The sequence below is a fragment of the Sciurus carolinensis genome, chromosome 7 (genome assembly GCF_902686445.1).
Source record: "Sciurus carolinensis chromosome 7, mSciCar1.2, whole genome shotgun sequence".
NCBI classification, from domain to species: domain Eukaryota; kingdom Metazoa; phylum Chordata; class Mammalia; order Rodentia; family Sciuridae; genus Sciurus; species Sciurus carolinensis.
The window spans coordinates 125,233,260-125,305,348 of NC_062219.1; the positions used below are offsets into that span (position 1 = coordinate 125,233,260).

A 72,089-nucleotide genomic window follows, 5' to 3' on the forward strand; every position below is an offset into this window, starting at 1 on the left:
GCATCTAGTGATATTCCACCTAACATGAGCAAATAGAAATGTTCCTTGACCAGTGATGGGATTATATCTTGATAGACCCAGGCTAAGTCAAAATACATTTAATACTGTGATGTCAGACATCAGAGCTTAGCCTAGCATATTTTAAATGTGCTCAGATCCCTTATATTGCTTACTGTTGGGCAAAATCATGTAAAACAAACCTTACTTTATAATAAAGCACTGAATATAGCATGTCATTTATTGAAACTTAAAAACAGCATGGTCATATGGGTGCATTTTACACCATCATAAAGTTAAAAAAATCACAAGTTAGACCATTGTCAGTTAGGGACCATCCGTATAGTCAAGGGCTTCTTTTTAACATGTGAGGCACAAAGATAGGAAAAGAAGTGACAATGGTGGGGATAGAGCTAACAGGACATGGTTAGAGATTTTAACTGTAGGACCAGTCTCCTTCACTGCTAGGTTCATATCTTCATTTTACTACTTTTAAGAAAAAGGAAATCAATCATTGTTCATGAGGGTGCTCTGTGAAGCAAATTACTCTGATTGAACAAAAGATTCTCTTGGAGATACAGTTTCTCAGATAAGACAGAACTATTGTCATTAAGGAGAAGATGTTCCAAGTTCAATAAATCAGAACTTTATGCCAAAATCATTGAGGCTCCATCTATAGTGTGTGTAACTAAAATAAGAGTAAGCTGTTGAGAAGGAGTGTGAATTTTCTTGGTGTTGCTTTTAGTTGCAAATGACATAATTCACTTTGTCTAAGGTAAACTGATCATTATTTATTTAATCATATTTGGCAACTCACAGACTATCCTGGGACATAATGAAAGTCAGACTGAAATTTTCCTGCTAGGAGTGAGACCAAGGAATGTTGAGAGGATTTGACTGAAGAAAATATCTCTGCCATTGAATTTTAGACTACTTGGGACTAAATTCTAGATCAGACACTGATGCTCCAGGAAAACCAGATTTCACTGCCCCATGTAGAGAAGACAGTTCCACATGCACAGTGTTGGTAATTGACAAAATCCAATTCTCATGCCTGTTTTTTTTTTCCCCTCATTTTTTTTATTGGTGCATCACAGGTGTACATATTAATGGGATTTGTTGTTACATATGTGCACATGCACACATTGTAACAATATCATTTGCCCTATATTATACCGGAGCACTTCTCATACCTGTTTTAAGCTGTTAGGGAATCTAGGGAATGATCACAGTGAAATGAGGGTGTTCATAGATGTTGTAAGACACAATTCATGAATGTCTACTCTAGGCTGAGGATAGAAGGATACTGTTGGCTATGAATTTTAATTTCTTTTTACCTTTTATTATGGAAAATTTCAAACATACCCAAAATGTTCTTCCATTTGTATTTTCCCCCACTACTGCTTACCCTGCCTATATTATAGTAAAGCAAATTCAAGTCTTTGAATTATTTAATTTGTTATTTGGCATGTATCTATAAACAATAAGGGTTCTGCTTTTTTAAAAAGGTAACATTGGTATGTTTATTTCACCCAAAAATGTAGACATATTCCATATTCTTTGTTATTGATTTGTAGTTAAATTTCAATATAGCCTGAGAGCAGACATTGTATGATTTGCATTCTTTTAAATTCATTCTGATGTGCTTTTAGAGCTCAGAATATGATCTATCTTGGTGAATATTCCATGTGAGCTTGAGAAGAATGCATATTCTGGTGTTTTGGGTAAAGTAGTCTACAGCTGTCCATTATATCCAGTTGATTGATGGTGTTGGAAGATCCACTCTTGTCCATACTGATTTTCTGACTGCTGGGTCTTTCTATTTCTGATGAAGGGGTCTGTAGTGTCCAATAACGGCAGCAGCAAAAACAACACACATGATACATAAGCATACATAATTGAAAACCTTGTTCTATTGTCATTTTGAATAAAATGTTGTTAGGTCAGTTAAGAAGAGACTAAAAGTTTTTCATTTACCTTCACTTAATTGTTTCTTCAATGCTCTTCATTTCTTATGTAGGTCTAAATTTCTGACCTGTTTAATTTTTTGTCTTTTGGAGGAACTTCTTTTAATATTTTTGATTTTTTTACTCACACGTTTGAAGGATAGTTTGCAAGTAGAAAATTACAGATTTTTTTTTTTTTGATATGTCAAATATTTCACTCCACTCTTGCGTGGTTTCTGAGGGGCAGTCAGATGTAATTCTTATCTTTGCTCCTCTATATGTAAGGTGTTTTTATCTTTGGTCCTCTTTCAGGATTGTTTCTTTATCTTTTATTTCTTGTAGTTTAAGAATAGTCTACCTAGTAATAATTTTTTCTGGCATTTAACACTAAGATTTCTACATTTGTGGTCTGGGTGTCTCACATTAGTTTGGGGAAATTTTCAATCATTTTATTTTCAGGTATTTCTTTTGTTCCTTTCTCTCTCTTTTTTTCCTTCTGATAGTCCCATTCACATGTATTACACATTTCACATTTGTCCAGGAGCCCCAGATATTCTGTTCTTATTTTTCAGTCTTTGGTCTATTTATGTTTGAAGTTTCAGAGTTTCTATTAATACATTATAAGGCAAGGATGCTCACACTTACTACTTATATTCAGTATAGTACTAGAAGCCCTAGACAAAGCAATTAGACATGGAAAAGAAATACAAATAGGAAAGTAATTCAAATGAAATGATAAATGAAGAAGTAAAATTATCTGTTGGCAAATGACATGATTATGTACTTGTAAAACTCCAAAGACCCCATGAAAAACAACCTGTGAGAACTAATACATGCATTTTGTAAGGTTGAAGATACAAAATCAACATATAATAATAATCAGTAATTTTTCTTTACACCAACAAAGAAATAACTGAGAACAAAATCAAGAAAACAATGCCACTTATAGTATCGAAAGATAAAATAAAGATATTCCTGGAGTTATAATGGAGTAACTGATAAACTCACTTTAAGTCAAAAATAATAAGAAAAAAAATTAATTTAGTATCCCAACAAAACCATCATAAAGTTGAAAAATTATAATTTGAATCATTATAAGTTGGGGCTCACTTGTACTTGGGAATAAATTGAACCAAAGAGATGAAAGTTCTGTTCACTGAAAACTATGAAAGTTTAATGAAAAAATTGATGAAGTCACAAATAAATAAAAAGATATTCCATGTTTTTAGACTGGAAGAATTATATTGCTAACATGTTCATAGTACCCAAAGAAATACACAGATTTAATGCAATATCTATCAAGACTCAAATGGCATTTTCCTATGAAAATAGAAAAAAGAATACTAAATTTGTATGGAATCACTAAAGACTTTGGATAGCTGAAGAAGTACTGAGAAAAGATAACAAAGTTAGAGGCCTCACATTTCATCATTTCAACTTACACTACAGAACTATGGTAATCAATACAGTATGGTAGCATCATAAAACAGACACATAAACCAATGGAATAGAATAGAGAGCCCAGAAATAAAGCCTCAAGTATATGGTAAACTAATTTTCAATAAGGACACCAGGAATATGTACTGGGGAAAGGATAGTTTCTTTTACAAATGATGTTTGGAAAAATGGATATCCACATGCAAAGGAATAAAATTGTACACTTACACTATACACAAAATGGATTAGAGGCTTAAATGTAAGACCTGAAACTGTAAAACTAGGAGAAAACCTAGGGGAAAAGCTTCATGACATTGCTCTTGGAATGGTTTTACTGACACCAAAAGTACAGACAACACATTCAAAAATAAACACATTTGACTGTCATTTGTGACAACATGGGTGAACTTGGAGGACATCATTCTAAGTAAAAAAAGGCACAGGAAGAAATATATAACATGATAACATTTATATGTGGAGTCTAAAAAAGCCAAGCTTATAAAAGCAGAGAGCAGAGTGGTGGTTTCCAGGGGTCAAAGGGCTGGGAAGATACTGGTCAGAGGGTAGAAAGTTTAATTAGACAGAATGAATATCTTTGAGTGACTATAGTTAATAATAATGCATTATATACTAAAAAGTTTCTGAGAGTAAATCTTAAGTGTTCTCATAACAAAAGTGTTTGTGTGATAGTTCTGTTAGTTTGACTTAACTGCTTCACCATGTATGTGTATAAATATCATTGTATACCAGAAATATATAAATTTTATGTGTTAACTATACTTTCATAATACCAACAGATAAAAAACAAAGGAAATGAGATTGGTATCTGAAACAGATATTTGCACTCCCATGTTCATTGTAATGTTATTCAGAAGAGCCAAGATATAGGATCAATCTGTGTCCATTGATGTATGAATGTATGGACAATAGGTGAGAAATATTTCACAAATAATTACAATTACTGCATGATCTATCTTGTAAGTGGGATATAAAAAATGAATTTATAGATGCAGAGAGTAGTAGTAGTAGTAGTAGTAGTAGTAGTAGGTATGAGGCAATTGGACAGAGGTAATGGGGAGATATCGATCAAAGAGTAGTTGTGTTTCTGTTCCTAACTTATTTCATTTAACATCATGTCCTCCAACTTCATCCATGTTCTTGTAAATGACAGTATTTCCTTCTTTTTAAAGGTCAAATAAAATTCCTTTGTGTAAACACATCACATTTTTAATCCATTCATTTGTTGATGGACATTGGGTTGTTTCTATATATGAATTTTTGTGAAAATTATGCTGCAGTAAACATAGAGTATAGATATCCCATTGAGATTCTGATTTCAATTGTTTTGGCTATATACCCAGAAGTGAGATTGCTGGATTATATGATAGTCCTATTTTTAATATTTAAAGGAACCTGCCTACTGTTTTGTGTTGTGGCTGTACTGATTTTACATTCCCATCAAAAGTGTACAAAGGCTTCCATTTCTCTAAATCTTTACAATACTTATTGTATTAAAAAAATTTCTCAGATTAGTATTGTCAAAATTGCCATATTACCAAAAGTGTTATACAGATTAAATGAAATTCCCATCGAAATACCAGTGATGTTCTTCACAGAAATAGAAAACAAGTCCTAAAATTCATTTTGTAGAATAAAGGACCCAGAATAGCCCAAGTAATCTTGAGCAAGAAGAGTGATGCTGGAGGCACCGTAATACCTGATCTCAAGTTATACTACAGAATTATAATAACAAAACAGCACATCACTGGCATCAAAATAGACATGAAAAATGGAGTAGAATAGAAGACAAAGAGACAAACCCTCAGAGTAACAGTCATCTGATACTGGAGAAAGGTGCCAAAAATGTATGTTGCAGAAAGAACAGTCTCTTTAACAAATGGTTCTGGATGTACATTTGTGGAAGAATGAAACTAGATCCTTATCTCTTACTCTGTATAAAAGCCGACTCAAAATGGACCAAAGACTTAGGAATAGATTGGAAATTTTGCAACTACTAGAAGAAAATGTAGGTTAAACACTTCAGCATATGGGAGTAGGCACTCATATCCTTAACAAGACCTCTAAAGCTCAAGATATAAAACCAAGAAAAAAATAAGTGGTGTGGCAACAATTTAAAAGCTTCTGCACAGCAAAGGAAACAATTAATAACATGAAGAGAGACTATAGAATAGGAGAAAATTGCTGCCACTTGTTCCTCAAAAAGGACTTTGATATCCAGACTGTGTAAAGAACTCAAAAAACTTAACACCAAAAAACCAAATAACCCAGTTAAAAAATGGGCAAAAGAACTAAACAGACACTTCTCAAAACAAGAAATACAAATGATCAACAAATATATGAAAAACTGTTCAGCATCTCTAGCAATTAGGGAAATACAAATCAAAATTTCATCTAATTCCAGTCAGATAGGCAATTATCAAGAATATAAATAATAGGGCTGGGGTTGTAGCTCAGTGGTAGAGTGATTTCCTAGCATGTGAGAGGCACTGGGTTTGATCTTCAGCACCTCGTAAAAATAAAATAGATAAAATAAAGATATTGTATCCAGACAACTAAAAATATTTTAAAAAGAATACAAATAAAAAATGCTGGTGAGGATATGGTGAAAAAATACACTCATACATTTTTGGTGGTATTGCAAATTAGTACAACCACTCTGGAAAGATGTATGGAGATTCCCCAAAAAACTAGGAATGAAATCACCATATGACCCAGCTATCCCAGTCCTTGGTATTTATCCAAAATAACTAAAATCAGCATATGATAATGATAAACACATCAATGCTTATTGCAGTGCAGCTCACAATAGCCAAGATATGAAACCAGCCTAGGTGTCTGTGAAGTCAATGGATGAATGGAAGATGAATGTATTAAGAAAATGTGATTTTATATAGATATATTTATATTAAATATATTATAATATATAATAATACAACTATGTGATATAAATATATAGATATCTATATATCATATATAATCATATATATTTATATTTACTCAAGTATATTTATATTTAGTCAACCACAAAGAAGAATTTTTAGTTGACCATAAAGAAGATTGAAATTATGGCATTTGCTCATAAATGGATACAACTGGAGAATATCATGCTAAGTGAAAAAAGCTGGACTCAAAAAATCAAGGGTTGAACGTTTTCTCTTATATGCAGGTGTTAGAGCAAAGTAAGAGGAAAAAAGGGTTAGAATAACATAACATAACGTAGGAGGAAGTTCAGTGCAGTAGAGGAAGTAGAGTGCAGGAGGAGGAAGGCAGGACAGGAAAGGGGAGAAAGTGTAGAGTGAATTTGATGAAATATACTATGTGCATGTACAAAGTATCACAAATATGTATATCTATAAAGAAACAATTAAAAATAAATAAATGAGTGAAAGGAAGACTAGTAGAGGGAAGGGAATGGGGAAGCATAAGGGTAGAGGAAGAGGGGTTACGGGGGACTGAAGTGGAGTAAACTAGATTCCAGGCATGTATGATTGCATCAAAATGAAACCAATTATTACGTGTAATTTTAATGTACTAATAAAAGCATAGATATTCAAGAGCCTTTCTAACAGGTGTGAGACGATATCTCATTGTGCTTTTAATTGCATTCCCCTGATGATAAGTGATGTTGAGCATTTTTTAAATATACATGTTGGTCATTTGTATATCTTTTTTTGGGAAATCAACTTTTCTGATCTCCTGCCCATTTCTTAAATGGATTGTTTTTTTCTTGTTGTTGACTCATAGGAGATTTTTTTGAATTCTGAATATTAACCCCTTATTGACACATAGTTTGCAAATATTTTGTCTGATTTCATAGATGATCTTTTTCATTTTATTAACTGTTTCCTTGACTGAGCAGAAATTTTTACTTTGTTGTAGTCCCACTTGTTTATATTTGCTTTTGTTGTCTAAACTTTTGATGTCAAGTTGAGAAATCATTGCCAAAAACAGTGCCAACAAATTTATGCATTTTTCTAGGTGTTTTACTGTTTCAAGTCTTCAGTTTACATCTTTAATACATTTCAAACTGATTTTTTTTGTATCCTACAATAAGGATCCAATTTTATTTTATTTTATTTTTTTGCACATGGATATTCAGTTGTTCCAATGCCATTTATTGAAGAAATTGTCATTTTCCCTATATGTATTTTTCATTCCCATGTATATTAGGTGACCATATATATGTGGATTTATTTCTGTACTCTTTTTTGTTCCATTGGTCTATGTCTGACTTTATGCTGTACTATTATGATTAAGTAAAAGGCATTCAAATTAGATAAGAAGTAAAATTGTATAGAGACAGCCTTAAAAACTCCAAAAAACAAATAGACCAATAAACGAATAGAAACAATAAACAAATTCAGTAAAGTTTTAAGATACAATACCAACACAAAAAAATCAGATGGATTTCTATAAACTAACAATGAATTATCCAAAAATGAAATTAAGGAATCAATCTCATTTAAAATAGAATCAGGAAGAATAAAAATTTGGAATAAAGTTAACCAAGGAGGTGAAAGACTTGTACAATGACTTCTAGAAAATACTGATGAAAACACAGCAGACACAAACAAATGGAAAGACATCCTATGTTCATTGATTGGAATAATTAATATTGTTAAAATGTCTACACTACTCAAAGCAATCTACAGATTCAAGGAACTCCCTATCGAAATCCCAGTGGCACTTTTTTTTTTTTCAGAAATAGAAAAAATAATCCTAAAATTTGTGGGGTTCCTAAAAGACCCAGATCTTTAGAAAGAAGAACAAGGCTGATTTCATCACACTTGCTGATTTCAAAATTTATTATGAAACTACAGTAAATAAAACAGCATGAGACTGACATAAAGATAACTGGGAATATGAAGGGTGCTCTTCCACAATATTCTGACTCTCAGTCTAAGCCACAGAGAGGCTGTCTTAATTGTGGATATGGTATTTGTCTAACTGACTAAAACCCTCAAAGAATCTCAGGTCCCTAAATTATGTTAAAAAGAATTGTATGGTATTACCAATTTCAATTGCATCATCTTGAAATATGAAAGAGTAAGACAAATGTCCACAACCAGATTTTATAATTGCTATGTAACTGTTATGGGCTCAATTTAGATGAAAACAAAACAAAACAAAACAAATCAAAACAAAACCCTGAACTTGGAGCTGATGCTATAATGAGAGGAGAACTTAGGATTTTAGGTAGGGGCAATAAGTGTAGTTTGCATATGGGGACAATGTGAATTATTAGTAGTCAGAAGTGGGACTGTAGTAGATTAAGGGTGCCCGAAAAATCTCTGAAGTTCTTCCCCTTGAGGTGCTAATAACTTTCTCTTCCCATGAAGTTCAGTGGGCTTGCAACTGCTTTGGCAAATGCAGTGTGGTAGAAGTTATGTTAATGTTGTTCATAGTTCTATCTTCAAGATAACTGGGAATTTTTACCTTGGTCTGTAGGTTCCATGAAAAAAGTCTGACCTAAAGCTTCCCTGCAGAAGAAACACATGGAACAACTGGAGAAGAATACAGAGAAATTGAGAACAGAGACCTTGTCAGCTCCCAACTATTCCATGACATCTATTGAATTTATCACAGCTAAGGCCCCAAACTCTTGCTTGAAACTCTTCTGTGGGTGATTTCTTTTTTTTTTAAATTTATTTTTATTGTAAACAAATGGGATGCATGTTGATTCTGTTTGTACATGGAGTAAAGGCATACCATTTGTGTAATCATACATTTACATAGGGTAATGGTGTTTGATTAATTCTGTTAGTTTTTCCCTTCCCCCACACCCCTCCCACCCCTCTTTTCCTTCTATAAAGTCCCTCCTTCTTCCATTCTTGCCCCCTCCCCCCATTGTGTGTCATCATTCACTTATTAGTGAGATCATTCTTCCTTTGGTTTTCTGAGATTGGCTTATCTCACTTAGCATGATATTCTCCAATTTCATCCATTTGCCTGCAAATGCCATAATTTTATTATTCTTTATGGCGGAGTAATATTCCATTGTATATATATGCCACAGTTTCTTTATCCATTCATCAATTGAAGGACATCTAGGTTGGTTCCACAATCTGGCTATTGTGAATTGAGCAGCTATGAACTTTGATGTGGCTACATCACTGTAGTATGCTGATTTTAAGTCCTTTGGGTATAAACCAAGGAGTGGGATAGCTGGGTCAAATGGTGGTTCCATTCCAAGCTTTCTGAGGAATCTCCACACTGCTTTCCAGATTGGCTGCACTAATTTGCAACCCCACCAGCAATGTATGAGGTACCTTTTTCCCCACATCTTCTCTAACACCTATTGTTGGTTGTATTCTTGATAAATCGCCATTCGAATTGGGGTGAGATGGAATCTTAGGGTAGTTTTGATTTGCATTTCTCTTATTACTAGAGAAGTTAAACATTTTTTCATATATCTGTTGATTGCTTGTACATCTTCTTCTGTGAAGTGTCTGTTCATTTCCTTAGCCCATTTGTTGATTGGATTATTTATATTCTTGGTGTAGAGTTTTTTGAGTTCTTTATATATTCTGGAGATTAGTGCTCTATCTGAAGTATGGGTTGCAAAGATTTTCTCTCACTCTGTAGGCTCTCTCTTCACATTACTGATAGTTTCCTTTGCTGAGAGAAAACTTTTTAGTTTGAATTTATCCCAGTTATTGATTCTTGCTTTTATTTCTTATGCTATGGGAGTCCTGTTACTGTGGGTAATTTCTTACCCACAGAAATAAGAAATTTGTTTTAAACCTTTAAATATTTCAGGTTCATTGCTGTGTTATGCAGCAAAAATTAACCAGAACCCCATGTACTCTTTTAGAGTTCAACTCCATTCATATTTGATGATGTTACAAATTTTACCAGTAGAAGTGAGAATAGAAATAAGGTATTACTGCCAGCATAAGCCAGCTCAGAGAGAAAAGTGTCTTCTCCACACACACAGTCTTTTACAAACTAAATGGGATTAGAGGGACCAAAGGTGGAGCTGAAAAACAGAAGTATAGGAGAGAGGTCAGAATCAAGTTGTTTGGATTTACAAAAAATGAAAGCAGACTGAAAAACCAATATATGTGCTTATAATATCTTTTCATAGTCAGAATGTTTTCAAATGTTTGTAAATTCTGAAATTCACCACTTTTTCAAGGTCAGCTTCCACTTGTAGGAACCTAGAAAGTGAGTAATATAATAATTGCTCTTGATGATTAACTCTAGAAATACTTTAATTATGACTTCTATGCTTTTACTTAGTGTGGTGACAAGTGAATAAAACAACATTTTGATGAATTATTTATTTAACCTACATTATGTCATATCACATCACATTAAAATCTGTCAAAAGCATGGAAATAGGAAAACAAAATTAAAAAGGGAAAGGTTTTGAAAGTCATAATTTTCAATACCAAAGACTGAGAAAAAAATGCATATTCATGTGATGAAAAGACTTTTGAGAGTTTTTTTTTCAATCTGCCTTCAATTTTAATAATATTTTACAGTAATACAATTTAACTAGATGACTTCTAAAACATCTATGGAGAAAAAGATTCCAGAACTTTTCAGAGTAAGTATTAATTATTTTATTTTAGTGATTACAATGTCATTTATTTAATTACTTATTTACCCTCTCCATTTGAAGAACAAGAAATTAGGACATACTTCCTCAAAATTATCCTCAAGTCATGTGTCTCTTAGTGTTTACTTTTCCAATAATGGAAGCCATGGTCTTATATTAAAATCTTTAAAATACAAAAGTATTATAATTTTATTCATCATATTTGAATGTGTTAAACTGAAGGGACCCTACAGCTCAACACATTGACATATTTTCCATCCACTCAAGGCATGGGTATCATATGCATATTTGTGTATTTTTTTTATACAAGACATATAAGAAAATGTATCAAATTAATTTTATCAACTGATATCCTTCCAAATATTCAGCATTAGGATTCCATGACTAAAATCCCATTCGTTTAAATCTCCCCTATGCTACCTGGAATGCATTGTTAAATGGAATGCGTTGTTAAATACACCTGGATTATATTTTCTTATATACTTTCTCTTTATCCAGTTACAGATATTTGAACATATCCTGTTATACATATTTTAAATAATCTGAGAAGCAATATATTTTCATATTTTAATTTTCTTATTTCCTGGTTGGTTACGTATACTTCCTTCTGATTGCCCTGTTCAAGGCACTCTTCACCTCCTTGTTCCTCAAAGTATAGATCAGTGGATTTAGTGCAGGAGTGACTGGTGTGCACATGATGGCAATAAGCCAGTCCATGTCCCTGGAGCTCCCTGAGGTAGGGCGAATGTAGACGAAGAGAATAGGAGCAGAGAGAAGAACCACCACCAGGAAGTGGGAGGCGCAAGTGGACAGTGCTCTGTGAAGCATGCTGCAGGAAGGGGTCTTGAGGAAGAGAGAGGTGATAATGTAGAAATAGGAGAGGAGTGTCAGAAAGAAGGGGCCTGTGGTGATGGTCCCCGTGACAGTATTGAGCAGCCTCTGGTTGAGCTCAGTGTTCCCACAGGCCAACTCCAGCAACGGCTTAACATCACAGAAGAAGTGATGAATGTGGTTGGAACCACAGAAGTTCAAGCGAGAGGTCATTATGAGGTGCAGCAGGGCATGGAGAAATCCAATGACCCAGATGGTGATAGCCATCTGGATACAAAGCTGGGGATTCATGATGACGGTGTAATGAAGTGGTCTGCAGATAGCCACAAAGCGGTCAAATGCCATCACCGCCAGCAACAGGGACTCTGTGCTACCCAGGAAGTGGAAGAAATGAAGTTGGCTTATGCATCCCAGGAAAGATATTGCTTTTGTGTGTGGAGAGGAAGTTCTCCAGCATCTTTGGCAGTGTCACCGTGGAGTAGCAGATATCTAGACATGACAGGTTTCCCAGGAAGAAATACATAGGTGAGTGGAGTCTAGGATCAGAGAGGACAATCATCAGGATGGCTCCATTTCCAGCCACATTCACAAGGTAGATGGTGAGGAAAACAACAAAGAGAAAAGCCTTCAATTCTTGGATGTCTGTCAATTCCAGGAGGAGAAATTCAGTGACTGAGATTTGATTCAGCATCACTTAAAAGAAAAAGAACAAGACAGTAATTTCTGGATAGATTTCTCTAATGAAAATCAGTCTTTCTAGTCCAGGATTTTCTTGACAGGACAAAAATTAGTTATTTTACATAACTCTTCCTCAGATCTTGTGTAGTTTTTGGTTATTAGACTGTTAAATATTAAAGGCGAATATCTAGTTTGAACTGTGGCACAAATATTTTTAAACTTATTAATTTTTCTTTTTTTTTTTTTTTCCTCTTAGGGATTCAGAGCAGGTTTTCAGCTGGCCATCTTCTCTGGCTGTGAACATCTACATGCTGATACAATCTCCTTTCATTTACTAAGTAGCACTAACAGGGAGCAATGTTTCAAATATTCCACCAGGCTGCTATCTCTGGAGTAGTCAGAAGCCACTTGGAGGATGTAAACTTGAGAAAACTAGATATGAATGAACTTGTTATAACCACAAAGTCTTTAAAGCTTTCTCTTCTTTGAAGAAAGAAAGCTTCTTAACAAATTATAGTTGCACTAACTCATCTGAGTGTAAACATGGTTAGAGACATCCTCTTAGAGTTTTTTTTCTGACCCACATTCTTGGAAGTATCTTGGAACCCTACTGGGATAGGAAACATGACCACATACATCAAACAGTAGCCTGACCTGAAATATACATGAAGCTGTGTCACTACTACATCTGCTGATAGGTTTAGTATTTTCCTATTATCTGAGTCATTTAGTATTTTCAAAATACAATCCCAAATTACTTCTTTCATGACAATTTGGGCTTTATTATGCTTCTATTCTTTGGTTGCCCTGGGACTTTTAAAAAAATCATTTTCTAGGTTCCTAAATCTCTAGGTCCTGTTTTTATTTATTTTTTTCCTGAAATCAACTCACTCTTCAGATATTAAGGAAGTTCACCTTGCTCTTTTCTAGTTCCATTAACTGGTAGTTGTGTTGTCTTCCATGATCCCAGAAGTCTGTCAACTTCTTATCAGTTCTCTCCACAGTTGCTAGAAATTTCCAGCTCTTCTCATTAAAAAAAAATCTTTTCTCTAGTTTCTCTTTCTATCAAATAAAGTTCTATTTTCTCCTAAAGATGGACACATTATTTTTCATTTCATTTGAAGAATTGGAAGAATAGTATTTTTTTTTCACTGCATGTAAAACTCCTGAGGAATTGCAACTAAGCTAATTGTAAGAAGGTTTAATATTTGACTAAAATTGCACTTTTACTGAAAGACAGAAAACTTTTTGAATTTTTTTCTCCATTATTTGTATCTGGAATTGTCTTCTTGAGGTACATGAGCAAAAGTAGTGAAATTGTGTGAAGTAACTTCTCTTTGTTCTTTTCATTTAAAGATGTAGTGGATTAGCTCTTGAGTAGTAGAAGGAGAGAAGCAAGAATTCATGAAAAATGTAGAAATGGGGGACATTGAGAGGACTGTAAGAACTATAGGGAAGTTTAGCAGAGCTGCTGACATTCCAGTGCTTCCTACAAAGGGGGAATCATTTAAGTTTTCAGAAATCACTGTTGGGAAAAGAAAATAATTTTACGTGACTAGAATAAACAAAAATAATGAACATGAGAAAACTGCAAGAGAGTACTGGGATTCTAAGCTTTAGAGCTGGAAGACATTTTAAGAGATAATCTATCCTTTACTACACTTCCAGGAAGGGTTGCATTCAAATAATTGTGTAGCTTTCTTTGATAGCCATGTATAATTTGTGCATTTTTTAAAAAGAAAATACCACTTCTATTTAAAATTTAAATTATATGCCAAAGATTATATTCAAAAATGAAATTATTTTAGAAACCCAAATGGGAAAACATATTATCCTAACTTGCAATAAAAACTGGCAATCTTTTTTTTTTATATATATATTTTATTTTATTTTATTTTATTTATTATTTTTTTTATTGTAAACAAATGGGATACATGTTTTTTCTCTGTCTGTACATGGCGTAAAGGCATACCATTTGTGTAATCATAAATTTACATAGGGTAATGTTGTTTGATTCATTCTGCCATTTTTTTTCCCTTCCCCCCCTCCCCTCCCACCCTTCCCCTCCATCTATACAGTCCTTCCTTCCTCCATTCCTGCCCCCCTCCCTAAACCCAACTCCAACCCCAACACTAACCCTTCCCACCCCCCATTATGTGTCATCATCCACTTATTAGCGATATCATTCTTCCTTTGTTTTTTTGAGATTGGCTTATCTCACTTAGCATGATATTCTCCAGTTTCCTCCATTTGCCTGCAAATGCCATAATTTTATCGTTCTTTATGGCTGAGTAATATTCCATTGTATATATATATACCACATTTTCTTTATCCATTCATCAATTGAAGGACATCTAGGTTGGTTCCACAATCTGGCTATTGTGAACTGAGCAGCTATGAACATTGATGTGGCTGTATCTCTGTAATATGCTGATTTTAAGTCCTTTGGGTATAGGCCAAGGAGTGGGATAGCTGGGTCAAATGGTGTTTCCATTCCAAGTTTTCTAAGGAATCTCCACACTGCTTTCCAGAGTGGCTGCAATAATTTGCAGCCCCACCAGCAATGTAAGAGTGTACCTTTCTCCCCACATCCTCGCCAATACCTGTTGTTGCTTGTATTCTTGATAATCGCCATTCTAATTGGGGTGAGATGGAATCTTAGGGTGGTTTTGATTTGCATTTCTCTTATTACTAGAGATGTTGAACATTTTTCCATATGTTTGTTGATTGCTTGTAGATCTTCTTCTGTGAAGTGTCTATTCATTTCCTTAGCCCATTTGTCAGTTGGATTATTTACATTCTTGGTGTAGAGTTTTTTGAGTTCTTTATAGATTCTGGAGATTAGTGCTCTATCTGAAGTATGATTGGCAAAGATTTTCTCCCACTCTGTAGGCTCTTTCTTTGCATTGCTGATAGTTTCCTTTGCTGAGAGAAAGCTTTTTAGTTTGAATCTATCCCAGTTATTAATTCTTGCTTTTATTTCTTGTGCTATGGGAGTCCTGTTGAGGAAGTCTGGTCCTAAGCCGACATGTTGGAGCTCTGGACCTACTTTTTCTTCTATAAGATGCAAGGTCTCTGGTCTGATTCCGAGATCCTTAATCCATTTTGAGTTTAGTTTCGTGCATGGTGAGAGATATGGGTTTAGTTTCATTCTGTTGCATATGGATTTCCAATTCTCCCAGCACCATTTGTTGAAGAGGCTATCTTTTCTCCATTGCATATTTTTGGCCCCTTTGTCTAGTATGAGAAAATTGTATTTATTTGGGAAAAAAACTGGCAATCTGAATATTAAGAGATTTAAGATTTGCTTTGGAGAATGTTTAGAGAACCAGACATGTTGAATTGAGATGAGATACGGCAATAAAAATATTCATAACCCTCAGACACAATGAGGAATCTATCCATCATAAGAGAGGAAACCAACTCTGGGTTTTAGTTATAGCAAACAGATCAGTCAAAACAAGTTTGTGTTCTGTTTCATCCTCTTACCTGATTTAATGTTCAGAAGCACAAATAAGAAAGCTTTCCAGGTTTATATTCCCAGCAATTATAAAAGCTGAAAAATACCTGAAGTGCTAGTTCATATTGTGATTGTGGCATAAACTCATCTTCATAAACCTCTCCCTGTCTTTCAGAAATTCTGCCGGCACTTTAATGAGACAGATCTCTAGACATAAATGTCCTGAGAGAGCATGTTCCCTGGTGCTGAGCAGGATTGTTCTAATAAAAAGGAGACCTTTCCACATCTACAATTTGAGGGAGCAGCCTTGGGGAATCCTATATGGTGTCGTGTTTTTTTTTCAATCTCCCTATTTTCTTTCCTTAGGTTTGTTCCTTAGTTTCAGAACCAGAGACAGCATAAGTTTTGAGGGCGTAATATGGTTTTGTAATGTTCCTTTCATTTTCTAAGAAAAAATATGAATTCACTTTCTTATCTTGGTAACTTCCCTGGAAAATATTCTGGTTTATAAAATGAAAAGGAAGTTGGCAATAAAAATTAAGAAATTGGTGGCAAAATGGTGGAATACGACAGACATCAGTACCCTATGTACATGTATGATTACATGAATGGTATGAATCTACATTGTGCACAACCATAGAAATGAAAAGATGTACCCCCTTTGTGTACAAGGAATCAAAATGCAGTCTGTCAAAATTAAAAAAAAAAAAATTGAAAAATAGAAGGCTATACTGATTACCCAGAGATATTCACAATTGATACTTTTGCTCTTTGATTTTAAGATCAATTCTTGATAATATGATATCAATAATAAAAATATCTTGTATAATGAAAAAGAAATTGGTGGCAGTCATGCCATTTTGATTAGTACAGAAAGGTGATTGTATCTAATATTCTACTTATTTATTATTGTGGGTCTATGGACAGCAAAGAAAGAGGAATGGAAAGAAGAATCTTGCTTTTGCTCTTTGTAAATCTGACTCTTTACTGTTGTTGACATTAAAGTATTTTTTCTAATTTTTTCAAATAGTGCATTTGTATCATTGGGAATAACTCCTGGTCTTTTAAATGTGAATTCTTCACTACTTGTGGCATCTTGTAGGTTAAAAAAAGAAAAAAAAAAAAAAAAAAAACCTATCCTTTGGATAAATCTATGTTTGATCTGCCATTTATCCAAAGATTCTACTAACTGTTTTCCCTGCCATGTACTTTGTCCATCTTTTTACTGAGTTTTTATTCTTGTTTCTGTGTAGGAGTTTATTATATATTCATCACATTAACCATATTATTTTATGTATTACAAATGTAATGCAGATAAAATTTATTTTGTGCTCAATAAAGTTATTGTTCTGAGTTCTTTAGATGCATTTGCTTATTCAATTCTCAAAAATGTCCAGTGGAAGAAATACTAAAATAATTTTTCTTTTACCATAGCACAACAAAGCCTCAAAGGACTTATGTTAATAACCCATTTCTTGCAATAATTGTGAAGCTAGTATTCAAACTCAAGCTTTTCAGTTCTAGAGACTGCCACTACGTCATCTCCATCTTTTCAAGTTGTGACCAAGCTTAGTTTTACCTATGAGTTGACTAGAAATCCTCCATTTTGATGATGTTTGTGACAAGCAATTTTTTCTTTATGTTTTATCTTTTTGGGGTCTTGTTTGTATATTCTTCTTCTCAAGTCAAAGTGAATTTATCTTAACATTTCTTTTATTACACAGCAAACTTTGTAGGTTTATGAGCTATGCAGTACCACAGGACACCCCCCTCAGAAGGGTCCCATGCTTGGTCTAGTTCTTTGGGGTCACCATCTTGAAATTCTTAATTTTTTTTTAAACAAGGGACCCCACATTTTTATTTAACAATCAGCCCCCCTAATATGTAACTGGTCCCATTTACTATAAGTATAGTTCTATACTTGCTACCTTGGATCACAGTCTTTTAGAAGTTACATTTGCATTTGCTGTGAGTTGATCAGCCAGAATTGGCTCTATTTCATATAGATATTTTTGCCACAGATTTTTGATGCCATCTCTACAATATCTTTTTTTTTTTTGCTTTCTAAACAAGTTTATTTATTGTTTTTATCTGAAAAATCTTTACAGAAAAGATTTTGTTTGGTTTAGCTCTCAGCAACCTGTTTCTGAGTTCTGAGAAAACTTACCTTCTTTTGAGTTACCTGATCTTTCTTCTGGGCAAGGGACATTTTGGAACAGTTCCACCTCTTCTTTTTAACTTCTTTATTGGGCTTCTTTTTGTAGACTGGATTCTCTCCTATAGCAGAATGAGCTATCTTATACATCTCCTTTATCATGTCAGGGGTAACACTGTTCTTTACATACTGAGAGAATTGTTTCTTGTAAGCATCTTTATCTTCTACCATGACATAATGCAACATTCTGATCCATGATGTGCTTCCCATTTACTTCTGCATTGAACTCCTTGCTTTCAGAATCATAATCAGGGAATTGTTTGGTACTATGAGGGATAGACAAGTCTCCATTAGTAGCTTTCTCAGAGCTCCACTAATTTTATTGCCAGTTTTAGTTCTGGCAAAGTCTGAATCCAAATAGCAGGTGAAAGCACCAGGTTGACCATCAATACTTCTCACATTGTATGCATCTCCAGTCACCTCCACTTGACCTTCATAGATCTAGTCCATGCCAAGCCTATTAAGAAGCCTGTGGGCCAGGAGCAAGCCAGTATAATATGATGCAGCATGATTTGTTGGACCTACATTCACAATATATTTTGGTAGTTCATGTGCATATGCTGCATAGACTATGATATCCCCTTCTATATGGGCATTAGAAATCTGGCAAATGATATCTCTGTTAGTTTCATGAACTATTGTCCTATAATTGGATGTATTATACTGATTTTTGTCCAAGCACAGGAATCAGTTTTACCCACTCATCTTCTTCTAAATTTCACTTGTTATCTCTTAAAGTAGGCCTTACTCTTTTCAATTTTTTTATTTGTCCTTTTTAGTTATATATCACAGTAGAATGTACTTTGACATATTTTTTTTTTTTTTGCTGTATATTTTTGATTTTATTGTTTGTTTGGATCAGTTGCCAAGTAAGAGGAATACATTATGGTTAGCTGTTATATCTCTTATATGTATAGTTTTGTCTCTTTCCCCCCCTTGCAGTTTGCTGAAGAATCATGTCATTTCTCCTGAAGTTTTTTTCTTTTTTAAATATTTTTTAGTTATCAATGAACCTTTCTTTTACTCATTTTATGTGGTGCTGAGAATCAAACCCAGTGCATTGCACATGCTCAGTGCTTGACCACTGAGCTACAACCCCAGCCCCTGAAGAGTTTTTTTTTTTTTTTTTTTTAATGGTAATGGATACTGGACCCAGGGGCACTCGACCACTGAGCCACATCCCCAAACATTTTTATTTTTTATTTTATTTTATTTTATTTTTTTGCCAATGTTTTTTTTTTATTTATTTTTTATTTTTTTATTTTTTTTACGTTTACATAGGGTAATGATGTTTATTTTATTTTTCCCCTCCCCCCCACCCCTCCCACCCCTTTTTTCCCTCTACACAGTCCTTCTTTCCTTCATTCTTACTGCTCTCCTTAGCCTAACTCTAAACCTAACCATAAACCTAATGCTAGCCCCTCCCACCCCCCATTATATGTCCTCATCCGCTTATCAGCGAGATCATTCGTCCTTTAGTTTTTTGAGATTGGCTTATCTCACTTAGCATGATATTCTCCAATTTCGACCATTTGCCTACACATGCCATAATTTTATCATTCTTCATTGCGGAGTAATATTCCATTGTATAAATATGCCACAGTTTCTTTATCCATTCATCAACTGAAGGGCATCTAGGTTGGTTCCACAATCTGGCTATGGTGAATTGAGCAGCAATGAACATTGATGTGGCTGTATCTCTGTAGTATGCTGATTTTAAGTCCTTTGGGTATAGGCCAAGGAGTGGGATAGCTGGGTCAAATGGTGTTTCCATTCCAAGCTTTCTGAGGAATCTCCACACTGCTTTCCAGAGTGGCTGCACTAATTTGCAACCCCACCAGCAATGTATGAGTGTTCCTTTTTCACCACATCCTCGCCAACACCTATTGTTGCTTGTATTCTTGATAATCGCCATTCTAATTGGGGTGAGATGAAATCTTAGGGTAGTTTTGATTTGCATTTCCCTTATTACTAGGGATGTTGAACATTTTTTCATATATCTGTTGATTACTTGTACATCTTCTGTGAAGTGTCTGTTCATTTCCTTAGCCCATTTGTTGATTGGATTATTTGTATTCTTCATGTAGAGTTTTTTGAGTTCTTTATAGATTCTGGAAATTAGCGCTCTATCTGAGGTATGGTTGGCAAAGATATTCTCCCACTCTGTAGGCTCTCTCTTCACATTTCTGATAGTTTCCTTTGCTGAGAGAAAGCTTTTTAGTTTGAATCTATCCCAGTTGTTGATTCTTGCTTTTATTTCTTGTGCTATGGGAGTCCTGTTAAGGAAGTCTGATCCTAAGCCAACAAGTTGAAGATTTGGACCTACTTTTTCTTCTATAAGATGCAGGGTCTCTGATCTGATTCCGAGGTCCTTGATCCATTTTGAGTTGAGTTTTGTGTAGGGTGAGAGATAGGGGTTTAATTTCATTCTATTGCATATGGTTTTCCAGTTTTCCTAGCACCATTTGTTGAAGAGGCTATCTTTTCTCCATTGCATATTGTTGGAACCTTTGTCTAGTATGAGAAAATTGTATTTATTTGGGTTTGTGTCCATGTCCTCTATTCTGTACCACTGATCTACCTGTCTATTTTGGTACCAATACCATGCCGTTTTTGTTACTATTGCTTTGTAGTAGAGTTGAAGATCTGGTATTGCAATACCCCCTGCTTTGCTCTTGCTACTGAGGATTGCTTTAGCTATTCTAGGTTTTTTATTCTTCCAGATGAATTTCATAATTGCTTGCTCTATTTCTGCAAGGTACATCATTGGGATTTTAATTGGAATTGCATTGAATCTGTATAGCACTTTAGGTAGTATAGCCATTTTGACAATATTAATTCTGCCTATCCAGGAACATGGGAGATCTTTCCATCTTCTAAGGTTTTCTTTAATTTCTTTCTTTAGTGTTCTGTAGTTCTCATTGTAGAGGTCTTTCACCTCTTTTGTGAGATTGATTCCCAAGTATTTTATTTTTTTCGAAGCTATTGTGAATGGGGTAGTTTTCCTAATTTCTCTTTCTGAAGATTCATCACTTATGTATAAAAATGCATTGGATTTATGAGCATTGATCTTGTAACCTGCTACTTTACTGAATTCACTTATGAGTTCTAAAAGTTTTTTGGTGGAATTTCCAGGTTCCTCTAAATATATAATCATGTCATCAGCGAACAGGGATAGTTTGAGTTCTTCTTTTCCTATTCGTATCCCTTTAATTTCTTTGGTTTGTCTGATTGCTCTGGCTAGAGTCTCAAGGACGATGTTGAATAGAAGCGGTGAAAGAGGGCATCCCTGCCTTGTTCCAGTTTTTAGGGGGAACGCTTTCAGTTTTTCACCATTTAGAATGATATTAGCCATGGGCTTAGCGTAGATTGCCTTTATAATGTTTAGGAATGTTCCCACTACCCCAATTTTTTCTAGTGTTTTGAGCATGAAGGGATGCTGTATTTTATCAAATGCTTTTTCTGCATCTATTGAAATAATCACGTGATTCTTAACTTTAAGTCTGTTGATATGGTGAATGACATTTATTGATTTCCGAATGTTGAACCAACCTTGCATCCCTGGGATAAAACCCACTTGATCGTGGTGCACTATCTTTTTAATATATATTTGTATGCAATTTGCTAAAATTTTGTTGAGAATTTTTGCATCGATGTTCATTAAGGATATTGGTCTGAAATTTTCTTTCCTCGATGTGTCTCTGTCTGGTTTAGGTATCAGGGTGATATTGGCTTCATAGAACGAGTTTGGTAGGGTTCCCTCCTCTTCTATTTCATGGAATAGTTTGAGGAGTATTGGAATGAGCTCTTCTTTAAAGGTTTTGTAGAACTCGGCTGAGAACCCATCTGGTCCTGGACTTTTCTTTGTTGGTAGGCTTTTGATGACCTCTTCTATTTCATTGCTTGAAATTGGTTTATTTAAGTTGTGTATGTCCTCCTCGTTCAGTTTAGGTAGTTCATATGTCTCTAGAAATTTGTTGATGTCTTCGAGGTTTTCTGTTTTGTTGGAGTATAGATTTTCGAAATAGCTTCTAATTATGTTTTGTATTTCACTCGTGTCTGTTGTGATGTTTCCTTGTTCATTCCGAATTTTAGTAATTTGAGTTTTCTCCCTCTTTCTCTTTGTTAGTGTGGCTAAGGGTTTATCAATTTTATTTATTTTTTCAAAGAACCAACTATTTATTTTGTTAATTTTTCCGATTGTTTCTTTTGTTTCGATTTCGTTGATTTCGGCTCTGATTTTAACTATATCCTGTCTTCTACTACTTTTGGTATTGGTCTGCTCTTCTTTTTCTAGTGCTTTGAGCTGTAGTGTTAAGTCGTTTATTTGTTGATTTCTACTTCTTTTTTTGAATGCACCCCATGAAATAAATCTTCCTCTAAGTACTGCTTTCATAGTGTCCCAGAGATTTTGATATGATGTGTCTTTGTTCTCGTTTACTTCTAGGAATTTTTTTATTTCCCTCCTGATGTCTTCTGTTATCCATTCATCATATAATAGTGTATTATTTAGTCTCCAGGTATTGGAGAAATTTCTGTTTTTTATTCTGTCATTTATTTCTAATTTCAATCCATTATGATCTGATAGAGTACAAGGTAGTATCTCTATCTTCTTGTAATTGCTAACAGTAGCTTTGTGGCATAAAATATGGTCTATTTTAGAGAAGGATTCATGTGCTGCTGAGAAGAAAGTGTATTCGTTCTTTGTTGGATGGTATATTCTATATATGTCCGTTAAGTCTAAATTGCTGATTGTGTTGTTGAGATGTATAGTTTCTTTATTCAATTTTTGTTTGGATGATCTATCCAGTGGTGAGAGAGGTGTGTTAAAATCGCCTAGTATTTTTGTGTTGTGGTCTATTTGATTTCTGGAATTGAGAAGGATTTGTTTGACGTACGTGGATGAGCCAATGTTCGGGGCATAGATATTTATGATTGTTATGTCTTGCTGATTTATGCTTCCCTTAAGCAGCATGTAATGTCCTTCTTTACCCCTTCTGACTAGTTTTGGTTTGAAGTCCACATTATCTGAGATGAGGATGGATACTCCAGCTTTTTTGCTGTGTCCGTGTGCATGGTATGTTTTTCCCCATCCTTTCACCTTTAGTCTATGGGTGTCTCTTTCTATGAGATGAGTCTCTTGCAGGCAGCATATTGTTGGATTTTTCTTTTTAATCCAATCTGCCAGTCTGTGTCTTTTGATTGATGAATTCAGGCCATTAGTATTCAGGGTTATTATTGTGATATGATTTGTATTCCCAGTCAATTGACTCATATTTGTTTTTGTCATGATTTGGTTTCTCCTTTATTTGGCTATTCCTTTAGGCTAGCGCCTCCTGTTGCTGATTTGCATCGTTGTTTTTCATCTCTTCCTCATGGAATATTTTGCTGAGAATGTTCTGTAATGCTGGTTTTCTTTTTGTAAATTCCTTTAGCTTTTGTTTATCATGGAAGGATCTTATTTCATCGTCAAATTTGAAGGTAAGTTTTGCTGGGTATAAGATTCTTGGTTGGCATCCGTTTTCTTTCAGGGCTTGGTATATGTTGCTCCAGGCCCTTCTAGCTTTTAGGGTCTGGATTGAAAAATCTGCTGATATTCTTATTGGTTTCCCCCTGAATGTAATTTGATTCTTTTCTCTCGCGGCCTTTAAAATTCTGTCTTTATTTTGTATGTTAGGTATTTTCATAATAATGTGCCTTGGTGTGGGTCTGTTGTAATTTTGTATGTTTGGAGTTCTATAAGCCTCTTGTACTTGGTTTTCCATTTCATTCTTCAGATTTGGGAAATTTTCTGTTATTATTTCATTGAATAGATTGTTCATTCCTTTGGTTTGTTTCTCTAAGCCTTCCTCAATCCCAATAATTCTTAAATTTGGCCTTTTCATGATATCCCATAATTCTTGTAGATTCTGTTCATGATTTCTTACCATCTTTTCTGTTTGGCCAACTTTGCTTTCAAGATTAAATAATTTGTCTTCAATGTCTGAGGTTCTGTCTTCCAGGTGTTCTATCCTATTGGTTATGCTTTCTATGGAGTTTTTAACTTGGTTTATTGTTTCCTTCATTTCAAGGATTTCAGTTTGGTTTTTTTTCAGTATCTCTAACTCTTTATTGAAATGATCTCTTGCTTCCCGTATTTGGTCTTTTAACTGTTGTTTGGTGCGATCATTTAATGCCTGCATTTGCTCTTTCATCTCCTCCTTCAATGCCTGCATTTGCTCTTTCATCTCCTCATTTGCTTCCCTGATCGTTTTAATTACGTACATTCTGAACTCCCTTTCTGACATTTCTTCTGCTGTGCTGTCATTGGGTTTTATTGATGTAGTATCTAGGTTTGTTTGGGACATTTTCTTCCCTTGTTTTCTCATATTGGTCAGTTGTCAGTGGGACCCTGAGATATTGCAGTTTTCCGCTATTGGCTTATAGTGTCCCAGTAGATTTCCAGTGTATCACCTCCCAGCCTTCAGTAGCCTGATGTCTTGGAGGAATCTGATAAAGCAGCTCATCCGAAGAAAACTGCCCCTAGCCCCCTACTGGTTCCACGGTTTGGAACTGGCTCTGTGCGGAAATGCTCTCACTGTGGGCCTGCACCGTGCAGCTGGCCGTGTGGGAAGAGCCCACTGCCGGAGTGTGGAAGGCTACCTTGGGAAGACTCTAGCTGCCCTGCCCGGCTCCAATAAGCCACCTCTATCTGGGCCTGCCACCCGGGCTGAGCTTTACCAAGTGGGCAGACTCACCCGTGGCTCTATTTCAGTCCGAGTCTCTCAATGCCTCCCCCTCTTAACTCCTGGGTTCTGGAGCGACCGGGGGTGCAGTCTCCCTCTAGGCCGCCATCTTGGATCGCCCCGTGAAGAGAGCCCGCGGCCGGAGTGGGCAGAGCCACCTGAAGAGGTCTCCGGCTGCCCTGCCCTGATCCCTGAGGCTGCTTGCAGATTGAGGCTCTCCGCTGGTTCGTTGCCGGAGTACACTGTGCTGCAGCAGCTCCGGGACTCGGAGCCTGCTCTGGTCAGAAAGGCTCTCACTAGCGGGCCAGTTCTGTTCTGAGAACCTGGAGAAGCTGACTGTGACTACTTTGACATATTTTACATACATGGGGTATAACTTCCCACTCTTGTGGTTGTACTTAATGTGGAGTAATATTGGTCATGTATTTACATATGAACATAGGAAAGTTATGTCTGATTAATTCTACTGTCTTTTCCAATCCCTTCCTCCCTCCATTCTCTTTTTTTTCTTCCTCCATCCAATCTGGTGAACTACCCCCCTTATTGTGAGTCAGTATCTGCATATTAGAGAGAACATTTGGCCTTTGGTCTTTTGGGATTGGTTTATTTCACTTAGCATGTTAGCCTCCAGTTCCATCCTTTTACTGACAAATGCCATAATTTCATTCTTTATGGCTGAGTAATGCTCCACTATGTATATGTACTATATTTTCTTTATCCATTCATCTGTTGAAGGACACATAGGTTGGTTCCATAGCTTAGCTATTGTGAATTGAGCTGCTATAAACATTGATGTGACCATGTCACTATAATATGCTGATTTTAAGTCCTTTGGGTATGAACTTAGGAGTGGGATGACTGGGTCAAATGGTGGTTCCCAACATTTCACCGGAAATGTCCAAACAGAGAGGATAGGAGAGTTCTTAACTTCCCTTTTGTGGAAAAGGTGGCAGAATGTTTTCATGTTCTACGTTGTCAACCTTTGAACAAATCAGGCTCTCCTTAATATCTTCCAAAACTACATTTAAAATTCCATCCCTGAGCAAAGAGTAACACGGAATTTTATATATAACTTATTGACAATAGGTTTCCTTTATTCAGTTCTAAATCCTTGAATGACAAAAAAGAATAGCAGCCAAATTTTGTTATTTTTATATAAATCTAAAGGAGACTATTGCTACAATTTTGCTTTGGAGAACACCAACTTGGTAAAGTGCTCTCCTAAGCTTTACATTTAACTAAGTTTAACATTTAAAGTACAATTTAGAATCCATGGTGTATGGTAACAATAGTCACATGTCTGCATGGGTTAGCAGTACCAGCAAAAATCAAAGGATAGTCTTAAATCTCTTATACATTTAGGAAACAGTGCTAATGATCAGAAACAGACTTAGTCAAAGCAAACAGATATAAGAGAGTCCTTTTTATTTATAGGTATATATGTATGTATTTATTTATATCTGTTTGTTGGCAAAACCTGCCATCAAAACAGGGGTTGAACTTAGTTTCTGTTTTTTTTTTTTCTTGGTGCAGTTGTTTGCCCTGCCAATCTCCTCATGCATTTAGTTTGTTGGGATATTGTCATAGCAAGAATTTGCTCTGCTCCAGTGACAGATATCCCTTGGCCAAATGGGATGCCCTATCAGATCTTAAAAGGTGAGACTATTCCTGTCCCCAGGTCATAACCTAATAGTGCTGGAACATACTGCCATGCCCTTCGGGGTCAGCAGCCTCCATCCCCATTGGACAAAAGGGGCTGGAAGGCATGGCAGAGGCCAGGTTGTTGAGGGCCGTCTTGGACAAGGTGGTGCCTGGCAGTGAGCCAAAGGGCACTGGATACCAAAATAAGGAAGTACCCAAAAAGGTTGCTTGCCTACTAGTTCCTTGGAGACTTATGACGTGTTGACGCCAGGCTCTAGGATTGGCTATCCAATATCATGCTGTGCGTGGACAGCTCGTGATCCATACAGTGCTATGCTGACATTCCTCTGTATGCTCTCTTGTGTGAGAGAAAGCTTTGCTATAATTGGCTGATAAGCTAGGAGCCTGGGGGAGGAGAGAGGGAGAGGGTAGAAGAAGGGAGAGAGTGGCAGAACAAAGGAGGCAGAAAAACAGGGAGGACGCAATAAATCTGGTCAACTAAAGATTGGTGGTGTCTCCTTTCTCTGCGCCGGTTCCACTGGATGGAACAAGTGGTGGCCCATATGGAAATTCTTTCTCCTTTTGTGTCCTTCCAGGTAAGTAACTTAAGGTAAGCTATAGGAAAACTAAGTAACTTACAGTAAGCTATAGGAAAACTGTAGGATAACCTCCCGAAAATCTCTGGCCAGAGTGTATAAGGGAGAGGTCACACAGTCCTGGTGAAGGGACCCCATAGTCCTGGTGAAAAGGACCCCACAGTCCCGGTGAAGGGGACCACATACCTTGGTAAAGGGAGTCTACATTACCCCGGTAAAGGAGGTCACATAACCCCGGTAAAGGGAGGTCTCATAACTCCAGAATGGGGTCACAAGTGTCTAGAAATCAAATGATAAGTCATACAAGATGTATTTAAGGCTAATGGGACTGCCGTAAAACGATCTACTGTGAAAGCACGTGTAACCACGTTGGCCAAGGTTAGTCCTTGGTTTTTGGAAGAGGGAGTACTAAATATTCCACAATGGGAACATGATAAAGAGGATCTTATTAAAGCAGAAAAGCAATCCCCATTACCTAGAGGTACTTTTCCCATGTGGCAGCTCATTAAGGAATGTCTAACATCTAAAAAAGGTAAAATAATAACTTTAGTAAGAAAAGGAAATATGTGTCTGGAAGAGATAAAGAAACAACTAAGTGTAACTTCTCATAAAGAGGAAGAAGAGGAGGAGGGGCTTACTGGGGAGGAATTAGAAAGAGCATCAAGGACACGGTCGCCCCCATCAGTTATATCGGGAAGGAATACCAATCCCTTCCTGGAGGCAGCAGCTCCCCCTCAAGCAGCCTGCCCCCTATATCCCCTAAGGTACCCTTGGGAGGAGTTAACTCATGTTATAAATCAGATGGGTTTTTCACCGCGGGGAGAAGAAACCCCCCTTAAGGAAACCTCAGCAGTCCCACAATTCTTCCCTGTGCTAGAGGACCAAAATAGACAAAGATTCCACCAACCTCTGGATTTCAAAACAGTAAAAAATTTTAAGGAGGCAGTGGCTACATACGGTCCACAGGCCCCATTTACAATTAGTATGTTGGAATCAGTATCAGGGCTAAATCTAGTGCCGGAAGATTGGAAAAGGCTATGTAAAGCTGTGCTATCAGGGGGGCAGTACCTAGTGTGGAAAACTGCATGCCAGGAAGCCTCATTAGAAATGGCACGATGTAATGCTGCCACAGGCTTTCCCCCCCAAAATGTAGAAATGCTAACAGGAGAAGGAAACTATGAAGGTATTCAACAGCCGATTATTTATGATCCTGGGGTGTAAGCACAAATTGCTGCTGCTGCCACTAAAGCCTGGAAGTTAATTCAAGGGTCAGGAGATTTACAGGGACAGTTGTCTAAGGTGATTCAGGGGAGTAACGAACCATTTGCAGATTTTGTTGATAGACTAATCCAAACGGCTGCTAGAGTATTTGGGGATTCAGAACAAGCTATGCCCTTAATAAAACAATTAGCTTATGAGCAAGCAAATAGATTATGTAAAGAAGCTATAAGACCATGGAAAAATAAAGATTTAAGTACATATATAAGGTCTGCAGGGATATCAATGATGCAGTCATTACAGGACAAGTAATAGCTGCTGCTCTTCATGGGCCAGATCAGGGGCAATCAAGAACTAAAGGAATAATATGCTTTAAGTGTGGGCAAGAAGGGCACTTCAGAAGAGACTGCCCTGAAGGACCCACAGGGTTAAAGCCCAGGGGAACACCTAAGACTGGAGAACAACAAGGGACAAATCAACCTGCCCCAGTTCTATGTCCCTGGTGCTGAAAAGGAAGGCACTGGGTGAAATATTGTACATCAAGATTTGATATAGAGGCTGGCGCTACGATGTCCAGCGCAGAGCCGCTGGGGCGGCGGCGGCTCGGGGTGGGGGTCGGAGTGGTGGTGACCAGCTGCGAGCATCCTCGTTGCGTCCTCCTGGGGAAGAGGAAAGGGTCCTTTGGAGCCGGCAGTTTTCAGCTTCCGGGGGATCATGTGGAGTTCGGTGAGACCTGGGAAGAATGTGTGCAAAGAGAAACCTGGGAAGAAACAGCTCTTCACCTGAAAAATGTCCACTTTGCCTCCGTGGTGAATTCTTTCTCTGAGAATTACCTTACGTCACCATATTAATGAAAGGAGAAGTAGATTTGACTCATGATTCGGAACCAAAGAATGTAGAACCTGAAAAAAATGAAAGTTGGGAATGGGTTCCTTGGGAAGAATTTCCTCCAGTAGACCAGCTCTTCTGGGCACTCCGATGTTTAAAAGAGCAAGGCTATGATCCATTTAAAGAAGATCTGAACCATCTGGTAGGATACAAGGGAAATAATCTCTAGGTGCCAAGAAGACGCCTTGATTTTATTTTTTAAAAGACAAAAATAAGGTCTATTTAGGGAATGTAAAATATCTACATTTCAGAATAACTCCATTTTATCTAAAAAAAAAGTTCCATATGTTGCCAATTTATTTGCATTCTCTTAAATACCTACCGCCCTTGAGAAAATCTTTCTGAATAGGTCATTGAAATGTATTTCAGACACAGAATATAGGATAAATAGGGATATTGTGGTTAATCTTTCCATATTTATCTGTGATATTTACTGTGTGGTATGTCATTACAATTTGCATGGGGTAGTTACAGTGGAACTTGCCTTACAAGTGTTTCAGTTCAAATTCAGGTATAATTCCAATTCCAATATCTGTTGCAGATTTCATCATGTTTGTTGATTTTCCTTTTGCATTCAAAAAATTGTTTTTGGTAATATATTGTGACAATTATATTATAACTAGAGAACAGGATAGGCCAATAAGGCATATTCTCAGGTTTCTGATTGAGAACCTAAACTAAGAGAAGTGAGACCACTCATCTAAGATCTGTATCCTGCCATTAACAGGCATGTCACTCTGAGTTTTCTCACCTTCTCTGCCTGAGATCTAGTAGGCTTATGTGTAAAATGAGAGTACTTTAGGGCAGTGGCTCTCAAAGTGCAGTCTAGGTGGGTCCTCAAGAGGACCTTTCAGGGTATTCAAGGCCAAAGCTACTGTTAAAATACTAAGATATCATTTAACTTTTTCACTTTCATTCTTTCACGAGCCTATGGTGGAGTTTTGCAGAGGCTGCTTGAGGTGTGACGTTGTAACAGACTGAATGCTAAAGCAGATATGAGAATCCTGTTTTTTAATATGAAGTCAGATATTAAAGGTATTTGCAGAAATGTGTGACACTTCTCACTTATGAATTTTTTGTTTTAGAAAAAGTTATTTTTCAAAAACATTATGTTAATGTATGTTAGATTTTTCTTTGAAAATGATTAATAAAAATTCAAAAATTTTTTGTTTTTGTTCTTAATATGATAAGTATCTCTAGATGGGGTATGTACAATGGAAGTGTTTCAGTTCAATAGAGAGCCTACAAAACAAAACAAAAAAAAAATCATACAAAAACAAAATCTCTTTGTAATTGTTAAAAGTATAAATGGATCCAAAACCAAAAAATTTGAGAACTTCCAGATTAGACCATAAGATTATATCCTTTATGAGCCCACTTATGTGAAATCCTGTATTTCTCTTTAAGTTTACATTTGAATTTTGCACTTTCAAAAGACTGGTATTTTTGTAATACTTGCTACAAAGGAATTTCTAGTCTATGAATATCATTTTTAAGTTCTTTTTCAATTGTTTTTTCAAAATTTTACGTGTATATAATTTGACATTTGTAAATCTCAAAAAAAATATATTTGATATAGAGAGATATCCTATGCCAGCCCAGTCAAAAAACAGCCAGGGGGGCCCAATCCGGGGCCCTCAAATATATGGGGCCTTTCAGAATCCCATAGTACAGATCCCCACTCACAATCCTTTCCGACTATCTCCTGGTTGTCCCGAGGAACTTCAGGGAGCAGGAGATTGGACCTCTGTGCCTCCGCTTGACTAGTTTTAACTCCAGAAATGGGAGTACAAGCGGTACCCACTGGCGTACATGGACCACTCCCTGAGGGCACAGCAGGATTATTGTTGGGGTGGAGTTCCACAACACTGTCAGGATTACAAGTATTGCCAGGAGTCATTGATTCTGATTATATTGGAGAAATAAAGATTATGTTATCCTCCCCTCGAGAAGTATCTGTTGTTTCTCCAGGAGACAAAATAGCACAAATATTGATATTGACTGGCCATCATGGGACTTTTCCCAGTTCACAAAGGACTGGAGGAGACAACGGGTTTGGATCCGCAGGATCGGGTGTCTTTTGGGCACAATCAACAAAAAATAGACCCATGCTTAAATTGAAAGTTAATGGTACTCCCATAGAGGGTCTAATAGACACAGGTGCTGACATCTCTATTATAAGACAGAAGGACTGGAACAAATCATGGCCTGTTACAGCATCCAGTACTACCTTACGGGGACTTGGATTTGCCCAAACACCATTACAAAGTTCAGCTGTGTTATCTTGGGAGAACCCTGATGGGAAAAGGGGGACATTCCAACCTTATGTATTAGCTCACCTGCCTGTCACTCTTTGGGGAAGAGACATTTTAACACAGATGGATGTTGTCATTTCTTCCTCAGTTGAACAAAATATTTCCTGTCTAAATCCAACCGTTTTACCAGTCATGGTGGGACAAGGTTATACCCCTGGAAAAGGACTAGGCAAGAATATACAAGGTATTAACTGCCCCATTCAAGCCAAAGGACAAACAGGGATTAAGGGCCTGGGTTTTCTGGAGGGGCCACTGAACCATTAAAGATAACATGGAAATCCAATAATCCTATCTGGGTCCCCCAGTGGTCCCTTTCTAAAGAAAAAATAGAGGCGGCCCAGGAAATAGTTAATCAACAATTGAAGGAAAAACCATATCATTCCTTCCACTTCCCCTTGGAATACACCCATTTTTGTCATAAATAAGAAGTCTGGGAAATGGTGACTTTTGCAAGATCTGAGAGCCATAAATTCCAGTATGCAGATTATGGGCCCAGTGTAACTGGGTCTCCCCTTGTTAGCTGCTGTTCCAAAACATTATCATATCATCTCTATAGATATAAAAGATTGTTTCTTTTCCATTCCTGTTCATCCTGAGGATAGCCCTCGATTTGCCTTTTCCGTTTCTTCTTTAAATAATGAAGGGCCTAATACTAGATACCAATGGGTGGTCCTTCCCCAGGGAATGGCAAATAGTACCACTATGTGTCAAATATATGTTGGCCAGGCTATATCACAGATTAGACAAAATTATAAAGAACTTTATTGTCTCCATTATATGAATGATATTCTTTTGGCTCACAGAAAACAGGAGACTTTATTTAGGACATTTAACAATATTATTGATACCCTAGAAAAATGGAGATTACATGTGGCCCCAGAAAAGGTGCAAACCCACAGCCCTATTACCTTTCTAGGACATCAAATATTAGATACCTGTGTTAGGCCACAAAAAAATCAATTAGCCATGGAAAAGCTTAAGACTCTAAATGATTTCCAAAAATTATTAGGTGATATAAATTGGGTAAGACCAAATTTGGGAATCACCACTGGTCAACTTAAGTCTCAGTTTGATATTCTCCAAGGAGATTCAGACCCTATATCCCCCAGAAATTTAACTCCTGAAGGTAGAAAAGCCTTGAGGTTAGTAGAACAAGCTTTAGAAAATGCTCATAGTGATAGAGTTGATCTATCCTTGCCTTTAGCCTCATAGTGTTAGATTCTGAATATACTCCTACAGGTCTGTTGTGGCAAACTGGACCCCTGATATGGATCCATTTGCCAGTTTCCCCATATCCTGTGATGGTAGCAAATCTAGTTACATTAGGACTTAAGACAGCCCTTCGAGTTTTTGGAGTTCATCCTAAGACAGTTATTGTCCCATACACGGCTAAACAGATTGAAATACTAGTTAACAATAATGAAGATTGGGCAATTGTCTATTGTTCCACCATGGCCACATTTGATAATCACTTGCCAAGTTCACCTATTGTCAGCTTCTTCAAAAGACATCCTGTTATTTTCCCTCAGGTTGTTAAGGCTCAACCTATCCCAGCAGCAAATACAATCTTTACAGATGGCTCCTCCTCTGGCACAGCTACAGTACTTTCTGATAAAGTACAGACTATTATTACTTTTCATAAGTCTGCTCAAAAAACTGAACTGGAAGCAATTATAACTGCCTTACAAACATTTCCTGAGAAACCTTTAAATATTTATACTGACAGTCTCTATTTTGCCCAGCTTGTGCCCCGGCTTGAGACAGCTGGACCCATTAGTCCTCAATCTACCTTACAACAATGCTTTTATCAAGTACAAACTCTTCTGTGGGCTTGCAAAGAACCTTTATATATAGGCCATATCAGAGCACATTCAGGCTTACCTGGGCCTTTAGCTCAAGGAAATTCTACTGCAGACTCAACTACTTGAGATCCTCATGTGTTTAATATTGTACAAGAAGCAATTAATTTCCATAAAGATTTTCATGTCAATGCTACTACTCTCAAAATAATATATAACATTACAAAAGAACAAGCCAGAAATTTAGTAAAACAGTGTCCTGCCTGTGCGCCTCATTTATCTGTTCCTCATTTTGGAGTCAATCCTAGAGGACTCCTTCCAAATCATCTATGGCAGATGGATGTCACCCATATCCCTGAATTTGGTACTTTAAGATTTGTACATGTAACTGTAGATACTTACTCAGGATATATATTTGCTACTGCCCATACAGGGGAAAAGACAAAAGATGTAATCAGTCATTGCCTTCAAGCCTTTGCTACTATGGGAAGGCCAAAATCAGTTAAAACAGATAATGGGCTTGCGTATACTTCTTCATTTCAACAGTTTTGCTCAAAGTTTAATACCTATCATTCTACAGGATTGCCCTACAATCCACAAGGACAAACTATCGTGGAAAGGGCTAATCAAACATTGAAAGTCCGCTTAACTAAACAAAAAGGGGGAATAGGGGCATTAGCCCCTCCCAAGAACAGACTTAACCTTGCTTTATTCACCCTCAATTTTTTACTTTGGATGCTATGGACTGTACTGCGGCTGATAGACATTTTAGTGGAAAGTCTGGTGGCCATCCACAAGCAATGTGGAAAGACATCTTGACTGGGTCCTGGAAAGGACCTGACCCAGTATTAATTTGGGGGAGAGTATCTGTTTGTGTTTTTCCTCAGGACCAACAACAACCTATCTGGGTCCCGGAGCGCTTGATAAGAACTATCCATAAGAAAGAAAATGGCACCGAAACACAAAATGATGGTGATGGTGGTAAGCCTGCTGTTGTTAGCTCTTCCTAAAACCTTTGGGGATATATCACTCATGGCACACAAGTTTTCCCTCAATTATTTCCTAGTACAGAACTTCTAGGTATTCCTTACCTATCAGCTGGTTCCACTGTAAAGCCACTTATTACTAGTCTAAACTCCAAGTTAAGAGGTAGTCTTTGCTTCCTCTGGTTAGCCACCTCAGAAACTGCAGTAATACAGGGAGGCAATCTCTCTCTCATTCATTAAAGGTACAGTCTAAAGCAACCTATATAAAGGGAAGTAATACACCTGTTTATAGTTATACAGGGTGCAAGGCCAATTACTCTTCCTTTTATCAGGCTTTTCCCCCTACTCCCGTATGTGTCACGACTCCATTTGTGTTCATTTTAACAGTTCTAAGTTTAATATTAACATTACTAATATCAATGATAATGATACTGAGGTCTTTAACTGTGTTATGTGTTAAGAGTGTTATGTGTTATGTGTTAAGAGTGTTATGTGTCTAGTTGTTGGGATGCTTCACTATTTCCTCTGGCTGTGATTGCCAGGATTCCAAAATTCATTCCAGTCCCAGTGACCTTAATACATAGTGAGTGGAATTTCCTACCCATGAAAGCAAAAAGAGATTTTGGTATCTCAGCCATCGCTGTTGCTGCAGCGGCTGCTGCGGCTGCTGCCACTGCTGCTGGACTTGCCCTAGTAACTGCTATTCCTACTGCTCATGCGCTCAACAATCTGTCACAAGCCACTGTTGAAGCATTGACAGCCCAGGAAAACATCAATGTGCATCTCACCACGGGAATTCTGATTCTAAACCAAGGAGTGGACTTACTACAAGAACAAGTGGACATGTTGACTGTTACCACACAGACGGACTGTCTAGTGCACGCCCAAGCACTATGCATTACCCCAAAACCCTATTCTAATATTACTACTGCTGCCAATCTGTCCAAACGACTTGGTAGCATGCTTAATGGGACATGGACTAAAGAGTTTACTAATTTGACTACCCTATTAAGAAATTCTATATTTGTGGTAAATAGTACTCAGGTCAAGGTCCCGGGTATGCCAGAAGTCATTAGTTTCTTATAGTCAGTGTTACAATTTGGTAAACAATGGATGGGAAGTTTTGCTATGATGGGATTGTTGTTCTTGCTGTTATTATTGCTGCTCAGATATCTGTTGTCTCTAAGGAGTCATCAAAGACGGCAAGTCTTAGTGGTGTGGCAAGCCCTTATGGCCATGGACCAAGGCTCTGATCCTCAGATTTGGCTCTCCCAATTACAGGGCTGGTAGTCAATGATGGGTAAGCACAGGGTGGACTTTATACCAACCTAAGACAGGGATCAAAGCATGCCAACAGCTCTTTGACTCCCAATGACAGGTAAGGATAAAGTCTGACTCTGGCACCTAAGTCAGGCACAGTCGCTGTCCTTTTCTTTTTATAACAAAAAGGGGGAGCCTGTTGAGGGCCGTCTTGGACAAGATGGCACCTGGCAGTGAGCCAAAGGGCACTGGATACCAAAATAAGGAAGTACCCAAATAGGTTGCTTGCCTACTAGTTCCTTGGAGACTTATGACTGTTTACGCCAGACTCTAGGATTGGCTATCTAATATCATGCCGTGCGTGGACAGCTCGTGATCCATATAGTGCTATGCTGACATTCCTCTGCATGCTCTCCTGTGTGAGAGAAAGCTTTGCTATAATTGGCTGATAAACTAGAACGTGGGAGAGGAGAGAGGGAGAGGGTAGAAGAAGGGAGAGAGTGGCAGAACAAAGGAGGCATAAAAACAGGGAGGACGCAATAAATCTGGTCAACTAAAGATTGGTGGTGTCTCCTTTCTCTGCGCCGGTTCTGCTGGACGGAACACCAGGTTCTCTTTGCTTTTTATTTATTTATTTATTTATTATTTATTTATTTATTTATTTATTTTTACACCCCAGACAGCTTTCCTGTTTCCAGGTGTCCTGGGCTGGTGTCCTGCTATCCTTGCACACCAGGCACAGTACCTTCAACTTAATTTCTGATTATTCACACCCTTATCATGCAACTGCTTAAATACCTGTGCATGGAGAATCTCTTCCATACACTTTACCACTGATAGACCAGGTCCAAATGTAAGATTGTATAATAATCTAGGAAACCATTCAAAGGTCATATCTTTCTCTTAGGTTTATGAGGGAGATATAGAAAGGCTTAGGCAGTAGGGGCAAGATGGTGAGTGAGGATGCTGTGGGGCAGGACCAGAACAGAGGAGCATGGAGAAGGTCTTCTGATGAGGTCAAATTCCTGCTTGAGGAAAGTGTTCATGGACACAAGCAGGGGACCCAATCAGATAGACTTGCGTCTAAGTAGGGGATCCAATAGAAAAAGCAGGGCACCAATCAATAATAGTGAGAAGAGTGTGGACAGGGGAGGAGATAAGGAGAGGAGGACATTCCAGAGATCATAAAAAGAGCAGGTCAAGGCTCCCCCATCAGATTCCCAGGTCTGGGGTCCATTTCTCTCTAGAGAATTCTATCTCTGTCACTTTTGCAATAAACCTACTTCTTGCTTGCTATTTCTGTGTCCTGTTCTTTAATTATTTGCTGAAAGGAGACAACAAACCCAGCATCCCTAGACAATAACAATTATACCAAATAGGTGACCTATTCAGCCAGGGTCTCTCTTCTCAAGAGACTACTGGTAAGATCGATGCAGCATGGCCCATGTCTTAAAGGGCCAGGAACAGACACAAAAAAGCACAGACAGACAAGAGGTTTACCAAAACCATGGTTGATAGACAGGAACCTTTAGACAGAGAGACCTGCATACACAAATTTCTTCTACTTACTTTACCTTTGAAAGATCAACTCCAACTGCAAGATTGTACAAAAAGAAACAGACAGACAACCAGAAAGATCTCAAAAACCATAGCCAACAGACAGAAACCTTTAAAACAGAGCAGACAAGATCTTTCCCAAGAGATGACCTATAGGGTCAACACAATATTGCCCATGTCTTAAAAGGGACAGTAACAAATATAATAAAAAATACAGAGATGACTAAAGGGATTTTCTGAACCCAAGGACAATAAATAGATGTAAACTTAGAATAGACCAGAAGGGAGTAAAAATCCCTAAGTTCTTGAGTCCTGTTCAACCATGGCTCCTACACCAGTGGCACCACAGATGTCCCTACAAGGAGAGACTGGATTTTTCCATAAAGAGGAACCAGATGTGTGGAATCAAGGGTCTGAGTGTGCACACTGGGAAACTTACCAGATGACCAAGAGTGTCTCGACTTCACTGAGTTCAGTTTCCTTTTTCTCAAAGTAGACCACGATAGAGCAAACTGTACCTTTCAGGGAGAGAAGGTTGGAGTTCCTTGAGACAAAAAGAGCTTTGGCAGTTGCTGGGGTGGTCCTGCAGTCCCTCCTTTTACTCACAGGAATAGCTCCTCTAGTTTGACCTGAGGCAAACTGATTTGTCCCTTCACTCACTAGCAGTTGACTCTCCCTAAGTTCAATAGTCACCTTGCATCTTCAGCATGGAAGTGGAACTGCTTGGAGAGCCAGGCTACCTAGGAAAGTCTGAGTGGAGGCTGCTCTCGGGTCCCTTTTGGGGTGCCAAATTTGTTACCAAAAGCTTAGTCCTTGTCCCTGATACTAATTTAATGAGGAGGACATAGTTTTGAGAAAAAGGAAAAAGAAGGTTTATTGCTTTGCTAGCAAAGGAGAAGCACAGGGGACTCTCATCTCAGAGGCTGTGGTTCTCCCAAGAGCTTTTTGTTTTTTATTTTGAGGCAGGGTCTCACTAAGTTTCAGAGGCTGGCCTCAAACTTGTGATCTTCCTGTCTCAGCCTCCAAAGTCACTGGGATTACAGGTGTGCAATATGTATGGTATGTTGCAAAAAAAAGTTAACTAAAGGACCCACCTCCTTCCAGTAATTCACCAAAATGACAATCAGAGGGCAAGAATCAACATCCCTGCTCAAGAATCAACATCCCCCAAACTGTTAGATAATGGTGGTTTTCTATTAGGCCTTCTCATTTTCAAATAAACTACAAATCAACATCCACTGCCTATAGTACTATCAAATGTTGAGCCTTAAAAAGCAACAGGAAGCCTTCTCAGATAAATTTAAACTTCTGCAGGTATGATCCAAATCTTACCCTTACAAGGTGGAGGATTTCCTTCTATGATAAGGAAATGTGTTTGTTATAACCATGTCAGTAATGTTGTTGGTCATTAGAACAGTAACTCTGATAAGATTTATTTATGCATATACATTCCATACACATTGATTCACTCACAAATATTAATTTATTCATTAAACTCTTATGAAGTACTGAAGAAGGAGATGCATAACATTTTTAGAAAGGAGGACAAGAAGGACTTAAAGTAGGTAAGTTTAGGATGTCGTTAAAGAAAATTTCTCATTTACTTTTATTTAGGAGATTTAGCTATGCTCCTTATAGATGAAAAAGAAACTATAATTAGATAGTACCTACAAGTTCCCAAAGTCTGAGAGATTGCATGGGTGTGTTTTGCATTTCTCCCTAACTTGGATCTCTTGCTAGCAACCTTTTTGTTGCCCACTTAAATTCTTTGTTTCTCAAGGTGTAGATCAAAGGATTAAGTGAGGGGGTCACCACAGTATAGAAAAGGGTGAGGAATTTTCTGTGATTCTGTGTGTACTTGCTCTTGGGTTGTATATACACAGAAATTAAAGTCCCAAAGAACAAAACCACAACAATCAGGTGAGATCCACAGGTCCCGAATGCTTTCCTCCTGCCTTCAGTGGACTTTATCCTCAGCATACTCCTAACAATGCAGCCGTAGGAGACCAGGATAAGCCCCAGAGGTATAACCACATAGAGGACAGTAGCTACCGAGAGCTCATATTCCAGGAAGGTTGTGTCCACACAAGCAATTTTAATCAGCGCAGGCTCCTCACACATAAAATCATCCACCCTGTGGTGGCTGCAGAGAGACAGTTGGAAAACTAGGGTGGTCTGAACTGTGGACTCCACAAAACCACTGGTCCAGGCCACGGCTGCCAGTTGCTGGAGAAGCTTTGGGTGCATGATAACACCATAGTGGAGGGGTCGACAGATGGCATTGAAACGATCATAGGCCATAACAGTCAGGAGGACACACTCTGTGGAGCCCAATCCCAATGCAATGTATAACTGGATCACACAGCCAGTGTAACTGATGGTCTTCTCAGGACCCTTGAGATTCCAAAGCATCTGTGGGACAATACTAGTAGTAAAACAGAGGTCCAGGAAGGAGAGATTGGAGAGGAAGAAATACATGGGCGTGTGGAGTTTGGGGTTCACGTGTGAAACAAGTATGATCGCTGTGTTCCCCAGCAGTGTCAAAATGTAGATGACAGAGATGACCAGAAGAAGAACCATCTCCAGCTGGGGCTGGTCAGAAAATCCCAGTAAGATAAAACCTGCTGGGTTGCTAAAATTGGTTCTTTTCATTGTTTTTTAATTGTGAGTCACCTTGATAATTTCTATTTCATTTCTGTGAGAAGAAAAATCCTATTCTGTAACCAATAGAAAAATAGTGAGCATTTCAATACTAGAATTATATACAGAGATATAATATACACAGATAATAACGCAACAAATGAGAAATTGACTTTTCATATAGAACAAGAGACAAATGCATACCATGAACATGCTAAACACAGAATAGATATTAGGGTCATATAGCAAAACAGATTTGAGACATGTGCAAACTATCTGAAAATGAAATACATAGGCCATCAATGTGCAAACTGAAAAAGCAAAGAAGTTGAAAATAAAATGATTTTTATATGCACAGATACATGATAGTTATATAATATATACATAAGTTGAAAAATACATAGAGTCGGTAGGACTTTGAGAGAGAAGGTATATATAGTTGAGATATAGTAAGATTAATTAGAATATTAAGCAAGAACAGTTAGATATGACCATCATTCATATTCATTACTTTTCTATGAAACAAGCAATTACTGAAGGTAGAACCAACAAACAATAGAATTAAGGAAAGCTTCTATGATCTCTCTAGTGGAGACATTGGTCTGCTTTAAAAATAATGCTCTCTAGAAAAATCTAATTCATAGTCTTAATAAGTAAGCTATTTCCCTTGATGATTCTCAGGCCCAAAGCTTTAATATGCTTTTATTATTAAAGCACACAAGGTCAACTACCTTTTATAAAGTAAATTATATAGACTTTATAATTCAAACTTGCAAAAATTAAGAAATGTAGTTATGAAAATCTGTACTTCTGATTGGTCAACTTTAGTTTCCAAAAGGACTACAGCACATTAATTATGAGAGTTAAATATAAAATGCTTCCTTTAAAATAGTCTCACTGATGAATATTTCTGATTTGCTCTCAAACAGCCTAACTAGAAAACAAATACATCCAAGATCCCTTGGCCATTATGCCTAGATTCAGGTAATTATACAAACCAGTTTAAGAAGAATAAGTGCCTAATTTTCTTTTGAATCCATGGTAATTATCAATTGCAAACTTAAATTTGGCCAAGATGAAATTATTGCGTATTTTGAGTAGTGAGTCCTTATTCCAGAATTACAACACAAAGAAGAAAACTGACATTGTAAACTGGTGGTCACGTTGTTTAGCATCTATCTGACCAAGTATTTTGGTAATAAAATAAAAATCCTGAACGTTCTACTATGCCTGAAGTGACCTCGATTTTGTTGGCATAATTTTGCCTACTATTGAATAACTAGAACTGTGCTATGTTGAAGTATTTGATGTCTACTGGAAGAAAGAAGAGATAAGGAGCTTCATTTTAGTTGTATACATAGTCTCAATTTGTTCCTTGTGTATTTATTTATGTGCCCATGAATAGATATTGTCCAGGGAGACTCCACAATGGGACTCTTTCCTTCCGCTTTCACATTCCTGATAGTCAAGATGAGGATAAGAGAATTTTTGGTTGAGAAAGATAAGACATTAGACAATTTTTTATGACTAAGAATATAGTAAATGATTATGTTTGCTTAAAAAGATAAGGGATTTCCTCAATTTTTAACATGAATTTCCCTTTATTTTTTTCCCATAATATGGAAAGAAACCCCTACCTTCCAGGAAGAATGATGATCTAGCTGTAGAGGCTCTTGGTGATTTTGACATAAAGGTCGTACATGAACATAGTTTCAGGAGAGGTGGTGGAGGAACCACGTGAGGGCAACTTGTTAGCATCAACTCTCTTCTGCAATCTCTTAGCTCAAATTATCCTCGGGGAGAGATGTTGCTTAGCTTGTTTATTCAGCCAGCATCTCTGGAGCTCTCCTTCCCAAGCAATTTCCAATTGCTATATTGGAGAGGGAAACAGCTCTCTGGAGAGAGGAACTGCAGAGACTTGTGCCTCTATTTCTTCTAGAAAACAATCAATTGTACACTCCTTTCTAAGCATACATATACCTATAAAGGTATCCATAATGGAGAGGGAGGGTAATTAAAATTCCAGGTGGTGGTGACATCCTTCTGTTCTACTCATAATGAGCTTTGCGAAACATATCAAGGTCATTCACCTATTTCCTATCACCTATGCTACTAAATGTGTAAAAATTATTTTAATAATTTCTTGAAAATTGTTTTTGTTAGTGAACATGTGTTTGATAAATGTGTGTGCAGAAATGTGCATATCTGTATAAACATTCATGAAGTTACAATTCATTTTCTAACTGGGAACAGTGGGATACACTTGTAGTCCTGTGACTTTGGAGGCTGAAGCAGGACTACTAGTTTGAGGCCAGCCTCCACAACCTAGTGAGATTCTGGCTTAAAAAGTAAAACTGATTGGAGTGTAGCTCACTGGTAAAGCACCCCTGAATTCAATCCCCAGTACCAAACAAAATACAAATATTTGTGATCTAAGAACTGCTCCAACAGATTCCTGGGAAAGACAGAATAATGGGGGAGGAAATGAACTCTGACATTCAGCATAAAAGAAGGGAGAGATTGGAAATTCATTAACTCTTTTAGGTAATGGTTCAAAATACAGTCTTCATGTCACCAGAAATAATGCTTTTTATGTAGAATCACTAACACTTAATACTTAACTCTTTTCAGCATCAACTTTAAGTCCCAAGTCTTATCTAAGTACTGGTTAAGTTATGAATGAGTGAGACTCAAGTTATGATTCCTTCTGAGACAAGATTTCTACTTGTTGATCTGTGAAAGCAGACAGTTTGTGTGCTTCAAAAATTCAATAGTGGAACCAGCGTGGAATAAACATTCCCATACTAAAGGAGAAATTAGAAGGAAAAAGGCATGGTGGGCCCCAGGCAAATTTAAAAGTTAACAAGACAAATTTGATTAGATTCTAAGGTTCAAGAATAATCCTCTTTAACTTGATGCTCTGGCTTCAAGCCAACAGGGCTGCAGTGCTGCCTCCTCAGCTCTGGGCAGTGCCTGGTTCCTGAGTGCCTGGGCCTTAGCAGCCTGGCCTGCCTAAATCTAGATGTGCACCCTCTGTGAAGCCCAGGACAGCCTTTGGCCAGCAGGTCTATGCACTCTGAGCCTGCGGTGAGAGCAACAGTTCTGCTACTCTGTGAATAATCTTTGGGAGGGGGTGGTCACTCTTCACTTTTTACAATCAAATAGCTTTATTACCCCCATGCTGGATAATCCCCCAAATCTGACAGTCTTCCTTCATTTTGACCCATTTCTGTCCTTTAAATCTAAGTTGGTGGCATTTCTACTGGCATAATCCCATTTCTTTTTAAAAATGTTTTTCTTTTTATTCACTTCTTTTAGTTATACATATTATTAGAAGTGAAATTTAACCCCAGTCTCTCATCCTGAACAAAACTCAACTCAAAGTGGATCAAGGACCTCGGCATTAGACCAGAAAACCTGCACCTACTAGAAGAAATTGTAGGCCTAGCTTTCCATCATGTCAATTTAGGAGTCAACTTCCTCAAAAAGACTGTTAAAGTTCAAGAATCAATAAGTGGGATTACTAAACTAAAAAGTTTCTTCACAGCGAGGAAACAATCAAGAACATGAAGAGAGAGTCTATAGAATGGGAGAGAATCATTGCTACCTGCAACTCAGAGAAACTCCAAGACATAGAAAGATTCAAATTATTACATTGGTGACCTAAACATGTTATGCATGTAATAAAAATTATAAAATGAAGTATAATATGTAAGCCAGACATTGATAGATAAAGGCTCTATTTTTAAGAAAATCTTTCAGTAAAATTACATAGAAAATCTTTTAGTAAATGTACATAGATTTGAACACATCAAATACTTATACATTGAGTAAATGCTGATTAATTCTGGTTGTTTGAGAAGTATATATTAATTTTGATTTAGCTGGACATTTGATGATGGTCCATATATAGAATTTTCATGTAATAAGCTATTTTAAGACCTGAGAGCTCTAAAAATATACACATATTTATTTAAAAATAATAAATATTCAGTATAAGAACCTGAAAAATGAAGTAAAATGGGTCGAAATCCTTAATTACATACTACAGATGTAAGAACTTTTAATTTTTCTCTTAGAGTAATAAAAAGATGATCTGTCTTCACTGTCTTTCAATATGTATTCTTCCTTCCCTTTCAGAATTCTGAATATGAAATATTATAATCCATTTTAGATTAAAATCAGATGTTTCATTTGTAATATTCTTCATTTAATTTTTATTCAGTTAATTAAACTCATGATATTTAACCATAACCATTTTGATTTGGTTTGCATTATTTCTAAATGGTTTCAGGATCCCAAGTCAGGAACTCCTAGGATCAAATCCTGAAAGAGGTGCTTGCTCCTTTTGAAAGAAGAGTCAACTCACTTACCTAAGTTTCATTTTCCCATCTGTAAAGTGTAGATAATAATTTTCTTAGATGTCTAAAGTAGGGGTAGATGAGATGATGTAAGTAAACCGTTTAGAATAATTGCTGAGATAACTCAAGGTAAATTAGGTTGGTAATATGATGGTGGTTTAGACTGCTAATGTTTTGTCATTTATTTTAGGTATTTATTTCTTTTTTTAAAAAATGATCCTTTCTTATATTTTATGATTTTCTCTTAGAAACAGATTTCAACTTTTAATTCTATCATTTTATGCTGTTTTTAAAATTGCATTTCCAACATAGAATTTAATATAATTATGTTTCCTGGCAATCGACTTTTAAAGTATTGATTTAGGGAAAATGACAATTGAGATTTACAGACCATTTGTGCATTTTGCCTACTTTTATGTTATGCCACTTAATTTTCTATAAAAGAACTCTATGAAAATGACTTAAATAAGTGGAAAGGAATTTCTTGCTATTCAATAATAAAAATCAATGTTATAAGAGCACAATACTATTTAGAATATTCTAGCTTTAAACAATAGTTATAATTTGTGGTATGAACATTTCCTATCACACCATTTCCTATGCTACTCCTGTCCTGCATTCTCCTTTCCTTGTTTGACATTTTCCTCCAGATGAATTATCAAATTACTACAGATAATTTTATGGTACTTTAAAACTTCACATAATTTTTTTTTCATCTACTCAAGTTTTTAAATTAAATTGACTCAAATTATTACATTGGTGAGCTAAACATGTTATTATACTTATACCTATGTACTTGTCTTTTAACTGCTACTGCATATGGAATTCCTTGTTTAATGTTTTTATTGGTGCATTGTAGTTATACATAATAGTGGGGTTCATTTTAACATGTAAATAGAATTCTTAATTTTCATTCAGAAGCTTTATGATCTCAGAGGCAGAAATATCAATCAGACTTTTTTTGTGTGACATATAGCAATAATCAATGCAAAGATATTCTTATTTAGGTTTTTACCATATTTTTATTCTTCATTAACCTCTCATCCTTCTTTCTTACCTAGCTTCCCAATATGGCGAAGTATCAGGATACAAGATCAACATACAAAAATTGATAGCTTTCCTATATACCAATAGTGAATCTGTGAGAAAGAATGATCACATTCACAATAACCTCAAAAAGAAAAAAAATTTGAAGAAAGAAATTGAGGAAGATCTTAGAAGATGGAAAGACTATATTAAGTCTCTCCTTGGATAGGGATAATTAATATTGTCAAAATGGTTATACAACCACTATTGTTACACAGATTCAATGAAGTCCCCATCAAAATACCAATGATATTCTTCCAAGTAGAGTTTGAAAACAGTAGTTGGATAAGAATTCTATAACATATATCTTGCATCTATGTTAATAATCAAGTGAAATTAAAACATAAAAAGGCAACTAACAAAAATAATATAAAATTTGTATGACTATATGTAATCAGAATGTATTCCTGGAAAATATATTACTGAAAAGTTCATAAGATTTTTAATAAAAATGAAAATATCAGAAATTTCAACATGTCATACAACTGTATTTCAAATTAGTGAGGAAATTTATTATTTAATGGATCAAATGATGATGACAATATTAGATTTCTGACTTACCAGTTTAACTAAAATATACATGAGAGGATTAAATGTATGAGGATTTCACTGCAAACAATGAATCTCACAGAATAGGGATAAAATATAGACAAATACTTGTAAAAAATTGGAATTTTGAAGGTATTCTTAAGGTAGATTAAAAGCCATAGTGATGTTTAATTTTTAACCCAGCCAATTAGAAAACAAAAATAATCATCAAATTGGAATTTTCGAGGAATCTCTTGTTCACTGATATAATGGGAAATAGATTTTTTAACTCTTTAAAATATAAAATTATGACTCATATGTAAAGTTTCTTATTAAATGTATAATAATGCATTAATATATTTAATTATAAAGCATCTAATTATAAAAATATTTCAGCAATTTATAATGTATGGTAAAATTATAAACAAAGCAATGACTATAAATGCGGAATATATTCAGATAATTTGGTACACCCTTACAATGAAATATTTTTAAAAAAAATTTTTAAAAAAATTTTTTTAGTCGCAGATGGACACAATATCTTTATTTGTTTTCATGTGGTGCTGAGGATCGAACCCAGTGCCTTGCATGTGCGAGGCAAGCACTCTACTGCTGAGCTACAGCCCCAGTCCCACAATGAAATATTTTTGAGGCACTGATGTTATAGTTAATATTTACTGACCTTGAAAAAGATCATACTTGTTAGTGAAAGTAACTGGCTACAAAAGAGACAAGGCTCATTTACCCAATTATGTAACTAATTTTCAACAGCAATGACAAGAACTTCGCCCACAGCACTCACAGCAATGAACAGAAGAACCTATACAATTGAGAAATCTGAATATGGGAAGAATAATTTGACAGGAAAAACAAAAAATGTCCCATGGAGAAATGCCTTCCTTTATGTGTCTCCTTGGGAGAGCAAAGTTCTGAACACCAATCAACTCCATGATAATTAGAAATTTGGAAATACAGATTCCAAGGTCTTGAGAGAATCCCTATTCTATATATTTTTTATTTATTCTAATCTGATTTTCTCCAGGGAAAATTACTGGAGCCATATTTACTTTCACCTGGCTATTGGGCAGTGATATTCACTCCATGAGAGAAACTCAATTATGCTAAAGTCATATCACCAGTGATATATTCCACATGCCATAAGTGTGAAAGGGAGAGGGGTATGACCTAGAGAAGTAACCCTCTAAGTGTCTCTTATTACCACATCTTTCTCCAGTTACACCAGTGAGCACTCAGCTACTTCCCTGATTGAGTCACTGTCTCTCCCTTCAGGAGTCCTTTTGGATGTCTGACCCCTGCATATTCATTAAGAATAATTGTGTTCATAACACAAGAACAACCAGAAAGAAGCTTGGGGGAAATAAAGTTCTTGGTCTTTTTTGCCAAAAGTAAAAGGATTTTCCTATCGTTAATACAGCAGAAGTCATAGACAACACCTATTGTTTGATTTCATGCCAGACATAATTCATGATTATTTACCATTTTTGCTGATGGAGATTGCTGCTCCTACTATTTTGTATATGGTACCAATTAACATTTATAGATATCAAAATAGGAACTAAGTACCTAGTCTAATGTTAAATATTGTAGCTTCTTGCTATCATTGGGCTCCCCTCCTCCAGTTTTTTTCCAAATAGCACTTGATAGTCTTTGTTCATGTTTAAGATCTGAAAAGATAGCTTTTTACTATTCTATTTTGGTTTGAAAACACACACGCACACACACATACAATCTTAAGCACTGATGGCTCTCCTTTCTAGGTTCTCTTCAGTGACTTCAAACCACAAGCCAGACTTGAATTTGCTTTCACCAAAGCAAATTCCTACACATCTCACTTCAGAAGTTTGAAATAGTTCTCAGCAGATTGGATAGACTGGAGTTATTCTTCTTCAGCATAAACAGAATAAAAAATAGAGTAAGTGACTTGTAGAGTAGAAGCTCTTCTTAAATATAATCCAAATGTTTTAAAGATGTCTTAGAACAATATAGTAGAAATATATAAGAGGAATAATTAAATGGTTTTGATTTCAATTTAAGTTTCCTGTAGACTCATAAGCACCTATACTAATGTCATTTCCCTATATAAATTAAATTGCTGGTTTGTGTAATCATTTCACAATGTATACATGTATCAAACATCATGTACATGATAAGCATATTCTATTTTATTTGTCAATTGTAATTCAATAAAGTTGTAAAAACTTACTATAAATAATGTGAGGGCTCTCTTTCCTTTTCCCCTTTCTCCCGAGCGGACACGTTTTGTCCGCTTGAATAAAAGTTCCTCGTGTGAGACCTGTATCTGCGGAGCGTCTTTTCTGGGAGTTATCGACAAACCAAAACTGCTCCCTTTACATCTAACTAACATCTGGTGCCGAAAAACCCGGGATGGGTGTTTTTTTTCCGCTGACTAAGCAAGCGGAATCCCATCCGATTGCTCCTGCGCCTGCAGATTCAGGCTCACCTTCCATTTACCTGGATGCCCAATTTTCTGCATACAACACTGGACTCCAAAATTGGTGAGTTCCCCTTAGGCAGGCCCCTGACCATTTAAACACATCTCGGCTACCCGCACCTCCACCTGCAGTCCACTGCAGCCCCCCTCCTTATTATAAAGCGGCCAGTCCCCAGCTCCCTCCGCTGGCTCGCAGCCTTTCGCTGCCCGCCCAGCGGCTTCATCTCTCGCTGCCCTGCGGCTTCACCCCTCGTGGCTCCTGCCACTCAACTGCCGAGGTGTGGGGGTACCTCCTTGGTCCTCATAATTGGTCTTAGTTGTTGGGTGGATGTCTGAATTTTATGGTGCTGTGATTCTTTCTCAGGGTTTGAAGTTTACTCACTTCTGCCGCTGCTAGTCCCTCTCGCTGCTCTGTGGCTTTTCTCCCCCCACCTCTCGAGGCTCTCTCTCGAAACCCTGGCCAGGTCTTCAAACTCTCTCTCGGCTTTTTGCCCGGTTAAACAGTGATTTCGGGTGACGACCTAATCATTGTTTTTAACCTCTTGTTGCCTGGCACCGTGGATTCTGGGACGCCAAATCCACTACCCAGGTGGGTCTCAGATTACCATGAAATTCAAAACATCCAACCCAGCAAACTCGCCCCTGAGATTAAATCATCTCAAACCCCTTCACCTATTCCCTGAATCAGAGCTAAATTGTCCTTTAGATAGTAAGTCAGAATGGTCTATTTATGACACCCTAAATTCTAGCTTTATACTAAGTAAAATTGTATGCCTAATTATGCTAGTTATAATTAAGTACATATATGGGCAACCTGGTGAATGGAAAGGAACTTTTCCCCTTCTTGTTTTTCCTTTCTTTCTTGCTAAACCTCTCTTGGCTTCTCCCCCACCTTTTAACCTTTCTTTCCCTTCCGAGTTCACCTCATTCTGTTTCTCCTTCCACTCCTCCTTTCAGCCCTCCAAGTTCCCCAACCATGCGGTCTCGTACACACATTCTAACTCCTTTACTGGAGGAGGCTGACATGGAGGGAGTAAAACCTGAACACGTTCTCTTGGCTAATTCCTTATTTTCAAATCTTTTCTTTCTTATCTTAGCTCTCCCTACAGACTCAAGAAATTAAAAGGTCCTAAGCATCAAGTCTGCTAGAACATATTAGCCCCTTTCAGATTCAGATCTCAGTCAAGGGTTACATTGAAATGTAAATGAAGAAAGGCTCAGTAGGAGACCAGTTTCAAACCCAAGAAAAAAAAGTGTCCATTTTAAATTTCTCCTGGGCTACAACTCAGAATTCTTTTCTCCCTTTCGCCTCTACTTTCCTTCTCATTTTCTCATGGTTTAATTAATAACCATTATCATTTTTCTTCCAGGACTTTGTTTTTCTTAAATGCTGTATTTTTGAGCTCACAATTTTGATCCTACAGACCTAGGTTAATGATTTTTGATCAGTTCTTTTTATCCAACTCGAGTTATTTTTGAACATCTGCTACATTGCAATGGAGATAAATATTACAAGGCCTTTACTTTTGTGTTAAATATAAGCGCGCATAAAAATTAAATTTTTAAAAATGGATCCAAATATTTTTAATTCACGTGACTTAATGAGGTTCAATTTAAATTGGGTATACTAATAAATGTAAAATGTCCTTAAAATTAACTCACAAGTCTCCAAGTGGTCAAACTAATAAAATATCAATGTTTATAAAATGTCTAACATCAATTTTCTAGGAATTTTCTTCAACAGAAAAGAGACAGCAAATACTATTGGTACACTTGTCTAATATCTTGGTTTTTCTACAATAAGATGAGAGAATTGGAGTCAACATGTATGGGATTACTCAAATGTGTTTGTTAGAGACATCTAATTAATTTATAAGGTTATTCCATGGAGTAACATACTTAAAAACATTATTCTTTGTATATTAAATGTGTTCATATTTTCCAGGTATGCAAGCCTTTAAAGCAGAAAATTTATCAAGCTGCTGTTCTCCAAATTAAACTTGTCTGTAATGGTAACCCTATCATTTAATACTCTGTTATAGGACCTGTCATCAATAGGGTATATGTAAAATGACATTTAAGAAAGAGTGTAATATGCAGTAGCAAAAATGGGACTCAGCCAAAATTCAAGATAGCTATTGCACAAACTGAATGTTTTACTGTTGGTAATTCTATTTTGTATTTTCCTTGTAAACTCTAATTGTTGCCTGATCAATATTTTGCAGAAGTACTGCTTCAAGAGTGAACACCGTAAATTAACTTGGAATAGTAAGCCATCACCTATAGAACAGATAATGTAAACCCCAATTAAATAAAAGGGGGGTAAATAACTGTAAAGTTATAGACATTAAAGCTAAAGCCCAGTACTCTTACTTTATGACTGGTGAGACTGACTTGCTTGATGGTTAAGATCAACTTAAAGATAGAAATTAAATACAGAGGCCAAGAAAAACTCCATATTTGGGTCTTGCCCTCAAAGTCAGCCTGAACCCAGGGAACAAGAGGACTTCTCCAAGGAGCTTTGCAACTCTGGGTCACACAACCTCCTGAGCAAGGAGATTGATGAGACTGCTAGAGAAAAATCGACTCAGTGCATCTGCTGCAGAGGAGGGTCATGGAAAAAGGGAGACATCCCTGGCGCTTTCAAGGAAAGTCACGTCATCGAGAAGACCCTGCCTAACCAATTGCACTAATGGAGCTAAGAAACTGCTCTTAAGTTCTCTATGAGTGACCCCTGTGGAAACTTAGCTGACTCTTTAACAGACAGGAACAGGTCACTTTGACCAGTTTGATCTTAAACACCTAGCAAATCAGTTAAAACCAAAGTATAGCCATTCTTGGGCATTTAAAAATAATAGTAACTATCAAGAGAAACTGCTAGAGTCAGAATTTCTGTTTTTAGTCAGCTTAAGGCCTACAGACACAAATAGGCTTAATCTATGTTTGCTAGTACTAAATGTTGTGTTCACATTCCTGATGACCTAGACAATGTTGAAACTCCCAAATGAAGGCCTGTCCTCTCCAGCCTTTGCTAGGCCTTGTTATGGGAACAACTTCTCAGTTCTTCCACCCCCTGTCTTTTACTTCCATGTCAATTAATCAACTTGTATTGCAGAAATATCAGGATCTCTCAAAAATTGGAGCCTGGCTGCAGATGTGCCTCCAGAGAAACTATCAAGTCTCCAGTTCTTCCTGTCACAATGATACCAGCTCTACGTCCACACCCCAGCAGGAAGTAATTACAGAAGACTGACCTTCATCCATGTACCCAAAAATTTTTTTTATAAAAAAGGAAATGTGGGAATGTTAGGTATAAAGCCACCTTTTTCCCTCCCAACCCACCTGTCAATCTGCTGTTAAGCCCGCCTTTCCTGTTACAGGAATTTCTGGCTTACATTGCCATAACCTTCCTGCCTCCCACATTACGTTCCAATATGTCATTGGTCCATCAGTCAATCTGTAATAATTCTCCTCCGTGATTGGTTCCTCCCAGCCCGCGAAATTCCAATACAAAGAACCGTGCGCCATCTTCTTGCTCTCTTTCCCTTTCCCCTTTCCCCCGAGCGGACACGTTTTGTCCGCTTGAATAAAAGTTCCTCGTGTGAGACCTGTATCTGCGGAGCGTCTTTTCTGGGAGTTATCGACGAACCAAAACTGCTCCCTTTACATCTAACTAACATTCCCCATTTACCAGATAATAAATCTTTCCATTTAAAAAAAAATAATAATGTGAGATATGAATGTGAACAAACAAAAATGAACTTAATATTTACATAATCTAGTTATAAATTCAGTGAGTTTTAAAATCACTTTTGGGTTCCTGTATTAATTTCAACAAGGTGTTACTGGAATTTGTATTTAAACTCTTGCAAAAGGAAACAATTAAAAATTTATTTCTGAAGTTTTTTTGAAACCTAATATCCTATCAAATTTTGTGTTTTTAAAATTTGGTACAAAATTAGAAATTGGTAATTCCTGAATTCCCATTTATAAATAAAGTCATATTTCAGAAAACATTACATTCTGAAAGAGTTCAAATTTGATACTAAAGTTAAAAGTATGTACATTGTGTTTTTTTCTTAAGGCAATGGGAATAATTTATGCTTGCATTAGATCTGAGTTTTTGTTTAAACTACTGAATTAGTTACTTTAGTGACTAAAACTAAAAACACACCAGTCTGAGACAAATTAACATTTCATGTTAAGTAGCATTAGGAATATGCAGAATGTGAGAATCTGTGTAGCATAATATTCAGGCTTTCTGAGTAGAATTCTTTATTAGCTATGCACATCTAATCATTTAGCTCCAGAATTTAAAGCATTGAAACATTATTCCCCCCATTCTAGACACAATTTTACTCTTTGAAATATAAATATATCTAAATAAAACAAAAAAAATTGATCCTTCAATATTACTGAAAGAAAATGATCCAAGAAAATGCTATTGTGATAGAAAATTTGGAGGTACAGATGATAACATCGTAAAAAATATTAAGTGAAGAGGCAGGAGGGATTGTACCGTGATCCAATCTCCTTTTATTTATTAAGCAGAACAATGTAAAGTGAATTGAAAAAGTCATTTTGCCTTTTCATAATTTTGAAAATGCCAACACCTTGTCTTTAAAAGAATTGATTATAGTTTCCCCTTATTTTATCAAAAAACATCTCATGATTATCTGTCTCAACAAATGTGTGAACATCTGACTTTGTGTGCCTGCGTGTTTTCATGAGTTCATATGACCTGTTTTTCAAAAAAAATTTGTGGTGGACAGCGAGTCTTTATTTTGTTTCATTTTTATGTGGTTCTAAGGATTGAACCCAGTGCCTCACATGTGCTAGATGAGTGCTCTGCCACCGAGCTACAGACCAAGCCTGTTTTTTCCCATTTCCTTTAAGCAATAAAATATTTTATGTAGGTACTCTGAAGTTTGTTGTTAAAGAAAGTATAGCATTATTTGTGTACAATGAATCCAAATGCAGTCTGTAAAAATAAAAAAATAAAAAAAAAAGAAAGTATAGCATTATTTAGTTTCCCCTCTATATTGAAACTTACCTGGGTCTAACCCTGTATCACTCTAATCAGATAATTAAATGTAAGAAATACCATCATGATTCACCTTGTTTGTGAGACAAAAAAATAGGCACAAAATATTTATTTTCCTGATCAAATTCTTCTCTTTTATTCACTATTTTTTTGCCGGGGTCCAGCCCTAGCAGGGGTCGGGGATCCTAGGTGGATGGGAGGCATTGACGTGGTGGAGAAACAGCACACAGAGACACCAAGTGTTCTGAGACTGAATCTGAATCTTTATTTTTCTGCCAGTCTTTTTATAGATATTTTTCTTTAGTAATGATTATATCATTTTATGGTTAGTTTAAAATAAGAAAAACCTCCAAAAGTACAATCTATGCTTCTTCTCAAAGTACACATTCTCTCTGTATGACAGCGCAGACCAAAACAATCTTCTTTCCCAGTTAGATTAAAACAACCTTGTCTCCCAGCTAAACTGAGGGCACCATGTCAGCCTTCAACATCACTAGATTTTCTGAGAAACCACCCCCACCATGAACTCCAATGTTTAACAGTGAAAAGTTTTTACTATTATTAAAGGGCAAAGAAATCAACTTATTGTTAATATTTAGTCTATTCTAATTTTGTATAATGGCAGACAACAATCTCACTCTGATTCTCAAAGAATTAGACTAAACATAGGAAAAGCACAAATTATATTTATGACTAACCTAAATGTTTTTATTATGTAAACTATCTCTAAAATCAACTATTGAAACTAGGAAAGCAACAAAGTCTAAACGCCACATCCAAGCTCAGAGGAATGCCTCTTTATCCATCTATTATTATACTAAAGCAATCACAGGCTCCTTTTAACTTGAGCACAGCTACAATTGTTTATTTTCATATATTTTACCTATGTATTACTGCTAAATTTTCATTGTGCACTATTTTGTGTCCCAATACAGTAAAACCTTCCCAATGTTTTTCCAATAAGTTTCTAAAGATATATTGATTATTAATATTAAAAAGCAACTACACATGGAGACATGCCACGCCTATGGCCCCCAAGAGGGAGGACGATCAACAGAACCATGTCAAGTGTTGAGTCCTCTATTCCAACAGACCATGTCAAATGTCGGAGTGGCAGAAAATAGACGTGGCAGTTTTTGCACTACAATTTCTATTATTATGAACAATGATAACTGAAAATCCATTCAATGATAGTTTTAAATTACTCTCAGCATTCATCTGTTAACTTCCCTCCTCCTTCTAATAGACTTAAATAGACACTTGTTATGGTTTGGATATGAAGAGTCTCCCAAAAGTTGTTAATGCAAGAATGTTGACAGGTGAAAGGATTAGATTATGTAGCTATAGCCTAATCAGTGGATTAATCTATTTGATGAATTAATCATTTGAAAGGTCTTCTGTAGGGGTGGTAACTGTAGGCAGGTTGGGTGTGGCTGGAGGTGGGTCACTGGGGATGTGCCCTTGAGGATTGTATCTTGTCCCCCTGGCTCCTCTCTGGTTCCTAGTCACCAGGGAGTGAGCAGTTTTCCTCCACCATGCCCTGCTTCCATGATTCTCTATTGCCTCAGGTCCAGAATGATGGTGATCATGGACTGACCCTCTGAAATTGTGAGCTCCAGATAAACTTTTCCTCCTCTAAGTTGTTATTGTCAGTTGTGTTAGTCAGATTTTTGTCACTGTAACCAAATGGAAGCTTTTCTTAAGTTGGTTATTTTTAATAATAGCTTTTGACAATTAGGGTGAAGAGATAGTTACATGAAAAAAAGGAGGTGTCACATACTTATTGTGACAAAAATGACACAAAAATGCCTTTGCATTTACAAACTTTTTAAAATAATTCTATTTTTTCTTCTTTGTGTAATTTCACTGGTTAAAAACCTTATCTAAGAATTTATCTCAAATATAGTAGGTAAATAGCAATAAAGATACTTCCCTAGATTGAATTCCTAATACCCAGTTTTCTCTTTCACCTTGGAAGACTGATGGAAGAAAACAATGAAACCTGTGTGGGAGGTTTTCTTTTGCTTGGATTCTCAGACCAGCCCCAGGAGGAAATCATCCTTTTTAAAAAATACTTTTCAAAGATAGAATGGTACTCAGATATCTCCATATCTGAAGACTATATCTCCATAGTCATTACAATTTCCATTATTCTCAACATGTGCTTCAATAGTTGGTTTTTGTTTGTTTGGTATTTTATATTGTATGGTATTAAATTTTTTTTTTTTTTTTTTTTACTGGAAACACTAAAACCAATCAAAATCTCTTTACACCTCATTGTATCAGCACCAATTTGCACTTCAGTATCAATTTTGACTGTGAAATCTGTGTTCTAAAGAATATTGCTGAAACTTTGAATCAGAGTGCTTGGGTTCAAAGACCAGTCCTATGAAGCTAATTAACTAGGATGGTGTTTAAGTATTTATCTATACTACACTAGTTCAGTTTTCTCAGCAGTATAAGAGTGGTAACAATAGTTCCTAACTTACTAGGCTACTGTGATCTTCAAGATAGAGTTCAGCTCAGAGCTATCTATTATGTTTTAATATCAACCATCCAATAATTGTTAGTTACTTCTACATCACTTACACTATTCCAAATGTCATAGCATGGTTGATCTTGCCCATTGAATGATCTCCCTTATGTCTTTAGTCACTTTCTAGGATTATTCCAACATCCTTAATCTATGCCCAGCCATTCCCTATCTTTTTGGTAGCTCCTCTAACTCAGCATTAAGTTGGAATGCGGATCCTGCATTGTATTTAGATTTTCCTTACCCTTGTAGACATAGGAAACTCTTCTCCAAACTTCCCTACTGTTGTCTTAACCCATTTCATCCATCACATTCACGTTGGCACTGTCCTAGTTAAGATCCTCTTTACTGTTCCTAACAAAGACTGAAAATACATAGCTCTGAGTATATATGGATCTATGGGCATGTTTGGTTTGGAGGGAAGAGTGTAATTTAATGACTGTGAATGCCCTCAGATGTGTAGTATGTGTAGTAGATGTGCAGTGAAGGCCATACAGCGTTCGGCATCTGGCTCATGGACTCCATATAGGTCTACCTCTAGCTTCCAAGGCATTTAAAATGTTGGTATCCGTGATCAAATTTTTTAATTTCCAAATTGTTTTCTTGATGATCTATTTTTTTCAATGAACACTTTGATTATTCTAGAAGAATTATGCTCTATTTATGGCTATGCTATTCTAATATTCATAAATCTCTTGTCTCTTAAATCATTGCAGAATGAATTCTAAAGTAGCACAATATCTGAGCTTCTCCAGCCTCTTGATTGAATTTGTCTTTTATCTCCTCATAGTCTCTCATTTATCCTATGTTCAATTCATATTTAAACAGCAGTTTCTGAATGTTTTTATTTTATTAACCTTAGCATTTTATACCATATCAACTACTCAAAGCCAAACTTAAATCTCACCTATTCCACAGATATGCCCTCATTCAATAATAACTTCTTTCTCCTTTGTATTGACATAACATGTAGTATTAATTCACAAATGTATGAGAAAAAAAGGGATCATTCTATAAATTTAAATACTTTGTTATAGTTAGGGGAAAAGAATATAACCAGAAATCATAAGGGATATGCTGGGAAGAATGAAATGAACCAAATCCTTTAAGGATTTGTATATTATGCAAAGAAGCCTGGCCATTCCTCTAAGTTCTAGAAGAATATCTTGTTTTGGATAAGGTCTTGGGCCCCAGAGTCACACTAACCTAGGTTTAACTCCTGGAGTGAGTTCCTTAATCTCCAACTATAGAGTGGAGTAATAGTGCCAATTTCGTGATACCAGGGTGAGGAGAGGACAATGCATGTAACAGGCCTGAGGAGTGTCTGGTGTGTAGCAAAGCTCAACACCCATTTGTCTATGAGTGGTGAGATTCCTCAAGGAGCACTATTAAATCAGAAGGAACATTATTCTTTTATGTCTACTGCTCATACCAGGGGTGTGACTCTTTCCATGTTCCTGGAGAGCAGCTTTAGAATGTCATCTGATTTTTCTGGTCATTTTCAGATAGTAAGAGAGGCCATTTTTCCAATAAAGTATTCTCATACCCATAAACGAAATGTCTGTGACCTGTTTTCAGGTCACAAATGTAAGATAGAAAGTAAATAGAAAAGAGTTTACAACTGAGAAAATCGATAAGGCAAAAGTGCATTTTGAAAGAACAGTAAAATTTGTAAACTGCAGGCAAGATGGTTTAAGAAAAAATAAAAGAAAGAAAGCCCAAGGAACCATAAAAGTAATATAATAGTGATATATTGTTTTGTTTATATACAATAGTAGTAAAAGTAATATAGCCAGTATTATTATAAATTCTAAACGGAATAAAAATACTGAGTGAGCATTGTGAACCACTGCATGCTTCAGAACAGGAACATATTTCCAGACACTTTGGGACTGATTTGGAGCAGAAAGGGATTTTAGCCTGGCATTGGAGTGGAGTTTGACAGAAACTCAGGAAGGTATGCATACCCGAGAGAGAGAGAGAGAGAGAGAGAGAGAGAGAGAGAGAGAATATGAATGAATTAGTGAAAGATGCTAGAGGAAAGGACTTTCTAAGGAAGAAGTATGTGGTGCAAGGAAACAGCAAGCTCTCTCCTAGGAATTCAACCCAAGAGAGATTACAAAATTTTTCAGTAATTTCAGTATAGTCAAATTAATCAAACTAATCCCTTCTGGTTTGAGATTACAAGAATTTATTGATTAATTAATAAATCATTCCTGTGATGATGTCATGAATGTATAGATTTTTCTTTCATCTTTGAATGTACAATTATCTGGCAAGGATATTTGTGGATGGTGTGATAGTGGTCACATGTCTCCTTTTCCATTTGAGTGATTATTACAGTAGTATCTAATGAAAAAAATTTACTGTTTCTATTTATCTGAAATGCCAAATTTGTCTAAAAGGCTATAGTGTTTCCTTCTATTCAGTTTACAAAAAATTTTTTTTTGTGGACCTTGAATTTTATCAAATAATTGATTTTGGATATGATGATATAATCATATAATTTTTCCCTTGATTCTGTTATTTTGGTGAAGTATACTTAGTCAGTTTTTGGTTCTAGAATAAATTCAACTTGGGCAATGAGTATGATTTATTTTACAATTGCCTTCCCAAAATTTGTGAGACTATCCTATTGTTTTCTGTCTTGTTTTGTTGCCAAAGTTATACTCTACTAAAACAAGTATTTAAATTTTTTTTTCTTTTTCAAACCTCTGACATATAAAATATATAAAGATTTTCTAGAAATGAATTTGAAAAAATACCTGAATACTTGAACAGGTATGATACAGAAGATCTCTCAATAATCTATAAACAAAATAATCTGATCAACTTTGCTGGTTTTAAGGAGAGTACATAGTTTGAATTATAATGAGATATCCACTACATGCTACCAGATGGCTAAAATTAAAAAGAACACAGAACACTGAATATGGGCATAGATATGGAGCAATGGAGACTTTTGCAATACCTATGGCCTACAAGTGTTTACACCAATTTTCAGAGTTAATGGTATCTACTAAAGCTGAATATACGTGTACTTATTTTATGGCTAAGAAATTCTTCAAAAGAAATATGTTTTTGTTTGCCCAAAGATATGTGCAAGAATATTCATAGCAGCTTTGCTCACAAAAGATGAACCTAGAAACACTTAAATGCCTATCTATGGATAAATATGATATGGCATATTCATACAAAGAAATATAAAGCAGCCATAAAATTTGTGATTTACTGTACAAGCATACATAATAATTAAATCTCACAAAGGCAACATTGAATGAATGAATGAAGAGAAAAATAGTGATATATTGTTTTGTTTATATACAATTCATAAAATCATAGTAAGGGTTTCATAGTTTCAGTATTATATGAAAATGAATTGAGGGTTGTTCTAGAGTGTTCTTGTGTTTTATTTCTCAATCAAGATGTGTTCGCAATGTAAAAATTCAGCAACCTGCATCTTTAAGAATTTTTTACTTTTCTATATGAAATAACTTATTTTAAGAATCAATAGGTTTTCACAAAAATCCAGATTCTATTGAAAATTATGAATATTTTTCAGTCGTGGGACTCAATGCACAGAAAATTGATGAACTGAACTAAACAGTTGTTGTTTCCCTCAGATTCTGTGTGGGCTGTGAAGTTTGTCCAAGTTTCTGCTACTCTTTTAGTACTGAGTACGGGCCTTAGCTAAATGTGGTTGCTATTCATCGTTACATTACTGCACTTGTTTTCTTAGATCCGATCCTCTCTGTCATTAATATCATCTGGCTAAAACCTGAATGTGCATGAGTTTTTCTTTGGACTATAAAATATTGAAAGAGGAATCAATAACCCTAGACAAAATGAAGTTCATCTTCTCTCTTGAGCTTTGAAGAAAAGCATGAAGGATGGGATGAATATGGGTAGGTTTACAGCCTGGCCTTCTAAGTTCAACATCTGAGAACCCTCAGAGACAGGTTTTGTGGCCTGTATTTTTTCCTCCCTCAAAATGGGTCATGATTCACTTTTTTTTTTTTTTTTTGGCACGTCTCAATTTATTGTTGTTCATGGAACCTGGATATTAGAATATTATGTTGTAGCACCCTGGATGCTGATCCTTCCTAACCCCCATGACTTACTATTGCTTTTTATTGGTTTGATTGTTTAATAACTTCCCTGAACTATTTCAGTAAACTCTATCTACCTCATGGTGTAAAATCTTTGATGTTCCTGCTTTTCTTTTTACCTTTAAATCTTGTCTTACTTAGGGCCAGTGCTGTTTAGTGTTCAGCCAGTGATTGGTCAGAGATTGTGTTTAGATGTCCTGACCAAGAAAAATGTTCACCTCTTGCTGTTGAATATGCGGGAGGCTTGGAGACTGCCTTCACTGTTCAGAGTTCATGAGTTTGCTCTGGTGTCAGCCACGTTCTAGTAATTCACAAGTTCCCTTTCTGGTTACTCCTTGAGAGGATAACCTTTTGCAGAGACTTGTGAAAACTAGGTATAATTTCAGTTTTAGTGGGTGTTCTTTGAGATCTTCCTCTTTAGGTTTGCATTGGTCTATTTTTATTGGTTATATGCACGCCATTGGCCTCCGGTGATCCTAGCTGTTTTTTTTGTTGTTGTTGTTGTTGTTGGCAATGAACCTTTATTTTCTTTATTTTTATGTGGTGCTGAGAATCGAACCCAGTGCCTTGCACGTGCTAGGCAAGTGCTCTGCCACTAAGCCACAACCCCAGCCCAATCCTAGCTGTTTTGACAATGGACTGGGACATTTAAAAATATTCTGTAGACTTAATATTTCCTATGCTTCTGGGACCCTAAAGTTAATCTTTATGAAAATACTCTATTTTTGATCACAAGAAAAATATCACTTTAGCAGTTATTATAACAAAGCCAATTTCATAATCAAAAGCCCTGAACTTCATGGAAAGTTAATCATCTTTCCTCACCTAATTAGGCCTATTCTGGGATGGTGGTCTTTAGAGGGTGCAGGACCCATTGCCACATTTTCTGTATTTACCAACTTCCAACTTCTATGTCATTTCTGACTGTTTCTAGGTTCTGGTTCCTTTGTGGTTGAAACTGGGAGACAGGAGATGCAAAGGGTGAGAATGGTTATATTTAAGTAGCAGAGTGACATACTTTTGTATCTTTTCCTCTGCTCAGATCAGATATTTAAAGCCAACTCTTTTTCCTTTGGGCACATTCATGAGCCCATTCCAGATACTAGTGGACCACTTTGATAGGATCCCTGAAGCATGTTTGGAATATGTTTCCCTTGAGCTTGGGAAGATATGAAAATACCCACTATCCTCACTTTTTTTCATATTGACTTACAGTTCCTGGCCAGCACAAAAATAAGAGCAATCAAGTTTTAGAAAATGGAAAAGATGAAATGAAATTCTTTATTCACAGATCATGTAATATGTAATAGAAATTTAAAAAATCTATAAAAATATAAATAAATAAATTTGATAAGCACCAAATATAAGGACAATACACAAAAATTATCTTTTTAAATATTGCCTCAAAATTAGATAATTAAACATTATAACATCAAATACATATAAATAAATCTAATAAAAGATATAAAACAATTACACTAAAGTTATATATAATTTCTAAGAGAAGTTTTAAAGATGCAAATGAACATCATCTAAAAGTATCTTTTTTGTGGATTAGACGATACAATATTTTAAAGAAGACGAATCTCCACTATTTAGTTCATAGATTCAATGGTATGCCAGTCAAAATTTTAGTAGATATTTTTTGGAAGTTACAAACATAATTTTAAAACTTGAAGGATATTCAGAAGACCTACAGTAGCTCAGAAAACCTGGAAAAAGAGTTAGAAAACTTGTATTACTAGATATAAAAAAACTGCTACATAGTTACAGTAAATAATAGAACTCTATATTATAAATATGAACACAGAACAGATTAGAGACTCACATATATATGGCCACCTAATTCATGACAAGCCATCACTGCAGTTCACTGGAAGAAAAGATGTTTCTATATTGATATTAATTCAATTTGGTATCACTGAGTAAAATGAACAGGGACATCTACCTCACACAAGATACAGTTATTATTTTCTAATGGATTGTAGATCTCAATGTATGTGGTAAAATAATAAAAATTCTAGACTATAAAGTTGTATTACTTTTGACATCATTACCCTAGGTACTTGTATGATTGCACAAATGGTATCGTTCTACATCATGTGCAACCAGAGATATGAATAGTTGTGCTCCATTCATGTACAATGAATTGAAATGCATTCTGCTGTCATGTATATCTAATTAGAACAAATAAAAATAAAAATAAAAAAATCTTGTTCTATTTTGATTTTCAAAAATTTCTGTTCTCATCATTCTATAGTTTTAGTATAATTGCCTGTGTATTGATCCTAGTTGTACTGACAAGTTTTTGTTCTGCTTTTCAAACCTGATGATCTGTATCTTTCTTTTTTTTTTTTTTTTTTTTTTTTTTAATTCTGGAAAAACTCTTAGAAGTCGTTTCTCTAAATGTTACCTGTAACGCAGTCCCTCAAAGTATGGGCAAATAGACCAATAGATCTTTTTGGAGCTTTTGGTTGGATAACTTTTTGATTCTTCTTTTAAATTTTGTAATTTCTAATCTTTTTTTTTTGTTTTTTTTAAAAAAGAAATACATTTATTTTATCTCATTTTGTGTGAAATCTTTGGACCTTTCAGTCCACTAAGTTTGTATTATGTATTTCTTTGCTTCTTGACCCATCCTTTGAGTTTCAAATTTCAATCACTAAAAATTACTTTTGTATATATTTTCACTTATTTTTTAAATGTCTCTTTTTCCTAAAATAGTTTCTATTAATTTTATTCCAATTACTTTTTGATTCATTTTCTGAGCTCTATCAAATTATTGTTTCATTTAAACATCTCATCCACATGAGTGACAAAGTAGTTCATTGCATCTGAAGGGGTGGTGTAAATGATGTAAGTGACTGTTTCCAGGGCAAGTACTGTGTATTACTGACTGAAGTCCTGAGACAGTAATAGAATCATAGTGAACCCCTACATGGCCAGAGGACATTGAGGGTCAGGTGGCTCTTCTCGAAGCTTGGATTCTCTCTGTCTTCCACTCTAGTGGAATTCAGGAAAAAATGAGGAAGACATTTCAAATTAACTACATTTCCATTACCCTGATAGAAATGAGTGAGGAAGAGTAATTAAGTCAGATCCTTTAAAATGAAAGAAATTTTTTCGACACCTGAGTTGGTTTGGTGAGATTTTAATCTGCTGTATTGACAAGAGTAATTCACATATAACTCTGTACTCACTGTTTTTATTGCAGAGTCCATTTGTGTAATGAATTTCCAATATGAATTTCCCTATAATAAGTTCTGTTTTAACTTTAATTTCCTGACTGGTTCTGTTATTTTTTTCCTTAATATATTTTCATTTGTCTCTCAAAAAGAATTAAAGGCTGTGATTCAGAAAAATAGGAAGTCTTTTCTTCTTTCAAAAATCTTTCTTAGGGCTGCCTTCATGGCCTTATTTCTCAGGCTATAGATTATTGGATTGAGTGTTGGGGGCAGCACAGTATAAAAAACAGTGAGTAAAAAGTCTAACACAGTTGGAGACTCTGAATGTGGCTTTAGAAAATCAAAGACACTAGTAGAGACAAATAGTATGACAACAGATAGGTGGGGCAGGCAGGTAGAAAAGGCTCTGGCTCTGCCCTCAGCAGATGGTATCCTCAGCACAGTAGAGAATATATGTATGTAGGTGACTCCAATAGAGATGAAGCACATAAATGCTACCAAAGACAGGAAACCACTAACCCCAAGCTCACCCACATATTCATTGGAACAAGAGAGTTTCAGAAGCTGGGGGACATCACAGAAGAACTGATGAATGATGTTGGCACCACAGAAATGGATGGAAAAAGTAGCAGCTGTGTGCATGACTCCAGCGAGGCTTCCACTGACCCAGACGGCTAACACTCCATGAACACAGGTACTGCCATCCATGATGACTTCATAGCGCAGTGGAAGGCAGATGGCCACATAACGGTCATAGGACATCACTGTGAGCATGGCCATCTCAGCACAGCCACAGAGAGTGAATGCAAAACACTGCAATATGCATTCCCAGAGGGAAATATAGCCACTATGCATGAAAGAGTTGCAAATGGACCTTGGGACAGTCACAGAAATGTAGCACAGATCCAGCAGGGAGAGATGTTTCAGGAAGAAATACATGGGTGAGGAGAGACTGTGGTCCACAGAAGTGGTGGTAATAATGAGAACATTGCCAACTAGAGCCACTATGTATAAGACTAAGAAGAGAGTCGCAAATAGTATTTCTAGCTCAGGTTTGCCAGAAAATCCCATGAGAAGAAATCCACTTATTGTAGTGAAATTAGCCATGTTTTCCTTCTTGATTTCTAAGAGCGATACTGGCTGTAGGAAGGAGGGAAAAAATCCTAAAAATACAATTTTTCTCATTCAAAAATCTTGAACTTGGCAAAATTAAGGCATGAAGATGGGACCACCAGTCCACCATTTTAAGTGTGAAATAGCTTTGTATACTAAGAATTATATCGAGCAATCTTAAATGATTTTTACTCAGCCATAAGGAGGATAAGTAAAATAGATAATATAGTTTAATGTCACCCATTCTAATCAAAGCAAGGAGAATACATAATTGAACTAATGGGGCATAGACTACCCAAGTTTTATATACACTAAAGGTTTCATTCAGTTCATATGAGCACAACATTTTTAGAGACATTTTTGAGGTGTCTGTTTTTTCCCAGTAATCTTCCTATTTTTAAATCTTAATGTTTCAATTGAAACATAGTAATTGTAAATTTTTATGAAGTATGGTATATTTCAATACATGTATACAATGTGACAATCTGTTTTTATACCACCACTAGTACTGATTCTTTAATTGTAATTTCATAATTTTATTTCATATATGAGAGAACAAATTCTTAACATTTTTTCTTTTTCTCCATGCGTTCTTTAAAAAATTAAGTTAAAGGTGCATCATATATTAATAGCATCTGTGTAAAAATTATTATGTACAATCATTGCCCTTTTCATAAAATATATAAAATCACCTGAAAAAATTCTAAGGGATGAAAGGCTAAAATTTTCCTACTGTATTTTAGAAAAAAGAAATCAAATGACTAATATTCTCGGGAAAAATTATCTATCCTAATTTTAATGAACTAAATTTAAAGTAATAATGAGGTATAATTTTGATTCCAATCAAATTAGCAAAGATCCAAAACCACAATTCTCTGAGTTACTGAGAATGCAGTCAGGAGTGACCTTGATCGTGTAGCTAGGATGCAAAGTTTCCAAGAAATCTATTTCAGGCATATCTCTGGGTTTAGCATAGGAAGATGGTTGCCCCTATGTCTCTGGAGGGTCAGGATAATAAACCTTTAAACCACTTGAAAAATTACTATTGTATGTGTCATATTTCTTTAGATTCTTTTTACAGTGCTTATTTTTATGTATTTACTGATGGTTTATGTAATGTATCATTCTTCTAAAAACCATAGTAGTGATTATTATCACTATTATTTATCTTATAAAAACACTTTAATCATAATTGTAATGTCATATAATTTTTTTCTTTTTTTTGAGCAGTACTGGGGATCAAACCCAGGGCCTGTGCATGCTAGGGAAGTACTCCACTACTGAGCTGCATCCCCAGTCTATGCCACCTAAATTATTATTATCTAGGTAAATAATTCAATAAACCTCAACTTGTGCATTAAGAGATTGACCATTTTTTTGTGACATCATGTTATAATTCTTAATAAAAATAATTTCCTTAAATACCCATTATTTAGATGATTTAATTAAATATCTAACGCAAAATTGATTCATTTAAAGGAGAGATTGTGAGATGAGAATAATACTCTGAAAAATATTTTTGGAATATAAAGGGATTAAAACTTTCTTTCCCAGATTTCCTAATTTTTTTTTTTTTGTTCTAGGGATTAAACCCTGGGGTGCTTAACCTCTGAGTCAAATTCCCACATTCCCAGCCCATTTAAAAAAAAAAAAAAATTATTTTTTATTTTGAGACAGGGTCTTGCTAAACTGCTTACGTTCTCATTGACTTGCTGAAGCTGGCTTTGAAATTGTGGTCCTCCTGCCTCAGCCTCCCAAGCCACTGGGATTATACATGTGTGCCACCATGCTGGGCTGATTCCTAATTTTTATTTAAAAAAAATCCATTGCTGATAATTTTTTTTTTTTTGCATATGTGTGGGACTGGGTATTGAACCAGAAGCACTCTACCACTGAGCTACATTCCCATCCTTTTGATTTGTTTTTAAATTTGGGACAGGTTCTCACTAAGTTGCTGAGGCTGGCCGCAAGCTTGTTATCTTCCTCTCTGTCTCTGGAATTACAGGTTGCGCTATAGTGCCTGGTTGATTAAAAAGTGTTAATCAGCTTCTCTAAGCTAAATGTCAATGTCTGTCTTTATTCCATCTAATCAAACTCTGTAATTCATTTGCTTCCCAATTTCATTATAATATCCTTTTGAGAAGCCAAGCAAACTCACCTTAGCATATCCAGGAATTTCCCCCTTCTAAACTTGGGGTAATTCTATCAATGTGTCAGTCACCACTCAGCAAATGGTCCAGGTCTTCCTAATTCAGCCCCTTCCAGTAATATTTAGTCCATAGAGAGAAAAATAAGGTGTTTCAATTCTTTTTTGGCCACTGGAGGCCAAGCTACATACCTCTTTGACCCTATAAGAAAGGTTCCCAGGTGCTCTGGGTATTTGGGGCCCCTTGTAACTGTCCTGGGACTGAAATTTGCAATTGCACGATCTTTTCCCATGGAGTATTTTTTTTTTTTTTTTTTGGTCAGTTTGAGTTAATGATCACACATACTTAATTGGAATTTCATTTTATTTGTGCCCATTAGACCAAAGCATTGTAATTTATGCTTCAAATTAAATAACACCCAATACCATGAGGTTAACGCCTTTGTTCAGTTTGTTCGTTGGAAAGTAAATGAATATTTAGGGAACTCAAGACAATTTGGGCACAACTGCAAAGCAGAGGTTGCTTGGCTTATGTAATTCTCATGCTTCCAATTTAGATATTACTATATTCTCAAAGAATCACAGCATGAGAAGAAATTGTAGAGATCATCATGGCTGACCAACATCTGATCAAAAATTTAGATACATTTTTTCCACTTATAAATGGCTCATCACTCCCTCTTTGAACACTTCAGTTATAAGAGCTCACTATAACTTTAGGACTTCATATTCTAGGAATTGAAGGTGAAAACATTCTTCCTTACATTGAGCCCAATCTTCCATTTTGCTATTTCTTATCTTAATATTGGAAGGGGCAGATGTGGTCCTTATTATTTTATCATTAAATTTTTTTTATCAGCGTCTAATAATTATACACATTATGGGTACAGTGTGATATTTCAATATATGTATATGCTTGTACTGATCAAATTAGGGCAATGAATATTTCCATCCCATTTCTTTATCATTGGAGTTTTTAAGTGCCTCTCTTCTGGTTCTTCATAAAATATATAATAGATTATATTGTGAAATATAATCACCCTATTGTGCTGCTTAAGCACTAGAACTTATTCTCCCTATGCAATTGAGTTTTGGAACCTATTATCCAAATTTTATTCCTTTGATTTCAGTCTTTGTGTATCCTTAAAAGTGAGGTGAATCTTGTGGGCAGTATATAATTGTTTTCTGACTGTTTTGTAGATCCTTTGTTTCTTTCTTCATCTCTTGCTATCTTTCCTGTGGTTTGATGGTTTTCTGTAGTGGAATGCTTTGAATCTTTTTGTTTTGTGCATCAGCTATAGGTGTTGGCCTTGTAGTTACCATGAGGCTTACATAGAACATCTTACAATTATAAAAGTCTATTTCTAGATGGTAGTGACATAACTTTTAATGCATCAACAACTCTAAATTTTATACTTCCATTTCAGGTTTTGAGATCAGAATTTACATAATTTTAAAATATGTTTTCCTTTGTTGATAGTTCAGTTTTTCACTCTTCTATTAGGAGCAAAATTCTTGTATGCACCACTGTTACAGTCTTAGAATGTTCTGAGTTTATCTCTGTGTGACTTCTGGTATTGAGTTTGTGCTTTTCTAATTTTATGCTATAAGTTAATGACCTTTTAGTTCAACCTAAAGAACTTCATTTAGTAATATCTGTAGACAGGCCTAGTGATGATGAAATCCCTTCATTTTCTGAGGGCAGCTGTGGTAAAGTTTTTATTCTCTCTCATTTTGGAAAAATAACTTTGCTAGGCAAAGTATTGTTGTTTGCCATTTTTTCCCTTCAGTGTGTTGAATGTAAAAGGTACTGAAACCCTTTTGCATGCTGTTTCTTATCTTTTCCTGTTCTCAGAATTTTTCTTTGTCTTTGGTTAATTTTTTTATATTTTAAGTTTAGTTAAATTCAAATTTCATGTTCCCAAGTAAGTGAATTTAAGTTTATCCAGTTTAATGCTCCAGTCCCTTGATCAAGCATATTCAAAATTCAATCCCATGGTACTCCTGCAGTTATGTGCCAGTTAATACTTTCAGATAATCTGGTCTTAATCTTGGTCCTCCTTTAACAGCCTCAGTACATTTCCATTAATTTATGCAGGAACTTAACTCTAATTGTTAACTTGGCAGTGAGGAGAAACATATTCTTGTTTATGGTAATGCAGAAGGTAGAAAGTGTCTTTAATAAACCCATTTATCTTTTTAAGGAATCACCAGGAAAATAATTTTGTTAGGATACTACAAAGAAATATGACTTTATCTATCATCCCTCTATCATTTATTATCTTTTCTCCCTTTCTCTATATATTATGTATCTACCTACCTATCTATGCATCACATATCTACCATTAATTTGGTGTAAAAATTGACTCATGTAATTATGGAGGCTGAAAAATCCCAAATTGTACAGTTGGAAGGCTGGAGACCCAATAGTCAATGGTATAGTTTTAGTTCAATTCTGAAGGTCTGAGAATCTGAAGAATCAATGTTGTTAAGTTCCATATGAGTGAAGGAGAAGACTAATAGCTCAAGCAGTTAGTTATGAGTTCTCTCTTACTCATTGTGATGAATAATTTTGGGTGACAAAATTTCTCAGTCTCCATAATATTATGAGCTAATTACCCTAAAAATTCATTTTCATATATCTGTATATGTTTATCTCATTGGTTCTCTATCTCTGGAGACTTTGACTAATACACTCACTTTTTTTGGTCTATTCAGGTCCCCGGTTGATTAGATGAGACTCATACACATTAGGAAATACAATATGATTTGAATTATCCAATTCAAAGGATAATCTCATCTAGAAATATCCTCACAAACACAACAAAATGTCCCAGTCAAGTTGACACACATTACTAAACCTTCAAACAGTGAAAGTTCAACAGACTTCTTTTCATTGACCATTATAAAAGGCAATGAGATGAACTAAAAAAAAATCCATTCAATTTTCACTCAGAATTCAGAGTAAAATTAAAGACTTCAAGACTGCCCAGGTTCAAACAAGTAAACTGTACTATCAGTCTTAGATACATTAAGATGGCAGGAAATTCTCAAAATGAGAAATGACCACAGGGCAAAGAACAAATTCCAACATGCTTCTACACAAAAATGAATACTAGATAAAGATTACAAGGATGTGACTATATTATTGTTTGCTGGAGTTTAAGAAGAATTAAGGGGAAAACTAGATATCTTCTAAAAATTTTAATGGCAGGTCTCTATCCCTTATAGGCTATACAGGTTCATAAGAATTTTTTTTCTTTTATTTTTGTGGTGCTGGGAATTGAACCCAGGGCCTTGTGCACACGAGGCATGTACTCTACCAACTGAGCTAGCTATGTCCCAAGTCCAGGTCCATAAGAATCTTAAGTGTACACTTTGTAAATATTTTTAACCAGATGCAAAAATGTTTCTAGAAATCATTTTAAACTTTGCTGATATATAATTAGTATATAAAAATTTGTCCATATTTAATGCATACATCTTGATGGGTTTGAACATTTATACATTCAGGATGCCATCACCAATACCAAGATACTAAAACTATTCATCACTGTCCCCACATCTCCTTGTGTTTTTTGCTTTTATTTGATAAGAATATTTAATATGAGATCTATTCTCCTCTTAATGTCTGTTAGTGTGTATAATACCATGTTATTATTATAGGGAATATGGTATAGATCAGATCTCTTGATTTTTATCTTGCATAACGGTAACTCATACCCACTGAGAAACCACCTCCTATCACCAGCCCCTGGCAAACATCATTTTATTCTTGGACTTTTTAAGATACCTTACATGTATAATCAATGCAATATTTGTATTTATTATAACTGTCTTATTTCTTAAACATATTGTTCTCTAGGTTTATCCTTGTTGTCACAGATAGAAGAATCTAATTAAACATTAGGCAATATCCATTGTGTGTATAAACCTATTTTTCTTTTCTTTTTTGTTTGTACATTATAATTATACTTAAGTGTGATTAATTATGCCATATATCTACATGACATAATTGGATCAATCTTTGTGGTAGTCAGTTTTTCATTTTTGTGTTGAAAATACCTGATTAGAAAAACTTAGAGGAGGAAATGGAGCCTATTGTTTCAGAGGTTCCGTCAATGGTTGATTGACTCCATTGGTCTGGGCCTGAGATGAATAGAATATTATGTGGGAAAGATGTGGTGAAGGAAAGTTGCTTAGCTCAAGGCAGCTGGGAAGGAGAGAGAGAGAGAGAGAGAGAGAGAGAGAGAGAGAGAGAGAAAATGAAAGAAAATCCAAGGTCCTGCCTCTAGTGACCTACTTCATCTAGCCATGTCCCACTAGTTACCACCCAGTAATCTACTCGAATTATTAATCCATCCAATGGATTACTTCAAGTTTACAGCTTTTATAATCTAATAGTTTCACCTCTGAACATTTCTGCATTGCCACATGAATTTTTTAGGGGAACATCTCATATTCAAAATTTAACCATCTCATTCCCCAGTACCTTCCCTTCTTTCCACATCCTTCCCCTGATCGACCTGCTCTAATATAGTTTAATTAAAGAATTATAATTGTGTGTGTGTGTGTGTGTGTTTCTGTGTGAGTGTGGGTAATGTTGAGAACGTTTTTATATGTCTTTTGGACAAATGTCTTCTTTGGGGAAATGGGATTATAGTATGCCTTTTTTACTTGGTTGATTGCTTCCTTTGCTATATAGTCTCACTTTGCAATTTTTTATTTGCTGGTGTTTTTTCTGTTCAATTTAAGAAATCATTGTTAAGACCAGTGTCAAGAGATTTTCCACTTCTATTTTCTTGAAGGATTTTACACTCTCAGACCTTATTGTTTAAATCTTTAATCCATTTTGAGTTGATTTTTAGTAGATGTGATAAGAGAAGGTCCAGTTTCATTCTTATGCATGTGAATATCTAGTTTTCTAAGCACCTTTTATTGGAGAGACTGTTCTTTTCCCATTGTGTGTTCTTGGTACTCTTATCAAAAATCACTTGACTGCACATACATGAATTTATTTCTGGACTCTCCATTCAGTTTCACTGATCTATATGTTTGTATTTATGCTAGTACTGCTGCTTTAATTAATTAAGAAATTTGATTTGGAAAGGAAGAAGTAAAATGACATGATTGTATACATAGGAAACTCTTAAGACTCAAAAAAAAGAAAACAATCAAACTTCTTATGATTCATAAATAAATTCACTAAAATTGAAGGATACAAATTGATATGTAGAAATCACTTACATTTTTATACACTAATAGCAAACTATTGGGAAAAAATTTTTAAAACAATCTCATTTATAACAGCAAAAATAATAAAATACTGAGGGGTAAAAATATCCAAGTAGGTTAAAACCTGTATACTGAAAACTATAAAATATTGATGAAACAAGTTGAAGACACAAATTGATAGGACAACTCATATTTAGAAATTAGAAGAATTAATATTAGTAAAATTTTATACTACCCCAAATGATGTACATACTAGTTGCAATTACTGTCAAAATACCAGAAGCATATTTTTTTTCAGAGACGTAGAAGTTTATTTAAAAGTAGATACATATTCAAGGAAGAATGGGGGTGATCTCAAGAGAGAGACACTTTTGCAAGTACAGTAAGGAATACCCATTCAAGGGATTATGAGGGCTATTTCCAGAGGGAGAGACAGCAACGTGTTGGAGTGCTGTTAATATTCATGGAGGGATAGTTGCTAAGGGCGGGATTAGAGATGGAG

At 35.9% G+C, this 72,089-nt stretch overlaps 4 protein-coding genes and 1 pseudogene across 4 annotated transcripts; 1 reads left to right on the top strand and 4 right to left on the bottom strand.

Moving 5' to 3' along the window:
- Positions 1 to 11,556: 11,556 nt before the first annotated feature.
- On the bottom strand, positions 11,557 to 12,487 carry LOC124989358 (olfactory receptor 12D2-like). The gene is given in 2 exon segments (XM_047559239.1): positions 11,557 to 12,228; positions 12,230 to 12,487. Coding segments are annotated over 2 exon segments (930 nt in total).
- A 5,572-nt stretch (positions 12,488 to 18,059) lies between these two features.
- LOC124989359 (60S ribosomal protein L5-like) lies at positions 18,060 to 18,907 on the bottom strand (annotated as a pseudogene).
- A 9,991-nt stretch (positions 18,908 to 28,898) lies between these two features.
- Positions 28,899 to 29,388, top strand: LOC124989361 (nucleotide triphosphate diphosphatase NUDT15-like). The gene is given in 2 exon segments (XM_047559240.1): positions 28,899 to 29,160; positions 29,163 to 29,388. Coding segments are annotated over 2 exon segments (486 nt in total). The 3' UTR covers positions 29,387 to 29,388.
- Positions 29,389 to 38,853: 9,465 nt separating this feature from the next.
- On the bottom strand, positions 38,854 to 39,786 carry LOC124988877 (olfactory receptor 2G3-like). The gene has a single exon (XM_047558690.1). It carries the CDS (start codon positions 39,784 to 39,786, stop codon positions 38,854 to 38,856), a length of 933 nt encoding a protein of 310 aa, XP_047414646.1.
- A 23,475-nt stretch (positions 39,787 to 63,261) lies between these two features.
- Positions 63,262 to 64,200, bottom strand: LOC124989362 (olfactory receptor 14J1-like). The gene has a single exon (XM_047559241.1). It carries the CDS (start codon positions 64,198 to 64,200, stop codon positions 63,262 to 63,264), a length of 939 nt encoding a protein of 312 aa, XP_047415197.1.
- Positions 64,201 to 72,089: the final 7,889 nt, after the last annotated feature.

What these genes read in the sequence shown, in the direction of transcription:
- LOC124988877 (XM_047558690.1), bottom strand. Translation starts at nt 39,786, where the DNA reads ATGAAAAGAACCAATTTTAGCAACCCAGCAGGTTTTATCTTACTGGGA.
- LOC124989362 (XM_047559241.1), bottom strand. Translation starts at nt 64,200, where the DNA reads ATGGCTAATTTCACTACAATAAGTGGATTTCTTCTCATGGGATTTTCT.